General features: G+C 33.6%; 1 protein-coding gene, 1 long non-coding RNA gene and 1 other non-coding gene across 3 annotated transcripts; all 3 read left to right on the top strand.

Moving 5' to 3' along the window:
• The first annotated feature begins 1,787 nt into the window (after positions 1–1,787).
• On the top strand, positions 1,788–4,482 carry LOC129880205 (uncharacterized). Its single transcript, XR_008765345.1, has 3 exons — positions 1,788–2,197; positions 3,110–3,160; positions 4,249–4,482. It is a non-coding gene; the product is annotated as an uncharacterized LOC129880205 (long non-coding RNA).
• A 3,683-nt stretch (positions 4,483–8,165) lies between these two features.
• On the top strand, positions 8,166–8,239 carry TRNAI-AAU (transfer RNA isoleucine (anticodon AAU)). The gene has a single exon. It is a non-coding gene; the product is annotated as a tRNA-Ile (tRNA).
• An 8,687-nt stretch (positions 8,240–16,926) lies between these two features.
• LOC129880206 (probable serine/threonine-protein kinase PBL3) lies at positions 16,927–20,560 on the top strand. Its single transcript, XM_055954143.1, has 6 exons — positions 16,927–17,295; positions 18,232–18,578; positions 18,659–18,794; positions 18,995–19,131; positions 19,238–19,361; positions 19,855–20,560. Exons 1-6 carry the CDS (start codon positions 17,214–17,216, stop codon positions 20,307–20,309), a joined length of 1,281 nt encoding a protein of 426 aa, XP_055810118.1. The 5' UTR covers positions 16,927–17,213; the 3' UTR covers positions 20,310–20,560.
• The last annotated feature ends 51,529 nt before the right edge of the window (positions 20,561–72,089 follow it).

Here is a 72,089-nt window from a genome sequence, read left to right on the forward strand (position 1 = left end):
TGTATGAAGCTATTTCAGGACAACTTATCAATAAATATAAGAGTCAAACCATGATGCCACTGAATACTCCCTCTGATGTGGTGGAAAGGGTCAACAAGATCACAGGATATAATTGCACTTATGGCCCAATCACTTACCTAGGTTGTCCCCTATATATAGGAAGACAAAGGATCATATATTTCTCTAGTATGGTTTCTAAGGTTCTAAGCAGGATCAGGGGATGACAGACTAAAATGTTAAGCTATGGAGGTAGAGTCACCTTGGTGAAATCAGTGCTGCAATCCATTCCTATACACCTGCTATCAGCTATCAGTCCTACCAAGACCACCATGAATCAAATCAAAAGACTAATTGCTGACTTCTTTTGGGGATGGGAAACTGAAACAAGAAAATATCAATGGGCCTCTTGGGATACTCTCAGTTATCCTTATGAGGAGGGTGGTATAGGTGTTAAAAAATTAGAGGATGTGTGCTTATCCTTCCAATATAAACAGTGGTGGACTTTCAGATCAAAGAAGACACTATGGGGGGAATTCCTTAAAGCAAAATACTGCCAAAGGGCTCATCCAGTCATAAAGAAGTGGAACACAGGACAGTCCCTCATGTGGAAGCACATGATGAGCAATAAAAGAGATATTGAGCCTCATATACAATGGAGAATCAAGTCTGGAACAAACATCTTTTGGTGGGATGATTGGCTAGGGGTAGGTCCATTAGCTTACCACAATGAAAGTCTCCCTAGATTGAATAACACTACTGTCTCTGAACTAATGGAGAATGGAGGATGGAAGGCAGAGGAAGTAAGGAAACATGCACCCCCTCAGCTGGTGTGCAAAATTCTCAGCACTCCCATCAGCTATATTCCAAATATGCAGGATCAAGCCATCTGGAAGCCTAACTCTCATGGCAACTTCACTTGTGCATCAGCTTGGGAGTTAGTAAGAAAGAAAAAGACAAGATCTCTCACTAACAACAACATATGGCACAATAACATTTCTTTCAAGGTCTTTTTTTTTGTGGAGAGCTTTCAGACTTAAGCTACCCACAAATGACAGAATTGTGGCCTTTGGACAGGAGACTGCTGCATGCTCTTGCTGCTATAGAGCAGGTCTTGATGATGTAGACCATATCCTTGTTTCAGGCTACTTTGCACAACATATTTGGAAGCACTTCTCAGGGTACTGGGGTCTACAACACAGCAACACTCCTCTAAAAAACCTATTGATGAGGTGGTGGATAATCAAAACAAACAATGAGCTTCATAAGTTAGTAATGCAAGCCATCCCCATTTTTGTGTGCTAGAATCTATGGAAGAATAGATGTGCATGCAAGTATGGAGGCAAGAAGTCTAATGCTACTAGAGTAATATTCTCAATATCCAAAGATCTATATATGTGTATCTCTACTGTATATCCATATATTGATTTGCCAAGTAAGTGGGTAGATTTGGTTACCATGGTTGAAAAAAGCCAACATGAGTTGAGAATAACCAAAGTATGTTGGACTAAACCACAGCCTACAATGATCAAGCTCAACACAGATGGGAGTGAATGTTATGACCCGTATTTTTCACATTAGGACAATTTGGGGATAATGGTAATAAGTCAAGGGCAAGGCTATGGTTGACCTTGTTGGATACAAAATTCTTATGACTAAATTGAAATGTGGAAATATTGGAAATTTATTAAGGGTAAAAATTGAAATTTCTCATGTGGAGATATCATAAAAGATTAAGGACAAAATTAGAATTACTCATGTGGAAATACCATAAAAGGTTAGGGGTAAAATTGGAATTTCACATGTGGAAATACCATAAAAGGTTAGGGATAAAATTGGAATTTCACATGTGGAAATACTATAAAAGGTTAAGGGCAAAGGTGGAATTTCAACTTGGAAATATTAGGAAAGGTGAGGGGCAAAATGGAAATTTCACATGGGAGCCTTAGTCATAAAATCCTAGAATTCTCTACACAATTTGAGAAAGAAGAAGAGCAAAGGAAAGAAGAGAAATCAAGAGAGAAAATCGGACAAGAAGACCAAAAAATTACCCCTTCAAATTTCATCCCAAAAATTATAATTTTCTAGTATTCCTACTAAGTCAAGGGTGCTCTACAACATGGTGTAGTTTTTTTGGAAGATAGGAGGCTTGTTTGGTTGATTTGAAGCTTTGGTAAAGTGAAGAAGTTGGAAGGAAAAGGTAAGAATTAATCCAATTTCTTTGTGTTATGAAGTTTGTTTATGTTGTAGTAAGTAGAGATGTGTAGAATCCATGGAAATATGGAAGTTATATGGTTGGATTTGGACATATGAATAAGTTATGTGTATGTAAGATTGTTGGCAAGAAGACTTGAATTTTTGTGTAGTATTTTTATGTAGTATTTTTGGGTAGTAGTTGAGTAGTAGTTATGATAGTTAATTGATGTTGAAAATGGAAGTTGGATGAAATTTATTGAAGTTGGAAAAATGGGTTAGGTGATGTAATGGGAAAAAAATTATGTTTGTATAATTTGTTAGTTGTGGTTATGGTTTTTGGGATATAAATGAAGTTTAAATGGTGTAAGTTGGTATTAAAATGGATTATAGGAATTATGTAATTTTAGTATAATATTATAAGAATATGGAGGTAAGTTATTAAAAGTATGGATTGTTGTTGTTGATTATGAAGTTGAAAGAAGGAAATGAATTTGATGATGAAGTTGAAAGAAGAAAATGAATTGTAATATTTTTGTTGTATTTATGAAATTTTGAGTGAAATATGGAATTGATGAAAATTGGATAACTTACTTGGAATATTTTTCACTTATATTGGAATGAGTTGAAATTAATTATGGATATGAGATATTCATATTTATTTGGAAATGCAAAGTTTGGTTGAAAGTTGTTGCACTAATTGGAAAATTACACCAATTTATGTTATGGTGTGTTTAAATTGATTATTGATGGAATTGGTGTTGATGTTGGCTTGGTTGTTGATATTGTGGCCGAGTTGTAATCTCGGGGTTGTCATATATATAGGGGAGATGCTGCCGAAATTTTTGTAGACAAGTATTGAAAAAATTGAGTTCTTAAAGTCTTATGAATAGTAATTGGTAAATGTGACCAATTGTAGATTTTGGAGGAAACGGGAATTGAATTTGGACAACCGTAAAACGTCAAAAAGGTATGTAAAGTTTTACATTTTCTTCTCTTGGCATGTCCTAGATATAATAGGAGTGAATACGAACCTTGGGGATCAATCTACTCTTCGAAATCGACGCTCGAAAATTTTCCTTTTCTATTCAATAGAATTGAATTAGGTAATTATGAATAATTTTGGAAAAATTGTCTAAACTTCTAGATTTTGCACAAATAAATTCCGAATACCTTGAAACTCTTCTAAATAATATTATGAAGTCCAACGCACGTGATTTGTATACGCCACCTCATTTGACCGAGGTGGGCCCTACTATTCCGAAATTTTCTTCGTTATTCCGTTTGAATTACGGTAGGTAGAATTTGAAAGAAACTCTTTGCTATGCTTCCTAATATTATATGAATAATTATTCTGATAATTCCCATAATATATTTGGAAGTACGGAGATAATTCGGAAAATACTATTTTTACGTAGACTATTGTGATATTGGAAGTACTTGTACTATTATTATTATTCAAGTTTCCTTTTATGATTTGTTATCGAAATTATGCCATCGAGTCTGTATAAATGTTTTGTAATTTAAATTGCATTTAGTTTCTCACTACTCCACTCGTGGATGCCTCAATGCTTCTTTCACTGAGCCTGGGCCAGGATATGTTTTCGTGCGTATTTCTCTGCATTATTCGCCGTGTTCCGACGTGAGGGGGCAGGTATGACATGTACATGGGGTGGTAAATGTTATGCCACGGAGTTATGCTGTGCCATGTACATATATGTTTGTGATATGATATGATTTGATATGGCCATCTGATATGATATGATTTGTTACGGAGATATTCCCTACTCTGATGTTATGATGTGTTGTGGCGCCAATGACAGGAGGGCGACCACGTTTTGTTCACCGAGTCCCATAAAATGGGGCCGGATACGGCATATGTATTTGCATATATGATTTGGGATTATGAAAAGTATTTTGAAATTCTAAACATTTATTTTATTTTTTGCACATACTATTTAGATTATGATTTTATTTATTACAATTCATACTTTACATATTCGGTACATTTTTCGTACTGACCCCCTTTCTTCGGGGGGCTGCGTTACATGCCCGCAGGTACCGAAGTTCGATTTGCTGATCCACCTGTTTAGGATATTTGCTGCGTCGTTGACAGTGCTCCCTTGTTCGGAGCTTGTATTTTGGTACTGACTTTATCTCTGTATATTTGGATATGTTGGTCAGGGGTACGACGGGGCCTTGTCCCGTCATATGACTATGCTATCATCTGTAGAGGTCTGTAGACAGAGTTATGTTGTGGGTTTTGTATATATGGTTTGGGTTTTGTGTGTTTTGTGATGGCCTATCAGCCCTCGTGCCTACATCTATTTTTTTTGATCTATTTAGCAATTTTTTTCTAATCACTACCTTTGTTTATTCGGTTAAAAGGCTAATTTGGGATAAGGGTACGTTTGGGTGCTCAAAATTGGGCACTAGTCACGGCCCACGGGGTTGGGTCGTGACAGTGCCCTTAACAATCCAGGAAAGATAGGGGCATGGGGCATTCTTAGGGACCATAATGGAGTGCTGATATATGCCTTTGCATCTCCACTAGGCTTTGGTACTAATAACCAAGCTGAAGTACAATCAGCTTTTATTGGTATTCAATGGTGTCTACAACATGGCCACAGTAGGGTAGCCCTGGAAGTAGACTCTGAGCTACTGATCAAGTGGCTCAAACAAGAGATGAAACCACCATGGAATATTCACACCTATCTCACTAAGCTGCAGTTATTGATTAGCAAGATGGAAAGCTTCCACTACAGACATATCTTTAGGGAAGCTAATTTCCCTGCAGATACACTCTCAAAAGAAAGCCACATGAAGGACCATACACAACACTACTACAGTTTTCAACAACTTCCAAGAGAGACCAAGGGATATTACAAAATGGACAAAGCTGGCATGGCTAGCTTTAGGAGAACAAAGATGAAGAAGATCCACCAACCACCTTGAAGGATATCACTAATCATGCTCTAGTGTTAGTTTCCATTCAAGTACATTTATTCACACTTTTTTAATACTAGCTGATATATATAATGATATCCAGGACCATTGTAAAAGAGAGAGTCTCCCTAGTTTACTGCTTTCCTAGAATAATTACCATACCACTAGAGATAAGGGATAGAATAGTTATCTTCTCTTCTATTGTCCTTTTGTTTATGCAGGTAGTTGCAGACATGGAATATGTCAACCAGCAATATAACAGCATACAACAATCCACAGCAACAACTGTCCAAACCAGCAATACAACATCCACCACATGGAACTCCATTCAACAACAATCAAAAAGGAAACTCTGGTTCTATTATTGTTTTCTGTTGTGTGTCTCATTGTGCAGGTTTAATGCTACTTTGAGCCTGGGGTTGGAGTTGCAACAGCTGAGTTTGAAGTTCTTGCACTAGCATATCAACAACATCACATGTAGATGCTATAGCAGCAACAACTACATTACAGAGATGCAGGAACAACAACATAAGAATGCTGTAGAGATGCAGCACAAGAATCAACAATGGGATTTCTCCTTTTGTTTGTCTATCTTGTGCAGGTACTCTGAAGAGTTGATCCTGATCATAAGGAAGGGTCTCCTCTTGGGAGTAGCTTGCAACAACAAGCATATTAACCCCCTCTACTATGGAAGTAACATGGAGATACCCAAGGACCTGCAGCAGACTATGACCAAAATACAGCAGGGTATGATGTGCAGGGTGATTTGGACCATGTGGACCTGCACCAAAGTCTCCAAAATTTGCAGGACTGCAGCAAATACTATAGGAGCAAGACCCAAGAAGTCTCATCTCAAATAGATAATTGGAGACGTTAGGAGAGCGACCTTGAAAAAGTCAGCTGTCTTAAGCCTAAAGAGGGAACATTTTGCTATTTGGAAGTTCCAACCTGTGCAAAATGCCTTAAAATCTTGCAGGACAAAAGAAAAGCATGTTTGTGCAAGTCTCAAGGAGTTTCATCTCAATCGGATAATTGAAGACGTTAGGGGAGCGACCTTGAAAAAACAAACAGGCTCCAAAACACTAGTAGAGGTCCTTTCCTTTTTGCTAGCTTGTGCAAGTTCTTTCTTGCTTTTGTTTGTTTGTTGTCTTGTTGCAGGTTGTTGGAGTGCTACATCAACATGCATTAACAACAACTATATGGAGGACATCAAAGATACAACCACCAAATCAAATAGAAACTCCAAGACTGCTACACAAGGCCCATCCTGGTTTTTCTGTCTGGTTGGCTGTTCGTTTTTCTTTGATGGTTTTTGTGTACACCCCTGATCAGCTTCGACAGCACTAGAACTATGCAAAATGCAAGGCACACAATGGTGCACATTCAATCAGTTGCTCAAGTCAGGGAGGCATCACATACAAGTTGCACTACACAACTTCTCTATCTTTCATGATCCTCAACAACAACCCCAAGGCTACTGGCTGCTATAGCTCCATTTACTTCCTATCCTTTCATCCTCCTTAACTACTCATCCTTATATTGATGTTGTTGCATATTTCCTTGGACTTACTTGGTATGACAAGACTAAAAAGGGCAAAGATGAAAAGAATTTTCCCATCCCATGCGAGATAGAAGTTTCATATACTTTTTCTTCTTCAATTTAGCTATGTCTGATACGTAGCATAGTTCAATAGGAATAGTGTAGGTTACTCTCTTTTTTCTCATGGAAGGGGAGAGTCTCCCTCATTTATGCTTTCCTAGTCGATTTGTACCGGGAGGAGTCCTCTCATAGGTTTACTGCTTTCTAGTTATAGTTAGCCTCTCTTTTGTATCGGGGATGAGTTAGCTGACCTTAATAGGTTAGCCGACTTATGAACCAACATAGGATCGGAGGTAAGGTCTATGCCCCCCTCCTTGTATTTTTATTTTGTTTATTTATGTTAAGGCTTGGGGGTGCTGCTCAACCCCTGACTGTGCACGAGAGGTGGGAGCCTCGTGTAGGGTTTGTTCCCTTAAAAAAAAAAAAACAGCATACAAAACAACTGTAATTACTTTAGTGAAATCAATTTAACTTACTAATTATAAGCCTTCCTTAGAAGGGGGGCAACCACTACCTAACATGCCCAGCCAGAAATGTATAGGCCAAAGACAGTAACAAAAACAATACATAGTTGATAGTAGCAAAACAATATTGCAAGGAGATAATCCTATAATCGAACTAAAAGAAATAACGACCAGTAATAGAAATCGAAGATAAAAAAACAATAAAGTTGAACGAGAGTTTGCTGAAATGATAAACTAGACTAAAAATTAACAATTTGCGACTTCATTTAAAGGTTTTTCACCAATACTCCCATGTCTGAAATTTTTTCATTGAAACTTTTTTTCTCTAACAATGAATTCACATTTTATGAATAAGACAAACTGAGATAGAGAAATGTTATTGAAGCCAATTTGGTGTAATCACGTCTTATCTTATTTTATCTTTATTTATTATTTAATAATCTTATTTTGTACTTTATCTACACCATATTCTACTTTATTTGTAGAACTTTTCTTCAAATTGTTAATTTGTGACATCATGCATATGATGAAAAATGATACAATTAATCTATCCGAACGTTGTATATATTTGAAAACTATGTACGTAAGATATACTATAACAATTTGTTTGGATGATTGTTACCTATTGTACTTTATTGTATTGTTAATTTAATTAAATACAATATCTATTTTGATTGTTACTTAAATCTTATATATATTATATCGTATCATTAAAGTCATTTTTAGATGACGACGAAAAATCTCATTTTATATATCGATCGATTTGATGTAATCACTCGTTACTTTGTATTTTTCTTTATTTTATCTTTAGATATTATTTAATAATTTATTTTATCATTTATCCTACCTCGGAGTACTTTGGAGTTCTAAGATATAGAGACTAGAAAGTCCTGCCCAACCGTCTTTATTTCTGTTACTGAGACAATAAAAAGATAACTAATTAGAAAATGACACATCTAAACAAAGGCCCATTAGCTCAGTTGGTTAGAGCGTCGTGCTAATAACGCGAAGGTCGCAGGTTCGAGACCTGCATGGGCCATTAATCTACTTTTTTTATTAACTTCATAGAATGGGTTTAATCACATAAATCCCCATTCAACTTATAATCTAATTTCCAAAAAAAAAAAATCGAATTAATTTTTGTAACTAAAACATCACTGAACTTTTCATTATATAACTCACAGAAACCCAATTGAAAATCATTTTCTTTCCTTTTAAAAGACCCAGATGGCAGGTAAGGAAAAACCACCTGCTTCTTTAACGCCAAGGCACCGAGCTCCCTATATTCCATATTAATTGAATTTTTAAGATAATGCACACATATTAAGAAAAGCGTTTAAGTAGAAAATTTGAACCTTGTTTTCTTCTATAATTACCCTTTTGTTTAATCAGTATCATAAAAATGATTAAATATGAAATTATAAATACAAGTAGTCCTTTTTGGAGTATAACTTTGTAAGTAATGTAGTTTACTCTTAAAAAATTATAAAACTTCATTAATAGAAAGGATAAACATGAAAAAAATTTCAAACATTTCTCTTAAACTTTGAACAATTCAACTATTTAATCGGGTTTTAATATGGATATTACCGAAAACAAGAATAGTAGAGATCAATGGAGTATGATAGGCCTACTTGCCCCTAGTCAAGAGAAATTAGTTGATAGGACTTTTTGGTAAACATTGATTTTGACATGAGTAAATTGAAGGGCAAAGGGTCAACAAATTAATGGTAGGTCCTATCCTTGGAAGAAAAAAAACAATTTTCTTTGTGTAAAAGGAAAAATATGTTAACTTGCTTTGTTTCTTTAATGGGAAGCAAGAAGTAGCTTTTAGATGGTAGAATTTTCCAAGAAATTGTTTGTAGTCTTTAAATCAGTTTCTACTAAGGACAAAATAAAAACAAATTAATATTGTCTTGAACTTTTTAAACAAATAATTTTATACAATTATTTTTAAAAATCACAATAGATAATTTGAAACAAAAAAAATATGAGCAACTTAATAAAATAAATATTTAACAAATAATTGTGTAAGGAGAGTGCAAAATCACTATTAAAATGAACGGGAATTATTATTTTTATTTTTGTTTGAGATACTGATGGTCTTCCATTAGTGACTTTAAGTCTAAGGTCCCATGACTGTACATAAACATGGCCACCTATTTCATATTAATTAATATCAACAAAAGAATTGTGATAATTAACATCGTCCACTTGGACACACTTAAAAAATTCGAAAAAATAGATCTGGTCAACACGGAAGCTTAGTTTTTTTTTCTTTTTTTATTCAATACTCGATATCTGCAGTAGAGTTTGACTAGTTTTTAAATTTACGCTATACAAATTCAATACAAAAAAAGTGTTCACATTAAAATCTCTAATTAAGAAAGAAATAATCTCGTCCGTTGCCCTCGTATCCTTTGAGGTTGACAAGGAAGCTAACTTTGTCAATTCTAGTGTGAATGGATTGCACATGAAAATTATATGTACGAGTTAAATAAATTTGATTTTATTCTAACTTTGAAATTTTTGTTTTCCTTTTAAGGACGCAATTTATTTTGGAATCATTAGCATGATGCTACACTAGCGACTCATTGACTAAGTTGGCAAATGAAATGTTTCCAATTTACCCCCAAAGGGCAAAGAGGTATTTTGGATCCTTTTTTCCAAAAAAAAAAATACAAATAAAAAAAAAGTATCTCCCTTCTTTTTAGAATTTACAAGTAGTGTTCAATATTTGAATTGAAGCACAATTAAATATAAATTTATGTTGAAAAGTTCCACATTAATTAAAGGATAAAATGCTCCCTAATATAAACGACTCTATATTCACTACTAAAAACTATCAAAAACCGACCTCAAATCCACTACCAAAAATAAGGTCAACGGGTTTGTTTTTTCAAAAAATATATTTTTTTAAAAAAAACAAAACGACCTTCGGAGATCGATATTTTTTAGTACAAAAACATAAAATGGAAAAAATACAAACCGATATCCTAAGGTTGATTTTCTGTAAACAAAATGAATTACAAAAATCAATCTCTAAAGGTCGATTATTAATTATTTTTCAAATCTTTTTTTTTGGCGAAAGATTGACCTAAAAAAAAGACCTCTGGAGGGTCAGTGTCCTTTTTTTCATGAAAAAATAAATTTGAAGAGTATAAATAAAAAAATAAAAAAAAAGACGAAGAAGATCTTAATCCAATAAGCACCAAAAACCTAGTGGTAGAAATGTATGAGGTTGGTATTTTGAATCAGAACTTTACTGACCTCTGATGTGAGATCGCTGTTTGCCAAAATTGACTTGATCAATTTTTAACATTTTTTAGTAATGATTTAGAGCTCAAATTTAAAATTTTTAATTAAAAAGAAAAAGGTACTTATTAATTATTACCCATCATAATTTTTATTAGTTGAGTAGAATGATATGTGAAATAATATATTTATAAATTTAAATGGTTAGAGATGAAATAATGTTATTTATTTATATTAAATCTATAATAGGTCCTTTTAAGTTTGCATATAATAAGACATTGGAGACAAAACTACAGACATCATCCTTTCTAGACTTCAATGAATATATAGTCATTGTAGTAGTGTTGAGGTCTTTTGAGGTTTGCAAGAAGATCAATCACCCTAAATTCAAGAAAGTAATGGCAAGTGAAAAGCAATCCACATAAATTGTGGTGCAGTATTGAAATTGCTGCCCCTTTAATCATAGATTTCGGATTCAAACTCTGAGTATGGAGAAAATCATGTTGGAAATGTTATCCCTCGAATGAATCCTACACCAAGCAAAAAACCGAAAAAGGAAAAAAAAAGTGCAAAGGAGAAAAAAGAATGTGGAAAAAGAGCATCATTATGATTTATGTGGAAAATATTACTGGAGGAAAAAAACATAGGAGACTCTTTGAGGAACCTTACATCACTGCTGAGGTGGTTAACAAAAACACATCATGCTTACGTTTTAGAACCTATTTCCACAATTATCATTTCAATGCATTTTCTCATTGCTCAATAATACGTTCTTACGGTAAGAATAATTTAACAGATTAATGGAATTAAAAAATATAAATATGTCATTATTTAACCATAACAGTATCTAGCAAACATAAACATAATCGTGTACATGTTCATCAACAACAATAATAACTCTAATTTTACAAATGAGGTATAAGAACAGTGAAGTGTATGCTGACTTTATTCTACTTTTGTAAAATAAAAATATTATTTTTCATAGATCTTCGACTCAATAAAAAAAGTCAAAACAAATTTGAAAAATATACTACTATTGCGTATCATTGTTTCACCATTAGAAGCTTTAAGATAAGTAGCAAGTAGGTAACATCATGAGAAAACAACATACTCATTATAATCTTATAGGAAGTAAGTACACATTGAGGCGGTAAAATTAGTCCATAAAGTTATAATCTATCCAATTCCTTTATGTTTCGGCCGGTTATTTACCCATTCATAAGGAAAATTATATACTTCACGGTTTCTAGCATCTCTCTTCTCTCTTTCAATCTCACTTGTCTCTCTCCTCTATCTCGCTCTCCTCTCTCCCCCGCTCTCGCTTCCTCTCTCCTCTCTAGTCCCTCTCCCTCTATCGCTGTATTCTGCCAAATATAGAGAATTTTTCCACAAAAAGAAGACGAAGATGTTTGTATCAACTTTTCAACTTGATCACTCTAATGATAGTATCAACATAGAATCTTGTATCGGCCTATATCAATCTGTATGTATTGAACTACAAATACAATCTGTATTTTCTTTATCACAAATTAATAGCATGTATGTATCGAATGCAACTTGTATTTTTGTATCGCGAATGAATACAAGTGATACAAGAGATAATGCATACAAGTGATACAACTATCAACCTGTATGTATCAGCATGTATGTATCGAATACAACCTGTATTAACCTATATTTCTATATTGCGAATAAACACAAGGAATTAAAACTTAATAACAATTGGGTAAGTTAGATTTTGATCCGCTTTTTCATTTTAGCCCAAATAATTTTTGAATAGGTCAATAACCCGCTCATTTTTAAACATCCAAATTCAGCGTAACTCGCCCATTTAGCCCCTCAACCCCTCTAATTCATTAAATACTTTCTTTAATGAACCTTTGAGCAAAAAGAAAATGGCAGCAAAACAGAGGATGTATTATAGTCAAGTGGTAATTGATTAAAGGATTGAGCAAAATTTACTCATAATTTTATTTTTAAGATGGGAAATAATAGGAGTAATAAATAAACTAATTTGCTGGATTTGTCAAGAATAAATCGTAGGGCTAAGTGCTTTTCTTGACAACGGATTTAAAGTGTACAGTCAACTGAAATTACTTTTTAAACTTCCACTTGTTTATAGTTTTTTGAATTAACATAAAGTTATGATATTAATCAAATAATGCACATGGGTGTAACTTCTTTTTGTGCATGCTTGCCTTAAAAAGTGTCTAAAAAATTAGAGTAAAATATATTTAATTTAATAGAGCGAGAATTGATTTTTTAAATGTATATTGGGGTCATTTTTCTAAGAAATAACAAAAATACAATAATAGTTGATTCTTCACACTTACCCCATCTCAACTTTTATCAAAAATCTTGTGAATAATCTTTTACAAGAAGTGAAATGACATTTTCAACCCTGAATACCATTTGTGTCTCATATTTACCCCTGGCTTAAATAGTTAACTCCATAATCCATATCCACTATAATTCTCCTTGGTCATCATTAATGTATTTTCCCACAAGTTGATATATAGAATTTAATTTTTCATACAATTTGAGATATGGAGAAACTTTTTCTTGTTTTTCCCAATAAATACGCCTCCCACCATCCCATGCTAGTTGTTATATTTTGTTTTATGATAGTAAAAGTATGTAAAGTTTGATCAATATTTAAAATAATATTTTTATTAAATTGATATAAGAAAAAATATAACTTACAATACTTTTTGTATAATTTTTAAATATCTAAATTCAAATTGTAAAAATATTGAGTTGATCTAATAATTCAAATAGTTTAACATAAAATATTAATTAAATTATAGTAACTTTTTTGATACTCTTAATAGATAGCATCATATAAATTCTGATAGATAAAATATAGTATGGAGTACTATAATAAATAAAGATTGCATGTTGAATCAAGAAGAAAGTATGGGACTAAAGTGGATGGTTTTTAATTATTCTTTATCTTGAATTATTGAATTAGACTTGTCTTGGCCAGGTTCAGACACTACATTTTAAGTCAACTGAACTTTTTAAAAGCATTATTGTATAAGATAAAGTATTATAATCAAAATTATGATTTAAATCCATTTGGTGTGTACATGCTGACTTGCACAAAAGGGCATATATTATTATTATATTTGCCTGACTTATTGTTGATAATTTTTTTATGTTTTTTTAAATAGAGACAAAATGAATATTTATCCTTTTTTTTGTTCCAACATTTCCCTAATATGAATACAATTTTTTCCCATAAAGGAATTCCTAGCTAAATGAAATTCATGTTTAAGGAGGATAATTGTGAAATTAACATAATTATTTTTGGAAGGAAAATTTATTTTTATAGTATAAATTTTCCAACAAGGAAAAATGAGATCCATACGTGAATCAATGGACTTTTGGGAGTAGGAAATAATACTTTTTTTTCTTCCAATTTTATGGTGTTTATCATATCTTAAATCAAATATCTTGATAAGCTTTAATTTAAAAACAATAATAATTTTTTGAAAAATATTCGTTTCATCTTAATTTATGCAATGATATCTGTCTCCATATAAAGCTTAAGAATGAAAGATTTTTTTTAATTGAAATTTGTGGTTTGTTTGGGACCCATACCTATAGTATAAGTTTAATTTAATACTCAATCTCATGTGCTCTCTTTAATGCTCTCATTTTCAGGGTACTAAACACATTTTTTTCTTGAAGTTGCTCCCACTTTTTTTTTCTTCAAGTTATAACACACCCCTCTACCCATGTTTGGACAATGAGTTTGACAATCTAGTAGTATACTTTTTTTTGGGGAGTTTTAATGAAATTGATAATCATTATCTTTTGAATGTGTATTGAGTTAATCTATTTTTATATAATAATTCGCAAGTTATATCAGAGAAATTTACAGCAATAAATATAAATTTGATGTAAAAAATATGATTGAAAAGATATTGACAGAAAGAATCGATTTCTAACCTTCTTTATAAAATACTATTTATTTTACCAATTCAGTCATCCTTATGGGTTAGTATATATTTATAGGTGGTTTATGTTGTTTTTTTCCTTCTTCTTTAAGTTGTTTGTTACTAAAGAGCTGTTTGAAGACTCTATTTAACTACATGTGAGCCTTGTGTGACACACTGAATATATAAGAATGTGTTTAATGTGTCAGACAACAAATTATAGGTTATTAACTATAGAAAATAATGTTTCAAATTAGTCATACAAACTTATGAAGCTAGCTTTTGATCAAGATTATAAAAATTTATTTTTAAATATCTATTTAATCATGTATTTTAAATTAAAATTTAAAAATTTATCTTTAAAAATATTTCAAATTCCAAAAACTAGTCTGAATTTTTGAGGTTTACACTCGTAAAACTTTTTTTTAAAAAATCAAGTAAAATGCATATCTAAACAAAACTTTGCTAAGTATGATGGTGCACTCACTTATTTCTAGCATAAAACTACCGAGGTGTTGGTCTTATTTTCCTATGGCCCCTTCACATTAGACTTTACAATTATTGGGATAATATAAATGAACAATAACTTGGTAGGTATTCTTTATTTCTTGCAAATTAATTATTAACCACGACATATTCACTTTGATATAGATAAAGTCGTTTTTGATAAACCATAAGCTATAATAATGTGTTTTCAAAAATAAATTTAAGAATAAAGAAGCAATGATTGAAATCTTAAAAAAAAAATAATCTAAAGCAGAAATAGTAGTAATATACTCAAATTTGACCACTTCTAATGAAGGAAAACCTTTACACTTGAGCAATATTTTCTTTAACTTAATATATAGAATAAGTCTATTGAAACTTGTATTGTTTTTAGTTAAGTAGTTCAGATTAAAGGTCAATTTTAGTTCCTTTTTTCGTAATAAAAAGTCAAGTCCAATTATAGTTTTTATGTTCAAATTTAATTTAATTTTCGCCAGAGTAGATTTTTTTAAGGTAATAAATGGGAACATTGGTAAATAAGAAAAATAATTAAACTAAAAACTTAAGTTTTTTTATTTAATTAGAAATTATTGAATGATTGACATGGAGAGTATTCGATTGCAACACACTCAACAATCACGTTGGAGTCACGTAAGATTAAGGGGTTCATTCAAATCTTTTTCAATAGAAAATTATACTATTATTTAGATATAGTTGATTTTTTTTATGTATATATAGTAAATGTTGAACCTTCTTTGACTTCTTTATATGTTAAATTATTCATATTTTAAACTCAATTAGTGAAAATTTTGATTTCGACACTATCAACAACATAATAATCCGTATATTCGAATCTTAGACGATTTATTTAGCACCTATAAATTCAGATTATGTAGGTTATTACTTCCGTTTGATTTTACTTAACTTTTATATTAAAAAAATTACTTTTACTTGTTCATTTTAGCAAATTAAGATACTTTTTAAATATTATTTTTATCATCAAATAATTATATAAAATATTCATGCTCCTTCCATCTTAATTTATATGTCGTAATTTTTAAAAATAGTTATCTCAAATTATTTTTCATTTTAGAAGTATAAGATAAAATTATTATTTTTCCATTTTGTCCTTAAAAGTAGCTGTTCTTGAAAATTACAAACATCTCAATAGAATAAATATTTAATGAATATAGATTAAATTTTCAGACATAAAATGAGGATAGGATAATTAAAAATCCTTTTAATCAATATTTTCTTAACAAATATGTAAGAGAAACCACAATAAATAATTTAAAATAAAGAAAATAGACAAATTTCAATTTCAAAAAAAATTTAATAAATTTAATTTAATAAATAGATTTTTAATAAGCAACTAAAATGAAACAAATATAGTTATTAATTAGTTGAAGGCGTGAGTCACGAGGAATAAATTTGAGTAATTAGTTGAAGCATTCATCAAGAGTCATTTGTCCATGCATAATCATTTAAAGTGGATAATTTTACCATTCCTAATAAAACTTTTGATCAAATTTCAATCTTGTTTAAAAATAGCACGAAATAGATCATTTGGTGTTTTTTAAAATTTGTAATATAACTTTAATTTAAATTTAAATTTTTTATAATTAAATACGATTTTTAAACAAAGTGAAAAATTGTGATTTCAAAAATAGATTATTAGGATTATTTTTTCAATTTTGTTAATATAACTTCAATTTAAATTTAATTTTTTATAATTAAATGTTGATTTTCAAATAAAGCGAAAAAATATTTTGAAACTTCATGGAGTAAGTATGATATTATGTGGACTTGAATGGTAAAGTATGTGGTGTAGTAGATGAGATTGATCTTTCTTTAATCAGAACTTTCTGATTCAAGTCCTGAAAAAATTATTGTCTCCTAAATAGGTACTATGCAGCGGGAATTTAAAATAGTCGACTTTAATGTGGGTAGAGGTGGGTAAGGGCAAATTAGGAAATAAGAAAAAAGATGACGGGATAGTTACGCCCACGTTATCTCAATGGACGCACATTTTGTAGAGTAGAAAAGGACAAGTGAGAAACAGAAAAAAGGAAACTGCTCCTTCATTTCTATAGCTTCTTCCCTTCTAATTCCCCCCTTTCCCTTTATATTTATCTCCTAAAAAGCCTTCAAGAAGTATTCTTTAGTAGTTGTTTCATGTGACCCTTTTCATTTTTTCCCACCAAACTTTTTGCAACTCCGAAAGACACGAATATCCTGTATTTGGGTTGTTCAAGATTTGAGCTTTTTTGCAGAAAGATTGCTGCCAAGACGTGATTTTGGCTTGTAAAAGATTGATCTTTTGTGGGGTTTATGTTTTCTTGTTTCTTGATGGGAAATTGTATTGGTTCCTCAGCTAGAGTTGAAGCTACTTTGAGCTCTAATACCCCTTCTGGTACTTGATCCTTTCTGTTTTTCTTGCTCTTCTGTTGGATGTTTCAGAGTTTATTGAGCTGATTCGTATGGGATGGGGTGGGGGGTGGTATGGTAAAAGATAAAGATTGTTTTTTGTTTATCTTTTTCTGCTTTGTGATGCGTGATTTAGTTGTTTGGTTTCTTTTTGTTAGAGAATCTTGATTGCTTCATATGACTGTTCCAGGAGAGGCATTAAAATTGTTACATATATACTAGTTTTTAGCTTGCAGAGAGAACTTTGATGTGTGGTTTGCTTCATTTTGCTCCTGTTTATTGATGAATTTTGTTTAATCTTTATGTTGCTGCATTAAAGCATGGATCTTTCTTTTTTTTTTTCCAAATTATTTAACTTTTACAAGATATTTTGGTAGGGAGGTTTGTGAGTTTTGGATGTTGATTGTTAACTTTTGCTTGAGTTTTGTGATCTCTTTGTTTGATTTTTATGCCTAGTTGCTTTCTCAGCTTCATATGTTTTTTGAACTCAAAAAATGATTAGATTGTTTACAGGTCATTCTTTTCTGCTTGAACGCACCGAATAATTATGTTTCGCTGGAGTAGTTGCACCTTAGTCCTTGAGTCGAGGGTCTGTTGATCTACCTCCACACCTGGTAGTGATAAGGTCTACACTCTACCCTCCTCGGATCCCATTTGTGGAATTGCAGTCAATATGTTGTTGTTGTAGTTGCATGTTTATTTCCAATCACCAAGATTTTTCTTTTTCATGTCCGTGTCCAATTTCCTTGTGTTTAGGATGTAAAAAACATCATAGTAAGTTAACTGAAATTGATGAGATTGCAAAGTCTTGGCCTGTCCACTAAAATTAACCAGAGAGTATTGAAAATAAGAGTTTTATTGTTAGAATACATATTGATATAATTGACTGAGCAATGACATTTCCTACTCTTTTATCTGCCAGCTTATGAAGCCTCAAGATTTCCTAGCAAAAAAAGCAATTCTTCTGTTCCATCAAGCCTAAGTATTCCATCCTATGGTAGGAAAAGTAGTTCCGAAAGCCTTCCTACTCCAAGATCTGAAGGCGAAATATTGTTTTCCCCTAATGTCAAATCTTTCTCATTCAATGAATTGAAAAATGCAACAAGGAATTTTAGACCTGACAGTCTTCTTGGGGAAGGAGGATTTGGTTGTGTTTTTAAAGGATGGATCGATGCGCAAACACTTACTGCATCGAAGCCTGGTTCTGGAATAGTGATTGCTGTCAAGAAATTGAAACCAGAGGGTTTTCAAGGTCACAAGGAGTGGTTGGTATGTTACTTATGCAATAGTCGCACTTAAATTTTATTTTATTATCGTTGGCATTGTAACTAATGTTAAATACTCTGCAGACTGAAGTTAATTACCTCGGGCAACTTCGCCATCCAAATCTGGTTAAACTCATTGGCTATTGCGTTGAAGGTGACAACCACCTTTTAGTGTATGAGTTTATGCCTAAAGGAAGCTTGGAGAACCATTTGTTTAGAAGTATGTCCTCTTTCTCCGCCTCCTAGCTTTAGATTTGTCATACTGCTGTGATTTCTTGTATTTTCTCCCTTCTGTCATTTCCCTTGTGTCCCAAAACTATGGAGGGGGGAAATTTTCGGTTCACATATGAGGGGGATGCTTAGAATTATAAGTGTATTTACAAATTGGTGGTAATTCATGGCTTAATCATTTTTAAACAGGAGGACCTCAGCCTCTAAATTGGGCAACAAGAATTAAGGTGGCTATTGGTGCTGCTAGAGGCCTTGCTTTCCTTCACGATGCTAAAGAACAAGTCATATATCGGGATTTCAAGGCTTCTAACATTCTGTTGGATGCGGTACGTATCAGGCGTCGATCCCCCTTTGTGTAAATATGCCTTTTCTTAGCATAAGTTCTCCTGCTGTTCTTGCAAAGCTCAAGACATCTGTTTTCTTGGACTGCAGGAATTTAATTCAAAGCTGTCAGATTTTGGTTTGGCCAAGGCAGGGCCAACTGGTGATCGTACACACGTATCCACTCAAGTAATGGGTACGCAAGGCTACGCTGCTCCAGAATATGTCGCTACAGGTTAATGCATTACCTCTCTTGTTAGCTAATTGAACTTATAGCATGGCCTTCTGGTTAGACATCCATTTTGTAGGGCTTTTGATTGAAACATATTAAACAATGATTTTTCTGTAACTTTTCTTTTCATAATTTAATATGTTAATTGCTAGAAAAGAAGAAATATATTCAGGGAATGTGTTTGTATATATGTTCTTCAGAAGGGAAAAAATGCTGTCCCTAACTTTGCTATGGCCGTATACATCTTTCTATGACGACCCTTAAAAGTATCCCTAGTTACCGATCTTATTTATCCGGACTTTCTATAAAGTTGCTGCATTTTCATGGAGAAGAAAGAGCTTGATATCCTATTATGAGTAAACATAACTCTGTTTTCCTTATGAAACACACATTCTATCGTCAGTATGATGAGTATTCTCCTGTCATCATTGAACAAATTCTGCTTGTAATACTGCTGGACTATTATCTTGTAACTAAATATCGCGCTATCTTCCAGGTCGTTTGACAGCAAGAAGTGATGTATACAGCTTTGGTGTTGTGTTGCTCGAACTGCTATCAGGACGACGTGCAGTTGACAACACAAAGGTCGGTATAGAGCAGAATCTTGTAGACTGGGCAAAGCCATATTTAGGGGACAAAAGGAAGTTGTTTCGAATAATGGACACCAAACTAGAAGGCCAGTATCCTCAGAAAGGGGCATATACAGCTGCTAACCTTGCTTGGCAGTGTCTAAGCAATGAGCCCAAGCTCCGCCCTAAAATGTCCGAGGTTTTAACCGCTCTTGAAGAACTTCAATCACCAAAAGGTGTTAGCAAACTCTCACATCCCGAGCATAGAGCTATTTCCAGTCCCATGGCTGTATCGCCTATGAGGCATCATCGTTCACCCTTGCATATGACACCGTCTGCTTCTCCATTACAAGCCTATCAAAAGTCTCCTCGCGGGAGGTGACTAAGAGAGTATACACATTTTGGTTTTGTAATTGTACATTTTTAATATATCTACCAAATTTTGTTGTCTATATGTTTTAATGTATTGGCATTCCAAGATTAGCTTAGTAACCTATTCGTACACTGAGTTAGCTCTCAATGTATTGAGATGATAATCTAATTAGTTTACCCTTATAAGCTAATGTCTACTTGATCAAGTAAACAAACTCCACCTTAGTGTTGAGTTGATAATCTACTTTGGTAATTCATTTATGTGTTTAGCATCCCTTTTTTATGTTTTCTTTAAACAGGATGCCACTTTTTGATAATTACTAAATCTTTCATTCCAATATTTCACATAGCATATGTATTTAAAACCACACAGATGCAATGATATTTAGGTACGTCTTACATATTTTTAGTTATTGAAAAGTATTTATTACTTTCTTGTATCCAAACAAAAGAGTAATAATATGAATAAATATGAATTTACAACATAATCTATGAATGTGAAAAGGCATAATAATGAGCAAGGTTTGAACTCTCAACTTGTTTCAAGTGTTCTATTCAACTCATGTTTCAACCAGTTAAGTTCTGATACCACTTGTTATGACGAAAAGACGTAAATTCAAGAATAGAGAAAATAAAGAACACTTTGTTAAGTTTTGATACAACTTGTTATGATAGAAAGATGTAAACCAAGAATAAAGAAAATAAAGAACACTAAATTTAACGTGAAAAAACCATTCAAATCGAAGGTAACAACCACGAGATCACCGAAATCCAAATTGCTCATTGGCATTGTCTTTGAAAGACATTAGGTACATAACAGAGGTTTTTGAGAGAGCTTTCAACAAAATAGAAGATAGAAGAAAATGGGTTTTTTTGCTCAGTCTAAGAGTTCTTTTTGCTGCAGTCTTTTTCTCCGATTAGCAAATTTTAGATCGCGTTACTCGATTCTTTAACCGTTTGATAGGACTAATATTTTTACTGAGCATTCCTAACATTTTAATGTTTGATTTGAGCGGTGGAGATCTGATTTGGAGGTCAGAAGGATCCAATTTCAAGTCCCGAAGAATAGCTGAATTTGGATGGTTTCTTTCTATTTACTTTTGTTGGTGTAACTATTATTTTTTCATGTTTGACAATTGTTGTGTAACTATTTAAGAGAATACTTGTAACCCTCTTATTGTTATAGTGAAACAATTTGAATCTCGGTGATCCCGTGATTGTTACCTTCAATTTGAAGAATTTTCCACGTTAAATTTGATGTTCTTTATTTTCTCTATTCTTGATTTACATCTTTCCGTCACAACACAACCTCCTTTCATATACTTCTTTCTGTCCCCATTTATGTAAATTGAATTTGATAGGGAAAGGGTATATTACCATTAAAAACAAAACTAATGAGAGAAAACAAAAATAGGATAAAAATTGAATTCCTTTTCCCTTTGTGAGGCGGCTTATCACTATATTTACGTGGCTTAATTTTTCCTCCCATTTTAAGATTAAATATCTTAAGTTTGTTCAGCAGAATACCAAGTCACAATTCAACTAGGACTAGGAGTAGAATATTTTACCCATTTTAAATAGGTTTAATTAGATTAAAAAAAATTAAATCCTTCTCACACTAGGTTGGCAATTGGAATGTCTATAAATTATCTTGATCCACCTATCAATCTTTCATTCTTTTGTAAGATGAAAATGAATTTAGTTATTAGCAATATGGAGATTTTCAATTACTAAGAGTCCAAATTGCATTATAACTTCAATTGTCCCAAAAAGAAAATAAGAATTTTTCATCGTCGTTCTAAGTTTGAATTAGTAGAAATTCAATTAATTTGCAGAACCAAACATCTTTGGCATGACATTTCTGGTAAACATCACAAACATGAACGTCCACAAATCTCAACATGTTTCACTATGAAATCTCAAGATTTCAAGAATCCAGAAAAGACTCATCAAGTCATACATAAGAAATTGCAAATTTCTAGTCTTCGAATGCAAAGTTATCGTTGATGAGTTGATCGAATTGGCACATAAATATAGCAAATGTTCATACTCATCAATGATCGTTAAGTGTTGAAACTTGGTGTTAAGTTTGATATGTCTCACATCTACAAGCAAATAAATAAGACATTTTTGGGGGATCCTCAATTATAAAGATGTCGTGCAAACATATGTTTCACTTCAATTGCATGAAAAATTTGTTAGGGAGGAACATTGGCTGCCCTACAGGTTTTTTCTTGAGTTTCAATGTGTGTTTAATTGGTTGTCGTCTATAACTTTTCGTTAATTTAATATAATTATTTTTTTAACCTAGCATCTGTTATCTGCTTTAAGGCTCCGTCTCACATCATATAAGAAGTAAAGAAGAGATAGAGTACTGAGTGATTTAATGATACAAATTCAAATACGTGAAATCAATATAATAGACCGATAATAAAATGCAGAAGAGATAGAGTACAAACATACCCCATAAGATATAGTAAATCATTCCAAGAACAAAGCTTCTTTTGGAGTGTATATGATTCTTAGCTCAACTTGGAAGACAAGTTCTCATGATTGGAATGTTTTTCATGGTAACATTGTAAAAGGAAGAATTTAATTTAATTCCAAATTTGTTGAAATTTTGATGCAAGCTTAAGGATCATTAAGACAAAATTTAATGAAAATTGTTGTTTTTTTATAAAATTATTTTGGCTAATGATATAGATGAGGCCGATGAAAAGTACATTAATTATTTGTACAAGAAATATGGTGAGTTTAGCGATGGAGAAGATTGGTCACTGAATAAGAATATTATAGGGATTATTTTACATCTAGATTTGAACAGAAGGAATGATGAAAGTGATGATGAAGATTCTAGCAAGATGATTATATGCCTCCTGACAAAGGAAATGATGTTAGTAATGAGGAAGATGATAACGGTTGTGGTGATCCTGATTTTGTGTCTCCTAATAAAATTAATGATGGAAAGAATGGGGATGACGACGACGATGATTATAATCATGACAATGATGGAGCTATATGAGATGATTATCCGTTTCATCATCATAATCATCGTCATCTCTTGAATCTCCATCATCGTTATCATCATCATTATCATTATCGACTTCATCCTCATCATCAACATTATTATCTTTGTTAAGAGACGCATAATCAGAGTTACCATCATCGTCATTAACTTCATCATCATTTTCTTTGTTAGGAGGTATATAATCACCCCATTGGAATCTCAATCACCGTCTCCATCATTCCTTCTGTTCAGAGGCATTAAATCATTCCCATAATATTCATCATACAAATCTTTTTCTATCACTAAAATTATTATGTTTATTGTACAAATAAATCATTGTATTTGTCATCCATCGCATTTGCATCAATAACCAAAATGATTTTATAAAAAAATAACAATTTTCACTGAATTTAGTGTTATCTTCATTAAATTAACTATTACGAACTAAGGTCATTTACTTTCATTTCTACTTGGAAAAAAGAAAAATTATAACTTAAAGACTAGATCAAGTATATACATCCGATAATAAAAGTGTCATTAATACTAAAATGGGCTAATAAGAAAATAATGTTAAATAAAAAATTAGACCGAGTATATATATATATCCCAATTTTGAATAAAAAAATGAAATTTAAAATATTAGCACCTTGAATATGGTTTCTCTATCCTCATTTTTGTTTGCAAAATCATCCTCTTCTCATGGGGTTTTCAATGTAAATCTTAGGCTCTGATAAACATAGACTTGCATTTCTGGTTATAGATATATGATATTTCTAAAAGAATAATAATTCTTAATGATGAACAAGTTTAATTTTAGCAATAAATCTGCCTAATATATATATAATTTTTTTGTCTGTATTCTTATTATTCCGATGTGGTTCTGATGTGGCCTAACATTACCTACCATAACTTTTCTTGCCTTATTATTACATTTATTAGTCTAATTTTAAATTTTTTACCTTATTTTTAACTAACTAATCTTAGTTAGTTACCAAAGTGATAAATATGAATCTGGTCAAATCATAAAAATCATTATTTGTTGAATAGTTCTGGTGTGTTAGGATATGCTTTTCGCTCACTAATTCAACCCTTTTAACTTTTCAAAAAAAATCATTTACACACTTAAACTAACAATCACTCGCCATAACTTTTCTTGCCTTCTTATTAGTCTCATTTTAATTATTTTACCTTATTTTAACTAATTAATCTTAGTTAGTTACGAAAGTAATAAATATGAATCTGGTCAAATCATAAAAATCATTAGACACTTTCGACTCATACTTTTGAAAATTCTTTTGAGCATGTTCTCAAGTTACCAATATGCTGATAAAAGAAAAGAATATCAATTAATGGTGTGTTTGGTACGCCAATTTTTTCATGTTTGATTAATTAAAATTTGTAAAAATACTTTTATCGATATTTACCTGAATCGTTGCATTCATTATTTTCCTCTACTACTTCAGCACTTCTACTTGTTTGAGTAAATTTCAAAGTGAACCCTGGAGTTCCCCCAAACACTTTAATAAGACATCAAACAACAAAGTAATTGCCTTTATGAAATGGTCAAGGAAACTCGCGGGAACACCTTGATCAATGTAAATATGAATAATTGCATTCATCATTTCCCTCAAGTACTCCTACATTTCTGCTTGTTTGTGTAATTTTCAAAGTGAACCCGGAGTTCCCCCAAAACCTTCAGCAGGACATCAAACAACGAAGTAATTAGTGGTCGACGAAACTCTCGGGAACACCTTGATAGATGTATTCATGAATTGGTGCATTCATCATCTCCGACTAGTACTCTAGCACCTCTACTTGTTTGTGTATATTTTAAAGTGAACTCGAAAGTTTTCCCAGACACCTCAGTAAGGCATAAAAATGAAGTAATTAAGCCCTCATGAAGTGGTCAAGGAAACTCTCGGGAATACCTTGATGGATGTTTACGTGAATCATTGCATTCATCATTTTCCGCTAGTACTTCTGTATGTAGTCAGCAAAGTCTAGTCAACAATCCAAAATATGCGAAAAAATACCTAGAACTGAAAGTCATCGTACCAAAATATTCTACAAGCAAATCTTAATGAGGATGCAACCTCGAAAGAAATATAATAGAATATTGTCTGAAAGTCTAAGTCCTGAAAGAAGGACTCAAGATAGGAAGAGCTCATGATAGCTCGTAAAAAATGGCTCACCCTTGAACTCTCGACAGCTAGTGATCTTCTAAGTGAGGTCTCTCCTCCACCGGCTGGATATGACTCAACTAACAGAAAAGTGTAGCATCTGTACACAAAGTTAACAATGTACTGACAGAATTATGCGATTAGCCAGTAAGTGAGTCATGGACGAGTAAACTCAACTCAACATAGTAAGCACATATATATAGAATAAACTTAACCATTTTCATCTCAATCAATACTCAATAAGATCACAATTCATCAATTGTCAATATCATGCAATTTCACCTAAGGGTCCTCTTATGGGACCAACAAACACTTATTTATATCTCAAAATATGACACCCCATCTAAGGTTTGTGTTGGAACGTGACACCTAATCCAATTGTGTGTCGGTAGGTATGTAACACCCTATTTTTTTGCCAAGACTCGAACCATTCTTCATATGTATGTAGACTCGAACTGAATGACTTGTAATTTTATATATGAGTTAGGATAAATTTCTAAGTATTTGAAGGGTATTATATGTGATTTCTAAGCTAAGTTTTCGAATGAGTTCGTATAAGAGTCAACTTTAACCGACCATATCTCTTAGAATATAATGAATTGGGTGGCCCATGAAATATCAAATTAAAAGTATTTGAGTATTCTTTCCAATGCCACCAAGATTGCATTTTTTGGACTTTGGAGTAAAAACTGATGATCGTTTTACTGAAGCATGTTCAGACAGAACAATTCGACATGCTCACCAGTCAATTTAGCTGCTCGCCAAATAGTTCGGCAAACCACGACCTAGCTTACCGAATAGTGACTGAAATCCTTCAAAAACTATTGTATTAGGCAAGCTAAATCACTATTTGGCGACTCGCTGTATAGGTGGGCGAGGAGACCTCCAGCTCGCCGAAATTGCCTACGGAATTTATTAAAAGGTGATTTTTCTCTATCTTTTAACCTAATAATATTTTATGTGTAGATATACTCTAAAAATCTCAAATTCGCCTTCTCCCAAAGATCAAGAACTTTAAGAAAGGGATTTCTCTAATATTGGGAGATCTAAAGACTCCAAGTTCAAGATCTCATTCACAAATCCATAGATTGGTTTCTCAACTTCAAGCTACAAGGTTCCAAACCCAACACTTTTATCCAATAACTCCTAAGATTCAGGTATGTAAGGCTAACACAACGTTGGGCCAAGTTTGTCCATATGCCCCTTCATCTTTATTGATTCGAGTTGAGTTGAGTTGGAGTTTTCGAGTTTCTTAAATTGAATTCTTGAGTTATCTATTATCTTTTGGGTTCCTTGTACATATTTAAAATACGTATTGATGTTGTTCATCGGTTGCGTATTTTATTTGGATGCATGTTCATGTTTTCATTCACAAGAACCCTAATTGAAGATTATATTTGATTTTGAGCATTGATTGTACAAGAGTTTGAGTTTTCACATAAGTTGATTTTTTCGTTATTTTGAACATGGATATCTTGAGCATAAATGATGGTTTTGAGACTTTAATGAGTTGTGATTGATTTTCAAAAATATATTTCTAAAAGAACTTGATGATTTGAGCATGAGTCAAGCCCGAGTTGAATTGAAAGAGTCTTTAAGAATTTTAATTGTTTTGATCGTGATTTAGCTATGCATTATTTTGAGTCGAAATTGCATATTTTAAAGAGATTTAAAAGATTGAGTATTTAATCTCAATGAGTGGATTTGAAAGAGCATATGATTGAGATGAGATTGAGTTTCGATGGGAGTCTAATGAGACTAGTCAAAAGTTTTGATTGAATTGATTTGTTTAAGTTGCATGAGCATTTTGAGTTTTGGGAGTAGTATCGAGCATCAAATTGAGCGAGAGTAAAACTCAATAACTACGTAGCCAGCGTAGGAGAGGATTGGACCATTAAAGTCGGATGTTTCCCTATTTCATTATCATAAAAAAATAGGACTTGATTGATTGGTGGATCTAGATTGGTACATTTTTCTTTTACCTTGTCAAGTATTGGACGGACCTGGAAACGACATCGGTTCGTTGTACATCACCTACTTATAGGTGGTGGAATTATTGTTGGTTAAGAGAGACTCCTAGATTGTGCATGAAAGTATATGACATGTTTTGAATAAGTTGCATAGTACTGACGTCCATTTAGGCCAGCATCATTTTATGATGTAGGGACAAGTGTTAGAGATCATCAATAGGCAATTCGTTGAAGATCCATTTGTTTCCTGATAGTGATGAGACCTTCTTGCCTTCGGAGGGATCATATTCATTCTTTTCATTACTTATGAGTAGGTTTTTTGAGGTAGCCATGAACTTGTCATTGGTACCATTTAGGTAGTAGAGATAGAAGCTTAATAGACTAGATAGTGATGGATTTATTTTGATGTCTTTAACTCTTGATTTGTTTTCTTTCAAACTATGTTTTGATTTGAATGATGGAGATTGATGATTGAGTTAGCCCACTAAGATTTTTCATTTGCACCATTTAGGTAGTAGAGATAAAAGCTTCATAGACTAGATAGTGATGGATTTATTTTGATGTCTTTAACTCTTGATTAGTTTTGTTTCAAACTATGTTTTTGAGTTAAATGATGGAGATTGATGATTGAGTTAGCCCATTAAGATTTATTTTTTTCTTAAACTAAGTCAGACTAGTAAGTAATTATTTCACATAATGCTTCCCTATCCATAGACACATATGCATACAATAGAGTAATTTAGCAAGTGCATGAATTACATACAAAAAACAAATCATCATCTACCTTGAAATCAAGCTTTAACAACTCTAAAGCGTAGGAGGCTTCCCTTTTCGGGTTCGTTCTGCTTGTTCTCGGTCTAAAATAGTAAATACATACAAAGGATCAACAAAATGGCCTAATAATTAACATAAATTATAACACAATTCCCATCCTAGGCCAAACCCATGATCCTAACCCACATTCTAGGGATACTCCCCATCATTAGTTTCAAGACAAAACCCTCCTTCAAGATCACTCACCATAGATTATGGGTTCTATGAATCAATTTACAAGTTTAGTGAGTAATTTACTTACCTTTGGCACAAATTGGAGTGGAAACCAATAGAAAATTGCCCTAGGTTGCTTCTGGTCTTTTAAGAATGAAGTGGAAATAGAATAAATCGTTCTGGGGTTTTTTCCTAACTTAAGGCTCGTGTTGTCCTACCATAGCGGGACCATCCCGCTCTGGCGGGTTGCACGAAAACAGAGAGCTCAGAAATTGAGCTCCAAACTCCCATTTCACAACACATCCTCAATTCCATGGCATCTTAAATCATACCCTTCAGGCCAAATTCAATTATGGGAGTTTCACTCACTCAAATGCAATTCCGTAAAGCTGTAAAGGCTCCGTATCGTCTTGCTACTAGCTAACTTAATCAGATTGAGGATTCGATCCCCCACTATCACAATGTCATCCTAGACCTCACCTGACTCAGTATCGTCCAAATCTGGCCTAGGCTCAAATTTTTTGAGGTAACTATCCGAAGTTTCCTGGACCAAATTCCTTCCCCATTGGCCTATCCATAACGACGGGGATAGATCGTTATAAAAAGTTAATTATTTAAAATATATCACTTCTATCAATTGTACGTATAAACCGTAAAATCACATGCATGTTCCAATGGATATTGCTATGTATAGCTAAAAATGGAGACCTATGATTAACTAATTTAGGTAATGAGCTATCACACCCTAGAGGGTATCCTGGGCGTGGCCGGCACTCAAAAACTATCTTTGGCCTCCAAGAGAATCACTTGGTCTTATCACTCATTCATTCATTAGTGGAAGACTTAAAGTGAAAATAAGAATACCTTTGTGGGCTCGCCATTAGCAACATCAAATGAAAGAAATAATCTTTAGAATAAGTAGTTTCAAAGGAGAACTACTCCAATTACATCATCAAACTCGGTCTATGAAGCCTCTAACACTATCAGACAGTTCTAATGACATGTCCATGGCTACCTTAAAAGAAACATAAGACTCAACAATAATAAAAGGATAAAGAGTTCCTCCGAATACGAGAAAGACTCACCAAATAGCTAGAAAGTAATGATCTTCAACGATGCGCCTGTTGAGGATCTCTAACACCTGTTTTTGCATCATAAAAGGATGCAGGTCGAATGACGTCAGACATGGAATGTACGAGTATGTAAAATGGCAAAAAAGTAAGGAGGATATCAAGAAACTCCTCTAAAAATAGGCTCAGAACTCAACATCATCTCAACATCAATATGTAATGCAAGTTTAATAATAATAATAATAATAAGCAATACTTAATCAATTGAGAGTTTTTCTGACCGACAACCATCACTTATGAGCTAGTGATGATACAATGAAGCAATGTCGTTGCCACATCCATCCAATACCTTGCCAGGGTAAAGGACATCACCATCTTGGATCCAATCATCAAAGTCTTTTTTTTTGGACTTAAGAGGTATAGCATCCATCCTACGCTGGTTACGTAGTTCTGGGGTTTGAGTCAATTAAACTCTTATCCAACTCGGTGGTCAATACTAATCTCAAAATATGTGCTCAAATTAACATCATAATCTAGACTTATTGGAAAAATATCAAACTCATCTTTTTACCTCTTCATCAATCATTACACATTCAAAACATTATTTACATCTCATCAAAACATCTTGCACAAAACATCATTTACTCAAATTCATTTAAACTCAATTCTTTTGCTCTTTCAAAAATCAATAAAATACATATATAGTATTAATTCAAATCACTCTTTTTGTCAATAAATATTAAAAGCCAACATCTTTACTCAAAACACACATGTAAAAATATTCATGAACATCAAATCAATTAGGGTTCCTGAGAAAGTAGCCATGAACAATAATTTCAATAATATGAGAGATAAAAATAATAATAATCTCAATACATAAATATATCTAACTCAATAGAAGAAGAATTAATTCATTTAGTATTCAAGATTTGGGTAAAACTCAACTATAACCTAATTACAATGAATTTAAATATTGGACGCATGGACAAACTCAATTCAATGCTATAAATAGCCTTACATACCTGGAATTCGAAGCTTTACTCCAAATTGAAGAACTAAATGGCCACTCTTGAACCCCTAGCCTTTTTATCATCACCGGAGCCTTTTGTGTACTACCCGGAGTATAAGAATCATCGAACTAGTATTTCTACACTACTAAAAACTAAAACTATATTTGAGAATGAGTAAAGAAGTGTATAGAGAGAAGAGTTGCTTGAGAAAGCTTGATGAATAAAATGAGGAAATAAGGTGAGTATTTATAAGTGTGGAGGAAGGACCTAACAATAAATAAAAATAATTACAAAGAATAATTTTGAAAATTCAATGGAGGATTGTGATCTCAGGGATGATGTCAAGTGGAGGACTATTGATGTTATGGTGATGTCAAATGCATATAGATCTTTCCATGGTTGGTGATATAAATCTTCTTTAAACTGAATATCCTTTTTCGGAGCTGCGTTTGAACAAGATAAATTTCTAATTAGGATTTGATGTCTTCATATAAATTGTAGATCTATAAGTATATTTCATGTCGTTCAAGAATCAACGAATTTGTTGCACCCTATCGTGAGATATGATTTTTCTTCTATAAACACTCCATTTCATCACAGAATCATGTCTTGCAAGAATTAATTTATTTGACCTACTTATCCTCCGAATCTTAAGATATGGTCTACATAAAAGTTTTAGGTAATGCCGTTGGAGTTATTTAGAAATTTTAATCACCTAATTTGGACTATTATATGAAAAGTTATGCCCAAAATACAGAAGCAATATCATTTTAATCAAGAATTGAAACACTACGTACAACATTTTAGGAGGTGTTACATGAGCACTTTAAAAACTTTTTTTATAATATGAGTAAAAAATATCTAATAAAACACTTTATCATATGTTCATCATATGTTCAGATGCTTAATTGAAATACGTCATAATCGAATATTAAAGTAAAATTTATAAGTTTAAGGAGTTATTGATGTATTCAGCCTAATATTTTCAATCTTATATGATGTTTTATGTGTTATGTTTGTCAATCATCAAACAAATTCAAATTCAACTTAGCTTCATAAATCTTAATCATTCATTTTTATTAAATGTTTGTAAATAATTTTTTTAAAAAGTACACGACCTGAATGACCAAGATTCAACCTAAACACAAATCCACCTAGCTAATAATACAGTAATTAAAATTTAGATATTTGTTTAATGCAAACAAATGAATGAAACCAAAAACTTTCCTTTATTGGACAACCAAATTTATAGATATTGAAGAATATATTTTAACAAGAAATGACAAATACTCGCACATTAATAGAAGTATAGAACCGTAAAACTTTTGTACTCGAGATGATGTGTCACTTTCTTAGGGTAGGATTTTTATATATCTATTTTTTTTTTATTTTTGCATATGTTTCACCTAATTATTTATTAATATGAATTTCTTTTCTCATTACTCAATTGGTTTATATCATTTCGGAAATGACTTTATTTAGTCTCTGAAATATGCCCATTCATTTCTTTTTAGCTTTATACGGCTCTATTTAGTCTCTGGAACATGCTCATTCATTTCTTTTTAGTTTTGTCACTTCCCTTCTTTGTCAGTTTCCTTTTCTCATATTTTCTTCCTTTAATCATTTTTTTCTCCTTTAATTAGTAATCTAACTTTCTTCCTTTCTCTACAGCCTCTCCAAATAGATAATATATGTTTTGTACATATATTAAAAGGTGGCCTATTAATTCACTTTTGGATTAGATCATAGATGGGTTTCTTTAATCATTGCTTTCGATATGTCTGACTTTGAATCATTCACTTGTAATTTGTATCTACTGAGTTAGGGAGAGAGATATGGGCTTGAAATTCATATTGAAGTTTTGGGTATTCTTGGAAAACAATTTGAATAACAAAGTTATAATCAAGGATTGTCTCAGAAAAAGAATTCAGCTCCTACACTTGATTCCTTATATCAATTTATAATAAAAATTTATGCGATGTCATGCCAACAGAACTCGCAGGTGTGAGTGCCTTCTAAAATATTCTAATCAATATATTTATATATATTTTCTTCTTCTTTCCTTCTTTATTCATTGTAAAATGAATTTCTGAGGTTTTGATGTGTTCTTGAGACCTTTACAACTGAAAACGATGGAAGTTGTAATATCCAATTGTTATTGTTTATTTATATATTTTTAGTTTTTCTATTTTTGTTGATCTTAATTGAGAATAAACTGTGTTTTGTAGCTTTTCCCCCACTTTAATTGCACAAAATTGAAATATAAATTGTGCTTAGCATGTTAGCTTTAGATTTATTAAATTTTGGTTTTATAATTTTGTATTACAGGCTAATTGGTGTGTTGATTCAACGTTTGAATAATTTTATTTTTAGGGATATTAATTATTTCACTTTTGATTGACATTTTAAAGAGAAATTATGATTTAGAGACATTTAGTGACAATAGATTTTTATTTTAGCGGTAATATTTATTGTCGAAAAAATATTTAATGGTAATTGAGTTTAATGTCATTTCATCTAGATTCACTAAAGCCTAGAGATGATTATTAACAAAAAGTGACGAGAGCAAGTAATGCTTAATAGAAAATGAAAGTATTTTTTTTAATAAAAATATAGCCAAATATATCTACTATAATAGGAAAATATCATCAAATCATTCAAAAATTTCTAAAAGCATTTAATGAAATGAAAAATGATAGAAAATAATTTTCTATGTAATTTATTTTCTCCTAGAACACAAAAAATGTAAAAGTAAAATTGAGATCTAATTCTTTTGTATTTAGAGAAAAATATTAAGTTAGAACAAACTATTACATGAAAGAACGAAAATTAGGACTTATTTTTATAGTAAATAAATAGAGGTCGGTAAGGAACTAGGATCAAAGGTTTTAACTCTCTAATTTTGTTAAATTTTAGTTGTTTACTTTTCTGACAACTTTTTTTTAAAAAAACAAAAATTCATTTTCTACCTCCTTCCCCTTTATTCAAAGAAATGTGTTCTAGAACTCACTAAATATATTTCTTCCAGACACATTTAATTTAATCTGGAAGTATAAATGATAATACATTATTATGAAGAGTAACTGAATCTTCGAATTCTATAAAATATGCTCATACAAAAAAAAAGACAAATATGAGCGACATTTGGTGATGTATTTACCCTAATTATTATTGGTGCGATATGCATACATACATATATAAATGATAATGTAGTTTAATTTTCATTTTTTATAGATGAGAATGCAATTTAATTTTATAAATGTATAAATATTATTATTCAAAATAACCACGCGAAGCGCGGTAACATTTACTAGTATGCTGATAAAAGAAAAGAATATCAATTAGGGGTGTGTTTGGTATGCTGATTTTTTCATGTTGGTGTCACAATTCTGACCCGCCGTGATTGGCACCCACACTAACCCTCAGGTGGAGAACTACTGTTACAACCCAAACTAAACAATAATAACAAAAGATAAGCAATTTAAGATGTAAAAAAGATTAAATATAAGAAAATGTGTTGAGTCCCTATAAACTCAGCCAGTTCAACTAAACATGCGGAAATATCCCTAGAATCTCAAAGTCATTGTACCAAAACTCTAATAAACCAACAAGTTGAAAGAAAGAGGATGCAACACCGAAAAGCCATAACAATGAAAGTGTCTAAACATCCGGGTCTTGAAAGGAGGGACCAAGACAAGGAAGAACCCACGATAGCCTGAAAGAACATGCTCACTCTTGAATTCTGCTTCTCAACATTCGTCTACGTGAGGTCTCTGCTTGTTCTTGGTCTAACATTGTCACACATATGCAAATGATCAATAAAAAAGCCAAATTTATCTGAATTATAACAAAATTTTCAACTTTGGCCAAACCCATGATCCTAACCCCTGTCTAGGGCTACTTCCCACCATTAATTTCAAGTCAAGAACCCTTCCCTAAGTTATCCCTCATGGATTCTAGGTACTAACAATTGAAATACAAGTTAGGGGAGTGATTAACTTACCTTTAGCATAAAATATGGTGGAAATCTGCAAGTAATCTCCCTAGGCCGCTTTTGGTCTCTTAAGAACGAAGTGAGATGACTAAAAACGGTTTTGGGAATTTTTTTTGTATTAAGTCGCGACTATGCCGCCAAAGCGGGACCATCCTGCTAAAGCAATCTCGCCCTGGCGGGACTAATGCACAGAGACAGAATCCCCATGTTTGAGTTCCAATCCTCTCATTTTACAACACACCCTCATCCCATGACATTCTAACATCTATACTTCACGCCAAGTTAAATTTTGAGAGTTTTAGTTGCCTGAATACGATTTCGTAAAGCCATACAGGCCACATATCGTCTTGACTATCAGCCCAATCAATCAAACTAAAAATTAAATCCCCCAACCATTACCAGATTACCCTAGACCTCACCTGACTCAGATTTCGTCCAAATCTGGCCTAGGTTCAATATTTCCAAGTCACTACCCAAAAGTTTTCTGGCTCGGTTTTCTTCTCCATTGGCTTATCCATAACGATGGGGATAAGTTTTTACAGTTGGATTAGTAAAAATTTTGGAAAACACCTTGATCAATGTTAATTACCTGAATCATTGCATTCATCATTTCCCGCTATTATATACTCCAACACTTTTACTTGTTTGAGTAATTTTTGAAATGAACCCGAGAGTTCCCAAAATAATTCAGCAGGACATCAAACAACGAAATAATTATGCATTCATGAAGTGTTCAAGGAAACTATAGGAACACCTTGATAGATGTAGACATGAATCATTGAATTCATCATCTCTCGCTAGTACTCTTGCATCCGGGAGTTCCCCCAAACACTTTAGCAGGACATCAAAAAATGAAGCAATTAAGCACTCATGAAGTGGCCAAGAAAACTCTCGAGAACACCTTGATAGGTATAGACATAAATCATTGCATTAATCGATCATCTCCCGCTAGTACTCTTGCATCACAACTTGTTTGTGTATATTTCAAAGTTAACTCGAGAGTTCCCCTAAATACTTCAGCAAGGCATCAAAAAATTAAGTAATTAAGCCCTCATGAAGTGGTCAAGGAAACTCTGAGGAACACCTTGATGTATGTTTACGTGAATCATTTTTTTCATCATTTTCCGCTAGTACTCCTACACTTAAACTTGTTTGAGAAATTTTCAAAGTCAACCGGGGAGTTCCCTAAATACTTTAGCAGGGCATCAAACAAGAAGTAATTAAGCCCTCATAAAGTGGTCAATGAAACTCTCAAGAACACCTTGATCGATATTTGCCTGAATCATTGCATTCATCATTTTCTGCTTCTACTCTAGCATTTCTACTGGTTTGTGTAATTTTCAAAGTGAACCCATGAGTTCCCCCAAACACTTCAGCAAAGAACTGAGCAACGAAGTAATTAAGCCTTCATATAATGGTCAAGGGAACTCTCGAAAAAACCTTGATAGATGTAGGCATGAATCATTGGATTCATCATCTCTTGTTTGTACTCTTGCACCTTTACTTGTTTGTGTATATTCAAAGTGAACCCGAGAGTTCCCCCAAACACTTCAGCAGGATATAAAACAAAAAAGTAATTAAGCCCTTTATGAAGTGGTCAAGGGAACTCGTGGGAGCACCTTGACTAATGGAGATATGAATCATTGCATTCATCATTTCTCGCTAGTAATCTTGTACTTCTACTTGTTTGTGTGATTTTCAAAGTGAACCCAGGAGTTCCCCCAAACACTTCAGGAAGTCATCAACAAATGAAGTAATTAAGCCTTCATGAAGTGGTCAAGGGAACTCTTGGGAACACCTTGATTGATGTAGACATGAATCATTGCATTCATCATCTCCCGCTAGTAATCCTGCACTTTTACTTGTTTGGATATATTTCAAAGTGAATCCGAGAGTTCCCCTAAACACTTCAGCAAGGAACTAAGCAAGGAAGTAATTAAGCCTTCATATAATGGTCAAGGGAACTCTCGAAAAAACCTTGATAGATGTAGACATGAATCATTGGATTCATCATCTCTTGTTTGTACTCTTGCACCTTTACTTGTTTGTGTATATTCAAAGTGAACCCGAGAGTTCCCCCAAACACTTCAGCAGGATATAAAACAACAAAGTAATTAAGCCCTTATGAAGTGGTCAAGGGAACTCGTGGGAGCACCTTGACTAATGGGGATATGAATCATTGCATTCATCATTTCTCGCTAGTAATCCTGCACTTCTACTTGTTTGTGTGATTTTCAAAGTGAACCCAGGAGTTCCCCCAAACACTTCAGGAAGTCATCAACAAATGAAGTAATTAAGCCTTCATGAAGTGGTCAAGGGAACTCTCGGGAACACCTTGATTGATGTAGACATGAATCATTGCATTCATCATCTCCCGCTAGTAATCCTACACTATTACTTGTTTGGGTATATTTCAAAGTGAATCCGAGAGTTCCCCTAAACACTTCAGCAAGGAACTGAGGAACGAAGTAATTAAGCCTTCATATAATGGTCAAGGGAACTCTCGAAAAAACCTTGATAGATGTAGACATGAATCATTGGATTCATCAGCTCTTGATTGTACTCTTGCACCTTTACTTGTTTGTGTATATTCAAAGTGAACCCGAGAGTTCCCCCAAACACTTCAGCAGGATATAAAACAACAAAGTAATTAAGCCCTTATGAAGGGGTCAAGGGAACTCGTGGGAGCACCTTGACTAATGGGGATATGAATTGTTGCATTCATCATTTCTCGCTAGTAATCCTGCACTTCTACTTGTTTGTGTGATTTTCAAAGTGAACCCAGGAGTTCCTCCAAACACTTCAGGAAGTCATCAACAAATGAAGTAATTAAGCCTTCATGAAGTGGTCAAGGGAACTCTCGGGAACACCTTGATTGATGTACACATGAATCATTGCATTCATCATCTCCCGCTAGTAATCCTGCACTTTTACTTGTTTGGGTATATTTCAAAGTGAAGCCGAGAGTTCCCCCTAAACACTTCAACAAGTCATAAAAAATGAAGTAATTAAACCCTCATGAAGTGGTCCAAGAAACACTCGGGTAAACCTTGATCGATGTATACCTGAATCATTGCATTCATCATTTCCCGCTACTACTCTAGCACTTCTTTGAGTAATTTTCAAAGTGAACCTGATAGTTCCCCCAAACACTTCAGCAGGATATAAAAAAACGAAGAAATTAAGCCCTCATGAAGTGGTCAAGGAAACTCGTGGGAGCACCTTGACTAATGTAGATATGAATCATTGCATTCATCATTTCTCGCTAGGAATCCTGCACTTCTACTTGTTTGTGTGATTTTCAAAGTGAACCCAGGAGTTCCCTCAAACACTTCAGCAAGTCATCAAACAATGAAGTAATTAAGCCTTCATGAAGTGGTCAAGGGAACTCTCGGAAACACCTTGATAGATGTAGACATGAATCATTGCATTCATCATCTCCTGTTAGTATTCTTGCACTCTACTTGTTTGGGTATATTTCAAAGTGAAGCCGAGAGTTCCCCTAAACACTTCAGCAAGTCATAAAAAATAAAGTAATTAAACCCTCATGAAGTGGTCAAGTGAACTCTTGGGAATACCTTGATCGATATTTTCCTAAATCTTTGCATTCATCATTTCTTGCTAGTATACCTGCACTTCTACTTGTTTGAGTAATTTTCAAAGCGAACCCAGGAGTTCCCCCAAACACTTCAACAAGGCATCAAGCAATGAAGGAACAATGCCCTCATGAAGTGGTCAAAGGAACTCTTGAGAACACCTTGATCGATGTTTACTTGAATCATTGCATTCATCATTTTCCCTTAGTAATCCTGCACTACTACTTGTTTAAGTAAATTTCAAAGTGAACCCGGGAGTTCCCCCAAACACTTCAGCAGGGCACCAGACAACAAAGTAATTAAACCCTCATGAAGTGGTCAAGGGAACTCTTGGGAACACCTTAATAACCATTTATTATTCATCGATCATCTCCAACTGGTACTCTTGCTCTTCGATCCACTTGTTTGTTTAAGCTTGTTACAACATACACTCCTATATATATTGTGTTGGCAAGCAAATTCCATGAATGATGTGAAAGTGGAGTTTGAACTGGGATATGGGGTGACATTATGTTGAATCTGGCTACAAATATGGGTAATATTAAAGTTTGAGAATATCATAAAGAAGTAATTCCTTCCCCAGACCTTTTTCCTTTCATCCCATCTTGTACCTTTTCCCTTTTTTCTTTACATGTGTTTAAGTTTTAGCTTCACTTGCTAATTCTCATACCTGAAGTTTTAACCTGACATTTAATATGTACAAATTAAAACCTAATCAATTACCATCTTCTAGTTGTTTTTTTCTTTCATCAATTTGCTGAAAATAATGGATTCACTGGCTAATTCTTGAGCTATGTAATACAACTTTTTCATATTTTTTTATGCATGCCAATTTTTTTATGCATATCAATTTTGTTTTAAATAAATTTAAAGAATCATGTAATAATTCACAACATTTGACTCTTTTGTAACGGAGGAGGTATTTATATTATAAAGATATTCTAGATCTTGTCCAATTTACTTTATGATTTTGTATAATAGAAAGGTGTCAACAGAAAATATAACGTTTAGTGAATTTTATTCTGCATGGAATGTTTTCCCTTTATATTTGCCTTCACTTGGATAACAATGTAGACTAGGTTCAATATTAAAATCTCAACAAGTGTATTCTGACCAAGGAATATTGTACAAAGGAATATTTTCTTCCAGAGTTCAGAAAACCAACAAGGCACAACGTCGTATAAATATATATATATATATATATATATATATATATATATATATATATTATTACATCCCTATTTTTGCAAATAAGGCGCAACGTCGTGGAACTCGTAAAAAATCTCAATTTACTAGTTTAAACAGAAATTTTAAAAAAAATATTATTTTAAGGAGTCGCCACCTAATTTTAGGATAACTAAGAAACCAATTAATTATTTACAAAAATGTCTACGAAACCAATGTATTCTAGGTAAGGGGTTCAAGTGATTCCGAAGGGAAGATATTAGCATCCTTCAGAATCCACAACTATGGGTCTCGACTGAACTCATTTTTTAAATTGAGGAGGAAATAAAATTAATGCACAAGTATAAACATAAAATATACGCCAAGAATAAAATAAAACAATAATATTAAAAAACAACCTAATATTTGTCTTAGGTCAATAATATACAAAGTAATAAATTAAAATATTATTCGAATTTAATTCAAATAGCTTCTTCGGGAGGAAACTCTGGCTACCTATAAAGACACTTAGTGAACATGTTAATAATGGATAAATAACAACAACAACAAAAACTCAAAAATAAAACTCCTCTTATTAACATGGAATGCCTTAGAATATTATTATCTTTCAAAAAATTAAATCCTTCTCACACTAGGTTGGCAATTGGAATGTCTATAAATTATCTTGATCCACCTATCAATCTTTCATTCTTTTGTAAGATGAAAATGAATTTAGTTATTAGCAATATGGAGATTTTCAATTACGAAAGAGTCCAAATTGCATTATAAGTTCAATTGTCCCAAAAAGAAAATAAGAATTTTTCATCGTACTTCTAAGTTTGAATTAGTAGAAATTCAATTAATTTGCAGAACCAAACATCTTTGGCATGACATTTCTGGTAAACATCACAAACATGAATGTCCACAAATGTCAACATGTTTCACTATGAAATCTCAAGATTTCAAGAATCCAGAAAAGACTCATCAAGTCATACATAAGAAATTGCAAATTTCTAGTCTTCGAATGCAAAGTTATCGTTGATGAGTTGATCGAATTGGCACATAAATATAGCAAATGTTCATACTCATCAATGATCGTTAAGTGTTGAAACTTGGTGCTAAGTTTGATATGTCTCACATCTACAAGCAAATAAATAAGACATTTTTGGGGGATCCTCAATTATAAAGATGTCGTGCAAACATATGTTTCACTTCAATTGCATGAAAAGTTTGTTAGGGAGGAACATTGGCTGCCCTACAGGTTTTTTCTTGAGTTTCAATGTGTGTTTAATTGGTTGTCGTCTATAACTTTTCGTTAATTTAATATAATTATTTTTTTAACCTAGCATCTGTTATCTGCTTTAAGGCTCCGTCTCACATCATATAACAAGTAAAGAAGAGATAGAGTACTGAGTGATTTAATGATACAAATTCAAATACGTGAAATCAATATAATAGACCGATAATAAAATGCAGAAGAGATAGAGTACAAACATACCCCATAAGATATAGTAAATCATTCCAAGAACAAAGCTTCTTTTGGAGTGTATATGATTCTTAGCTCAACTTGGAAGACAAGTTCTCATGATTGGAATGTTTTTCATGGTAACATTGTAAAAGGAAGAATTTAATTTAATTCCAAATCCGTTGAAATTTTGATGCAAGCTTAAGGATCATTAAGACAAAATTTAATGAAAATTGTTGTTTTTTTATAAAATTATTTTGGCTAATGATATAGATGAGGCCGATGAAAAGTACATTAATTATTTGTACAAGAAATATGGTGAGTTTAGCGATGGAGAAGATTGTTCACTGAATAAGAATATTATAGGGATTATTTTACATCTAGATTTGAACAGAAGGAATGATGAAAGTGATGATGAAGATTCTAGCAAGATGATTATATGCCTCCTGACAAAGGAAATGATGTTAGTAATGAGGAAGATGATAACGACTGTGGTGATCCTGATTTTGTGTCTCCTAATAAAATTAATGATGGAAAGAATGAGGATGACGACGACGATGATTATAATCATGACAATGATGGAGCTATATGAGATGATTATCTGTTTCATCATCATAATCATCGTCATCTCTTGAATCTCCATCATCGTTATCATCATCATTATCATTATCGACTTCATCTCATCATCTCCATTATTATCTTTGTTAAGAGACGCATAATCAGAGTTACCATCATCGTCATTAACTTCCTCATCATTTTCTTTGTTAGGAGGTATATAATCACCCCATTGGAATCTCAATCACCGTCTCCATCATTCCTTCTGTTCAGAGGCATTAAATCATTCCCATAATATTCATCATACAAATCTTTTTCTATCACTAAAATTATTATGTTTATTGTACAAATAAATCATTGTATTTGTCATCCATCGCATTTGCATCAATAACCAAAATGATTTTATAAAAAAATAACAATTTTCACTGAATTTAGTGTTATCTTCATTAAATTAACTATTACTATATCAGAACTAAGGTCATTTACTTTCATTTCTACTTGGAAAAAAGAAAAATTATAACTTAAAGACTAGATCAAGTATATACATCCCGATAATAAAAGTGTCATTAATACTAAAATGGGCTAATAAGAAAATAATTTTAAATAAAAAATTAGATCGAGTATATATATATATATCCCAATTTTGAATAAAAAAATGAAATTTAAAATATTAGCACCTTGAATATGGTTTCTCTATCCTCATTTTTGTTTGCAAAATCATCCTCTTCTCATGGGTTTATCAATGTAAATCTTAGGCTCTGATAAACATAGACTTGCATTTCTGGTTATAGATATATGATATTTCTAAAAGAATAATAATTCTTAATGATGAATAAGTTTAATTTTAGCAATAAATCTGCCTAATATATATATATATATATATATATATATATATATATATATATAATTTTTTTGTCTGTGTTCTCATTATTCCGATGTGGTTCTGATGTGGCCTAACATTACCTACCATAACTTTTCTTGCCTTATTATTATATTTATTAGTCTAATTTTAAATTTTTTACCTTATTTTAACTAACTAATCTTAGTTAGTTACCAAAGTGATAAATATGAATCTGGTCAAATCATAAAAATCATTATTTGTTGAATTGTTCTGGTGTGTTAGGATATGCTTTCCGCTCACTAATTCAACCCTTTTAACTTTTCAAAAAAATTCATTTACACACTGAAACTAACAATCACTTGCCATAACTTTTCTTGTCTTCTTATTAGTCTCATTTTAATTATTTTACCTTATTTTAACTAATTAATCTTAGTTAGTTACGAAAGTGATAAATATGAATCTGGTCAAATCATAAAAATCATTAGACACTTTCGACTCATACTTTTGAAAATTCTTTTGAGCATGTTCTCAAGTTACCAATATGCTGATAAAAGAAAAGAATATCAATTAATGGTTTGTTTGGTACGCCAATTTTTTCATGTTTGATTAATTAAAATTTTTAAAAACACCTTTATCGATATTTACCTGAATCGTTGCATTCATTATTTTCCGCTACTACTTCAGCACTTCTACTTGTTTGAGTAAATTTCAAAGTGAACCCTGGAGTTTCCCCAAACAGTTTAATAAGACATCAAACAACAAAGTAATCGCCTTTATGAAATGATCAAGGAAACTGGCAGGAACACCTTGATCAATGTAAATATGAATAATTGCATTCATCATTTCCCTCAAGTACTCCTACATTTCTGCTTGTTTGTGTAATTTTCAAAGTGAACCCGGAGTTCCCCCAAAAACTTTAGCAGGACATCAAACAACGAAGTAATTAGGCCCTTAAGCTGTGGTCAACGAAACTCTCGAGAACACCTTGATAGATGTATTCATGAATTGGTGCATTCATCATCTCCGGCTAGTACTCTAGCACCTCTACTTGTTTGTGTATATTTTAAAGTGAACTTGGAAGTTTTTCCAAACACCTCAGTAAGGCATAAAAATGAAGTAATTAATCCCTCATGAAGTGGTCAAGGGAACTCTCGAGAACACCTTGATGGATGTTTACGTGAATCATTGCATTCATCATTTTCCGCTAGTACTCCTGTACTTCTACTTGTTTGAGAAATTTTCAAAGTGAACCCAACAGTTTCCCCATATACTTCAATAGGATATCAACAACAAAGTAATTAAGCCCTCATGAAGTGGTCAAGGAAACTCTTGGGAAAACTTTGCTCGATGTTTACCTGAACCATTGCATTCATCATTTCCCTCTAGTATTCCCACACTTCTACTTGATTGTGTAATTTTCAAAGTGATCCCGGGAGTTCCCCCAAACACTTTAGCAGGACATCAAATAACAAAGTAATTAAGCCCTACTGTAGTGGTCAAGGGAACTCGCGGGAACACCTTGATCGATGTAGATATGAATCATTGCATTCATCATTTTCCACTAGTAATCCTGCACTTCTACTTGTTTGTGTGATTTTCAAAGTGAACCCAGGAGTACTTTTACCAAACACTTCAGTAGGGCATCAAGCAACGAAGTAATTAAACATTCATGAAGTGGTCAAGGAAACTCTCGAGAACACCTTGACAAATGTAGACATGAATCATTGCATTCATTATCTCCCACTAGTAATCCTGCACTTCTACTTGTTTGTGTAATCTTCAAAATGAATTAATAGAACGGTAAAAAATTTGTACTCGACTCTATGCTTACAACCAATATGCCGATAAAATAAAAGAATATCAATTAAGGGTGTGTTTAGTATGCTGAATTTTTCAGGTTGGATTAGTAAACATTTTGGAAAACGCCTTTATTGATGTTAATTACGTGAATCATTGCATTCATCATTTCTCACTACTACTCTAAAATTTTTACTTGTTTGAGTAATTTTCAAAATGAACCCGAGAGTTTACAAAATACTTCAACAGGACATCAAACAACGAAGTAATTATGTCTTCATGAGGTGGTCAAGGGAACTCTAGGAACACCTTGATAGATGTAAACATGAATCATTGCATTCATCATCTCTTGCTAGTACTCTAGAACCTCTACATGCTTGTGTATATTTTAAAGTGAACCCGAGAGTTTCACCAAACAACTCAGCAAGACATCAAAAATGAAGCAATTAACCTCATGAAATAGTCAAGGGAACTCTCAAGGACTCCTTGATGGATGTTTACGTGAATCATTGCATTCATCATTTCCCGCTAGTACTCCTGCACTTTTACTTGTTTGACACATTTTCAAAGTGAAAACTAAGAGTTTCCCCAAACACTTCAACGGGGCATCAACAACGAAGTAATTAAGCCCTCATGAAGTGGTCAAGGAAACTCTCAGGAAAACCTTGATCGATGTTTACCTGAGTCATTACATTCATCATTTCCGGCTACTACTCTAGCACTTCTTGTTTGAGTAATTTTCAAGGTGAATCCGAGAGTTCCCTAAATATTTTAGCAGGTCACCAAACAACGAAGTAATTAAGCCCTCATGAATTGGTCAATAAAACTCTCAGGAACGCCTGATCGATGTTTACCTGAAATATTGCATTCATCATTTCTCGTTTCTACTCTAGCATTTTTTCTTGTTTGTGTAATTTTCAAAGTGAACCCAGGACTTCCCCAAAACACTTAAGCAAGTCATCAAGCATAGAAGTAATTAAGCCTTCAAAGTGAACCCAGGAGTACTTTTACCCAACACTTCAGTAGGGCATCAAGCAACGAAGTAATTAAACATTCATAAAGTGGTCAAGGGAACTGTCGGGAACACCTTGATAGATGTAGACATGAATAATTGCATTCATCATCTCCCACTAGTAATCCTGAACTTCTACTTGTATGTGTATATTTCAAAGTGAACCCGAGAGTTTCCCCAAACACTTCAGCAAGACATCAAACAACGAAGTAATTAAGTCCTCATGAAATGGTCAAGGGAACTCCGGGAACACCTTGATCAATGTAGATATGGTTTACTGCATTCATCATTTCCCGCTAGTAATCCTACACTTCTACTTGTTTGTGTGATTTTCAAAGTGAACCCAGGAGATTTTCCAAACACTTTAGCAAGGCATCAAGCAATGAAGTAATTAAGCCTTCATGAAATAGTTAGGGGAACTCTTGGTAACACCTTGATAGATGTAGACATGAATCATTGCATTCATCATCTCTTGTTAGTACTCTTGCACTCTTCTTGTTTGTGTATATTTCAAAGTGAACCCGCGAGTTCCCACAAGCACTTCAGCAAGACATAAAAAATGAAGTAATTAAGCCCTCATGAAGTGGTCATAGGAACTCGGGAGTACCTTAATCGATATTTACCTAAATCATTACATTTATCATTTCTTGTTAGTACTCCTCCACTTCTACATGTTTGAGTAATTTTTAAAGTGAACCCAGGAGTTCCCCCAAATACTTCAACAGGTCATCAAACAACGGAGGAACTAACCCCTCATGAAGTGGTCAAGGAAACTCTCGGGAACACCTTGATCGATGTTTACCTGAATCATTGCATTCATCATTTCCCGCTACTACTCTAGGACTTCTAATTGTTTGAGTAATTTTCAAAGTGAACCCGGGTGTTCCCCCAAACACTTCAATAGGACATCAAACGATGAAGTAATTAGCCCTCATGAAGTGGTCAAGGGAACTCGCGGGAACACCTTAATCAATGTAGATATAAATCTTTCCATTCATCATTTTCCGCTAGCTAGTACTTCTGCACTTCTACTTGTTTGTGTAAATTTTAAATTGAACCCGAGAGTTCCCCCAAACACTTCAAGAGGGAATCAAACAACGAAATAATTAAACCCTCATGAAGTGGTCAAGAGAACTCTTGGGAACACCTTAATAGACTCGAGAGCCATTTATTATTCATCGATCATCTCCAACTACTACTCTTGCTCTTCCACTTGTTTGTTTAAGTTTGTTACAACATACACTCCTCTATATATTGTTCGCAAATTCCATGCATGATGTGAAAGTGGAGTTTGAATTGGGATATGGGGTGACATTATATTGAATCTGGCTACAAATATGGGTAATATTAAAGTTTGAGAATATCATAAAAAAGTAATTCCTTCTCCAGACCTTTTCCCTTTCATCCCATCTTGTACCTTTTCACTTTTTTCGTTACATGTGTTGAAGTAATGGTTTCACTGGCTAATTCTCATACCTGAGGTTTTAACTTTACATTTAATATGTACAAATTAAAACCTAATCAATTACCATCTTCTAGTTTTTTTCTTTCATCAATTTGCTGGAAATAATGGATTCACTAGCTAATTCTTGAACTATATAATACAACTTTTTCATATATTTTTTTATGCATGTCAATTTTCTTTTAAATAAATTTAAAGAATCATGTGATAATTCACACCATTTGACTCTTCTGTGACGGAGGAGGTATATATATTATAAAGATATTCTAGATCTTGTCCAATTTACTTTATGATTTTGTAAATTGAAAGGTTTCAACAGAAAATATAACATTGAGTGAATTTTATTCTGCATGGAATGTTTTCCCTCTATATTTGCCTTCACTTGGATAACAATGTAGACTAGGTTCAATATTAAAATCTCAACAAGTATATTCTGAGCCTATTGTATTAAGGAATATTTCTTTTCCAGAGTTCAGAAAGGAAACTCGATACTTTTTCTCAAAAAATGTATTTAAATTAAAAAATTCGTTAAACGTTTATACATATTTATTAAATCATCAAAAAAGGTTATATATTTTCCCTAGATTAGATAGAGTAAATTTGATTGATCAAACTTTATATATTCATGATCCATTTCCTGTTTTGACAACACATTAATTTTAGTTTTTTTCATGTGGCATGTATGTTTAACACTACAAAGTTAAAAGACATTTTGATATATTTGACATAACTTTAATTTAGGACCACAAGACTTAAAAATCTTTTTTATTTTTTTAAAATCCATACCAAGTCAAACTAGATCATTCTTTTTTAAACCGAGGGGTATGTGTTAATAAAAGTTATTAAGTTGATAACTGATTTCGTACCTCTAAATCGAATGAGTTAAAAGGATAACTGATTTCGTACCCTCTATGGTTATCAGATTATGTCACTAAGCCCTCCAATACCACTACTCTACATCCTCTCTCAAATTATGTGTCATATACAATTCTATCCTCATCCTATCAACAATACTTAGGAGCCTTCTCAGCCATTATAGAGCCCACTTCTTATCAGGAAGCAGTAGCAGACAACAGGTGAGTTGAACCTATGCATTCTGAATTATACGCACTTTATGACGATCATACTTGGGACCTGGTCCCTTTGCCTCCAGGGTTTCCTATTTGCTGTAGATGGGTGTATAAGATTAAAATTAAAGTCCAATGGTGATATAGAAAAATTTAAAGCTAGATTGATGACTAAGGGGTATACCCAAAGAGAAGGCCTTGATTTTCATGAAACATTTTTCCCTGTGGGCAAAATAACCACTGTGAGATCTGTCTTATCTTTGGCTGCTCAGTTGTCAATTAGATGTTTATAATGCTTTTTCCCAAGGTGACTTGAATGATGACGTTTATGTGCATTTGCCTGATGGATTTCCCAGCCAGGGGGAGTCCGATGGACTTGTTTGTAGACTTGTGAAATTCCTTTATGAACTTAAACAAGCAAGTAGACAGTGGAATTTAAAGTTGTGTGAAGCATTACTGCACTCAGGTTTTGTTCAAAGCAGTATGGATCACTCATTACTCATCAAGAAGCAAGGGTCAGATATTGTAGTAATCTTGGTTTATGTGGATGGTATGTTGGTAACAGGAAGCAACATGGGACTTATAGAACACACTAATGCCTTTCTACACAAGGCTGTTAAGATTAAGGACATTAGTGATCTCAAGTTTTTTTTTTATTGCATGGAGTTCAGCAGATCTGGAAAGGGGATTCTAGTCAATCAAAGAAAATTTGCACCGGAGTTCATTACATAGTTGGAAATAGGAAGTGTAAAACCATCCTGGACACCACTTGAGGCAAACATAAAGTTAATAACACATGAGTTAGATGATTTGTGTCACGATCCAAGCCTAGAGCCTAGACGTGACACGGTGAATGAGACACCCGAAGGTACCTCACCCAAGCCTCTTAGCATTCATTAAGCATTTCATTGGTAATGATAAATAAATCAAGCGGAAAAACAAAAGAGATGTAGGGACTAAGGGTCTTCACATTTAATAAGAGTCAAAGACAACATAACATCTTTTTCTATGTCCAACCATACTTTCTACATTAAAGACTTGGCGGGGCTAAGACATGTCATTGGCTCACCCTCAAAATAAGTGTCAAGAAATGCCTTAATAAAAGTCTTCATGTTCTACATAACATAAGCTTAAAATAAAAAGGATGTTGTTCCCGAACCATGGGAACTCATCACAAGCAATCTTCAAACTAATTCGAGCTAGCCACGTGGAGGAGGTCGAGGAGCGACGTCGGTTCCTACATGGTGATATCATGTAGGCATAAGTATGCGTTAGTACTTTGAATGTACTAAATATGTGAGTATGCTATGAAATGAAGAACATAAAAGAGACATGAGTAAGCAATATGCATAAGTGAATACATGCATTAGACGTCATCATATGAAGCCTTAAAACATTCATTTTGTGGGGAAGTGATCATAACCGACATTTAAGACCATGCGAGCTATAACATGGAATCCAACATAACTCCCTACGTTGGCACGGGGAGACTACTTGCCGGGTAGAATTCCATTCAGTTTACATTCAATTATTTAACATTTGGTGGCTACAAAGGCCTAGCCGACAAGGGCTCCTATGATAGCACATAGTTAATGCAACATGAGACTTTACTTAAGAACTCCTTAGGTCGAGTCCTCATCTACATGCTACATTTGTTGCTAGGTCAAATCCCACGGAATAGCTTTTGAAAATCAATATAGAAATTTTAACATTAAAACATCAATCGGTGGAATAGCTCATGAAAACCTTTGATTTATAATATCATCATGGCTGTCATGCCCTATTTACCATTCTACTAATGAACCTTGATTTATAAGAAAATTAGGTCTACAATTAGTGATGGTATTCCGGGTAACATGCTAATCGGACCTTCCTTTTTGGAAAAATGTTCAAAAGCATTGACGGCCTATAGGGATGTCATACATGTCATATCATAACCTTAAATATTTCATTTGATTCAATTTGAGAATTGTTCTTTCACATTGAAACCTTACTTTGGCTAAGAAGCCCTTTCATCAATCAATCATTTCATAAAGACCCCCCTTCATAAATATTTACTTCATAACATTCATTGGGGTCAAACTTCATTTCAACTTTACTTTATCATAGGAAACTAGGTGGGTTCAAAACAATCAACTTTCAAGTCATTTAAATCAATGCTAGCATGCATGAGAGTGAAGGAATTCATCATTTAAAAAATCTTAAAACAACCCACCAATATAATTCGAAACTAATTTCAAGCCTTCAAATAAGGACCTTGATAAATCTTGCATTTTATGTAAATAAGAATCAACATAAGTCAATATAGACAAATAAACTTCAAATATTCAAGAATCTATACATTTGGAATCATAGTATGAAAATCCATAAAACTCATTACTTGAAATTGAGAGTCAATGTGTGTGTGTGTGTATATATATATATATATATATATATATATATATATATATATATATATATATATATATCAATATGAGTAAATAAACTTTGAATATACCATAAGCTATGCATTTGGAACCATCATGTAAAAACCCATAAGATTTCATCATTTTGAATTGAAATGCTAGGTTGAGAAACATTTTGACTCCATGGGTGGAAGGACCCATGGATGAAAACCCATATACCTTAAAGAGGAACTTGAAGAAGAAGTGGAGGAGTCTTGATGTTAGGTCTTCAATGGGAAGCTTGAATCATTTGAGTTTGAGAGGATTTTATTGGAGATGATTTGAGAGAGAAGAGGATGAAGTTTGTAGTTTTGAGGAGGCTAAAGACTGCAACAATACCCTTAAAACGCGTCCAAGATTGTATATATATAATAGGAAATAGTCCAAGTTTTCCTTACTAAAATCTGAAAAAACTGGCCAAGTCCGTGCCAGGTCCGCGTCGTGGACTTATCGCGCACCTCTCTGGTAAAAAAAAATATGGAAAAACTGACCAAGTCCGCCCCAATCCCGCGTCGTGAACTTGTCGCGCACCTCTCTGGTCAAAAAAAATCTGGAAAAACTGGCCATGTCCGCGCCAGGCCTGCGTGGCACACTTGTCTCGCACCTCTCTGGTCAACTGGACATAATTTTTTACTCCGAACTCTAAAAATTACAATCTTGGTGGCGTTGGAAATAAGACTCAAAGACCTTTAATTTTATAGTTCATAGGCCACCCAATTCATTTTATTTTAGGATATATGGTCGTTTGAAGTTGACCCTTCTACGGTCTCATACGAAAACTTAGTCGATAGAAATTCTTTGGACTTGGCTTGGTGTTAGAGATCCCTTATGACCCTAAAACACATCTAATACACTTCAAATACTTATAAATTGATCCTAACCCATAAATACAATTAAAAGTCATTCAGTTCGAGTCTATACGCATATGAAGAATAGTTCGAATCTTGACATAAAAATTTTCGAGATGTTACAATTTGACAAGAAAATCAGATGATGAACTTTTGCAGTACAAAGAGCAATATCAGAGTTTAGAAGGAAAGATGTTGTACATGACATTGACAAGGCCAAATATTACCTTTTCCATCCAGACTGCACCAACAAAATAAATCACATTGGGAGGCAGCACTCAGAGTAATGCTATATGTAAAAAGAGAACCAGGTCTTCGAATACTATTGAGGAGCCACAACACAAAAAAGTTAAGCGTCTTTTGTGATGCAGATTGGGCATCGTGGCTCAGACCCCGTTTAGATTGGCTTATAAGTTACTTATAAGCTGTTTTCAGTTTTTTTGAGTGTTTGACTGACCAATTTAAAGTCATTTTGTGCTTAAAATAAGCCATAGTAAATAATTGGATTTGTTTGGATGGACTTATTTTAAGCAGCTTATTAGTTGAAAACAACTTATAAGTCAAAAAAAAAGTTGGACTGCACCTACTTGTTTGGTTTTAACTTATAAGCTGTTTTCAACTCATAAGTTACTTAAAATAAGTCCATCCAAACAGGCTCTTAACACTAAAAGATTAATTTCAGGATTCTTGGTTAAATATGGTGATTCTTTGATATCATGGAAATCAAATAAGCAAGGTGTAGTTTCTAGTTCAGCAGAGGCTGAAAATAGGAGTATGGCCAATGCAGTATCAGAAGTAGTGTGGATTACAACCTTATTGAAAGAGTTGGGAAGTGAGTTTATTGAACCAATGGAGATATTCATTAATAGTAAAGCAGCATTGCAGATAGCAACCAACCTTGTGTTTTACGAAAGAACAAAACACATAGAGAGTGATTGTCATTTTATCAGACATAAGATACAGGAAGGCATGGTCAAGATAGAACATGTGAGTTCTAAGGATCAACTTATAGACATTTTGACAAAGTGTCTACCTAGGTTACTGCACGAATATTGGTTGTCCTACATGTAACCCCCCCCCCCCTCCCGGCTGCTAGGTTTTATTAGTTTCTAGTAGTTTTTTTTTAGAAGTTTCAAAGTGTGTTTAATTGGTTGTCATCTATAACTTTTTTCACCTAGTGTCCTTTTTCTTTATTTTAATATTATTATTTTTTTCACCTAGTGTCTGTTATCTGCTTTAAGGCTCCGTTTTGCGCCATATAAGAAGAGATAGAGCACTAAGTGATTTAGTGTTACAAACTCAAATACGTAGAATCAATAAAATAGACCAATAATAAAATATGGAAGAGATAGAGTCCTAACGTACACCATAAAGTATAGTAAATCATTCCAAGAACAAAGCTTCTTTTGGAGGGTATATGATTCTTAGCTCAATTTGGAAGAAAATTAAGTAAAGTCTTCCATAATAAACATTCAAAAACGTTTACATATTTAAATATTATACTAATTGTTAAGTAATTGTTCATATGTTCTTTCTTTGTAGCTTGACACTCAATAGCGCTTTTTTTTTTAACCACAAGAAGTTTGGTAAAACAAGGATGATTTCTCTTGAACATATGAACTTACAAAAAAATAAGTTCTTTTGCGGGGGTTAGTTTGTAGATAGTAATCTCGTAATCCTTTTTTTGTCAAGGATGAAAGTTTTATCCTTGTATTGTATTTTGAGGTAGAACTGTGCCCTCCTCTTGTACTTATTCTCACTATATTTAATTCCCCTACTAACATGGAAAAATTTAATATAAAAAAAATATACATGCCATTATTATTATTTTTCCTTATGCAGAAAGGTATATTAGGTAGATGACTAAGCTTATTCACTTATCTGATATTTAGTATTCTCTTTCTTTTAATTTGACACAAAATTTATGAAAATAAAAAAATTATATTAGTCAAAAGTGTAATTAACCAGTATTGTGCGAAATGTTTTTTCAAAGTTCTTACAATTAGCATTTTTTCTTTAATTTTTTTTTTGCTTTTGAATGTCCTATAGCTTTTGTAATTCTAAATCTTATCTCTGTTTTGATCTATAATTTTTCTTTTTTTCCAGATTTTCTAATATAGTAGTAGTTAATTTTATGAAAATATCATTGAGTTTAATGAAAATTGTTGTTTTTTATAAAATCATTTTGGCAAGCTAATGATATGGATACGGCCGATGACAAGTATACAATAATTATTATTTGTAAATGAAACATGATGATTGATTTTAGTGGTGGAGAAGATTAATTAGTCACCAAGTAAGGATAATGGATATTATGGGGATTATATTACATCTTTGAACAGAAGGAATGAGGTAAATGATGAGGAAGATGATGACGATCGTGATGACCTGATTTTGTGCCTTCTAATAAAAATAATAATGAAATTAGGGATGGGCATAAATATCGAAAAATTGAATCAAATTGAATTAATTCGGTTTTTCGGTGTTGGTTTTTCGGTTTTTCGATTCGATGTTGGTTTTTTTTTTCGAAAACTTCGATTCTTCGGTTCGGTGTTCGGTGTAAGGATCACGAAATCATGGTGCACCAAAGAACGAAAGTTTTATTAAATAAATTTAAAATAATATTTTAAATTATATTAATTATATATTTTGACCCAAAACATTTTAATTTTTATCCAACCCGATCCTATTTTAAATTTGCCCCAAATTTTAGAGCCTAAATTAAACGAAATTTAGGGCTCACTGCCACCCCGCAACCCCTCTGCCTTCAGGCTTCACTTTCCATTGCTCTTTTCACCCAATGAAGTTTCTTGCTTTCATTATAAAAGACTAGTTTTTTCATTTTTGAGTTTTAGTACTTATATTTCAAGTCTTTGTATATTTCCAATTACTCTATGAAATATTGAAATTATCTAAATAGAATGAAAAAGATATAGATTACCTATATAACTAATTTGGAACAAAGACATAGTCAAAGTTGTTTATCAATATTGTACTTCCATTAAATACCCGATAAACTTCACCTAAGAAATTTAGATGTCACGCCTAGACTCAATAAATCTCTCCTTTTGACTAATGAGTAAGTCATATATAGAATAATCATAATTAATTGTATTGAAAAAATATTTTTAAAATACTGAAATAAACTGAATCGAAGTTGAAAAAAACCAAACTGAACCGATCTAGTTTGATTTGAAATATGGTGCACACTTTTTCAAAATTGAACATCGAAAAATCAAATTAAACTTTAGCAAAATCGAACCGAAGAACCCACCCCTAATGGAAACAATGAGGATGACGGCGATGATGATTATGATCATGACAATGATGGAGATATATGAGATGATTATGTGCTTCATCATCATAATCATCGTCATCTCTTGAATCTCCATCATCATCATCATCATCACCATCGACATCATCCACATCATCTCCATCGTTAGGAGACAGATAATCAGAGTCACCATCAACATCATTAACTTCCTCATCATTTTCTTTGTTAGGAGGTATAGATATATGATATTTCTAAAAGAATAATAATTCTTAATGATGAAAAAGTTTAATTTTAGCTATAAATCTGTCTAATATATATACATAAAAATTTTGTCTATGTTCTCGTTACTCCTATGTGGTTCTGATGTGGCCTAACAATCACTTGCCGTAACTTTTCTTGCCTTCTTATTAGTAACATTTTAATTTTTTACCTTATTTTAACTAACTAATCTTAGTTAGTTACCAAAGTGATAAATATGAATCTGGTCAAATCATAAAAATCATTATTTGTTGACTAGTTAGGATATGCTTTCCCTTCACTAATTTGGGCGAGTTCTCAGTATAATTCAACCTTTTAAATTTTTCGATAAATTTCATTTAGACACTTAAATTATGATTTATTATAATTGAGTATAGAAACACATAATAAACTATTTATATTAGACACTTTCGATTCATAATTTTGTAAAATCTTTTGAGCATGTTCTCAAACACCTGTTATGTAAAAGTTAACAATTTAAAATATATCACCTCTAATAAAACACTTTATCATGTGTTAAGATGCTTAATTGAAACAAGTCATAATTTTAGTGTTAAAGTAAAATTTATAAGTTTAAGGAGTTATTGATGTATTCAGCCTAATATTTTCAATTAAAATAACTGATAATTAACTCTATCTAATAGGATATTGTAGCACAAATTTAATTAATATTTTCATACTAGTGTTTTTGAATTGAAATACGATTTTTTTTTAATAAATAAGTGTTTAAACATAGAAATGTCTTTAAATGACACCCTTATTACTAGCAGAAAGAGATCTTAAAAGTAATTTATTTTTAAAGTTAAAGTTAAAGTTGGCTTTTACTTTGTGCATAGAACTTCTACAACTCAAATCCTTTGGTAGACATAATAAAGCTTTAGTTCTTTCGCAGTTGTTTGGTAATCAAAAACACTACCTATTAATTTTTTATTTGAGACATGATATATAAGAATTTGATTCTTATATGATATTTAATGTGTTGTGTTTGTCAATCATCAAACAAATTCAAATTTAACTTAGCTTCACAAATCTTAATCATTCATTTTTATTGAGTGGTTGTAAATTAAAAAAAAAAAAGCACGACCTAAATGACCAAGATTCCAACCTAAAAACAAATAATCCACCTAGCTAATAACTAAATCTTAATAATGAAAATTCAGACATTCATTTAATGCAAACAAATGAACGAAACCAAAAACTTTCTTTCCTTTATTGGACAAACGAATTTATAGGTATTGAAGAATATATTTTAACAAGAAATGATAAATACTTGCACACTAATAGAATCGTAAAACTTTTGTACCCGACTCTATGCTTACGATCGATATGCTATATAAGAAAACAATATCAATTAAGGGTGTGTTTGGTACGCTGATTTTTCCATGTTGGATTAGTCAAAAAATTGATAAACACCATGATAATGTTAATTACCTGAATCATTGCATTCATCATTTTCCACTACTACTCCAGCACTTTTACTTGTTTGAGTAATTTTCAAAATGAACTAGGGAGTTCCCAACTTTAGCAGGGCATCAAACAACGAAGTAAGTATGCCTTCATGAAGTGGTCAAAGAAACTCTAGGAACACATTGCTAGATGTAGACATGAATCATTCCATCATCACCTTCTGCTAGTACTCTTGCACCTCTACTTATTTGTTTAACGAACCTGGGAGTTCCCCCAAACACCTTACCAAGACATCAAACAACAAAGCAATTAAGTCCTCATGAAGTGGTCAAGAAAACTCTCGAAAACAGCTTGATAGATGTAGACATAAATCATTGCATTTATCATCTCCGGCTAGTACTCTAGCACCTCTACTTGTTTGTGTATATTTTAAAGTGAACTTGGAAGTTTTCCTAGACACCTCAGTAAGGCATAAAAATGAAGTAATTAAGCCCTCATGAAGTGGTCAAGGGAACTCTCGAGAACACCTTGATGGATGTTTACGTGAATCATTGCATTCATCATTTCCCGCTAGTACTCCTTCACTTCTACTTGTTTGAGTAATTTTCAACTTGAACCGGGGAGTTCTCCCAAACACTTCAGCAGGGCATCAAACAATGAAATAATTAAGTCCTCATGAAGGGTCAAGGAAACTCTCAGAAATAGCTTGATAGATGTAGACATAAATCATTGCTTTTATCATCTCCCGCTAGTACTCTTGCACCTCAACCTGTTTGTGTATTTTTCAAAGTGAACCCGGGAGTTCCCCCAAACACTTCAGCAAGGCATTAAAAACTAAAGTAATTAAGCCCTCATGAAGTGGTCAAGGGAACTCTCGAGAGCACCTTGATGGATGTTTATGTGAATCATTGCATTCATCATTTCCCGCTAGTACTCCTTCACTTCTACTTGTTTGAGTAATTTTCAACTTGAACCGGGGATTTCTCCCAAACACTTCAGCAGGGCATCAAACAATGAAGTAATTAAGTCTTCCTGAAGGGTCAAGAAAACTCTAGGGAACACCTTGATCGATATTTACTTGAATCATTGCATTCATCATTTCCCTCTACTACTCTAGCACATCTACGTGTTTGAGCAATTTTTAAAGTGAACCCGGGAGTTCCCCCAAACACTTCAGTAAGACATCAAACAACGAAGTAATTAAGCCCTCATGAAGTGGTCAAGGGAACTCGCGAGAACACTTTGATCAATGTAGATATGAATCATTGCATTCATCATTTTCTGCTAGTACCCCTACACTTCTATTTATTTGTGCAATTTTCAAAGAGAACCAGGGAGTTCCCCCAAACACTTCAGCAGGACATCAAAAAATAAAGTAATTAAGTCCTCATGGAGTGGTCAAGGGAACTCCCAAGAACACACACCTTGATCAATTTAGATATGAATAATTGCATTCATCATTTCCCATGTAATCCTGCACTTCTACTACTTGTTTGTGTAATTTTAAAAGTGGACCCAGGAGTTCCCCCAAACACTTCAGGAAGGCATCAAGCAACTAAGTAATTAAGCCTTCATGAAGTGGTCAAGGGATGTCTCGGGAACACCTTGATAGATGTAGACATGAATCATTGCATTCATCATCTCCCGCTAGTAATCCTGCACTTTGACTTGCTTGTGTAATTTTAAAAGTGAACCCAGGAATTCCCCCAAACACTTCAGCAAGGCATCAAACATTAAAGAAGTAATTATGCCCTTATGAAGTGTTCGCAGGAACTCTCGGGAACACCTTGATTGATGTAGACATGAATCATTGCATTCATCATCTCTCGTTAGTAATTTTGCACCTTTACTTCTTTGTGTTTATTTCAAAGTGAACCCGGGAGTTCCCCTAAACACTTCAGCAGGACATCAAACAAAAAAGTAATTAAGTCCTCATGAAGTGGTCAAGGGAACTCGCGAGAATACCTTGATCAATGTAGATATGATTCATTGCTTTCATCATTTCCTGCTAGTAATCCTGCACTTCTACTTGTTTGTGTGATTTTCAAAGAACCCAGGAGTTCCCCCAAGCACTTCTGCAAGGCATCAAGCAATGAAGTATAATTAAGCTTTCATGAAGTAGTCAAGAGAACTCTCAGAAACACCTTGATAGATGTAGACATGAATCATTACATTCATCATCTCCCGTTAGTACTCTTGCACTCTACTTGTCTGTGAATGTTTCAAAGCGAACCCGAGAGTTCCCCCAAAAACTTCTGCAAGACATACAAAAAATGAAGTAATGAAGCCCCATGAAGTGGTTAAGGGAACTCTCGGGAATACCTTGATCGATATTTACCTAAATCTTTGCATTCATCATTTCCTGCTAGTACACCTGCTTTTGTACTTATTTGAGTAATTTTCAAAGCAAACCCAGGAGTTCCCCCAAACACTTCAACAGGACATCAAACAATGAAGGAACTATGCCCACATGAAGTGATCAAGGGAACTCTCGGGAACACCTTGATCGATGTTTACCTGAATCATTGCAAACATCATTTCCCACTAGTACTCCTCCACTTCTACTTGTTTGTGTAAATTTCAAAGTGAACCCGAGAGTTCCCCCAAACACTTCAGCAGGGCATCAAACAACGGCGTAATTAAGCCCTTATGAAGTGGTCAAGGGAACTCTCGGAAACACCTTAATAGACTTGAGATCCATTTATTATTCATCGATCATCTCCAACTAGTACTCTTGCTCTTCCACTTGTTTGTTTAAACTTGTTACAACATACACTCCTATATATATATATTGTGTTAGTAAGCAAATTCCATGCATGATGTGAATGTGGAGTTTGAACTGGGATATGGGGTGACATTATGTTGAATCTGGCAACAAATATGGGTAATATTAAAGTTTGAGAATATCATAAAAAAGTAATTCCTTATCAAAACATTTTTCCTTTCATCCCATCTCGCACCTTTTCTCTTTTTGCTTTACATGTGTTTAAGTTTAAGTGATTGCTTCACTTGCTAATTCTCATACCTTAAGTTTTTAACTTGATATTAAATATGTACAAAATTAAACTTAATCAATTACCATCTTCTAGTTTTTTTTTCTTTTATCAATTTGCTAGAAATAATGGATTCACTGGCTAATTCTTGAACTATATAATACAACTTTTTCATATTTTTTTATGCATTTCAATTTTCTTTATTTAAAGAATCATGTAATAATTCACACCAATATATCTTAATACTTTGACTCTTCTGTGACGGAGGAGGTATATATTTTATAAAGATATTCTAGATCTTGTCCATAGAAAGGTGTCAACAGAAAATATAACGTTGAGTGAATTTTATTCTGCATGGAATGGTTTCCCTTTATATTTGCCTTCACTTGGATAACAATGTAGACTAGGTTCAATATTAAAATCTCAACAAGTATATTCTGAGCCGATTGTACCAAGGAATATTTCTTTTCCAGCGTTCGGAAAGGCGGTAACAACAACAACGATATATCCAGCGTAATATCATAAAATAGTGTCTGAAGAGGGTAAGATATTTGCAGACGCTATCACTACCCTAGAAATAGAGAGAGAGGAGTTATTTCCGATAGACCCTCAAATCAAAAAGAAATAGTCAAAATAATATAAAAAAAGAAATAACCGAAACACCAAGGCTATTTAATTATCTAACTAAATGTGCACTGAAGAGGAATTTGCATGTGAATTATAAAGGCCATTTAACATGTTACGAGAGCAATTCCAATTTCATCGTTATGTATTTTCAAAAAAGATGTTTTATATGCTTGGACGGCTCAATAAGAAAAGTATGATCTCCATATTGGGGAACAAGTTGCAAATATAAAATAAATAATAAATGTATCCTTATCTTCACACGCGGACGTAGAAGCTCGATATAGATATGGTTGAACTCAAATCTTTTTTTAAAGGTACTCTCTCCGTTTTTTTTTACTTGTCAAATTTTGACTTGGCACAGTTATTAAGAAAATAATAATTGATATAGTGAGTTTATCATTTTTCACGACCCGAATCCGGGTGTGATGGCACTCTTCTCAACCCACCGAAACAAGTCAGCCCAAAACACAATAAAAATCGAATTTCAAATTTCATAGGAAATCTTGCTCGAAAATGAGAAGAACAGCGGAAAAAGTTGAGATTTTACCTCACACAAAGATTGGTTTTCACATGTACAAGCCTCTAAAATAGTAGAATTGAAATAAACATAAGTCTCAAAAGTGCATTTGTTTCTCTATTAGAACAAAACCATAAAAATGAGCAAGATAGATAGCCAACATCAACAACTACCTCTAAAATATCTCCAAAAGCCACGGATGAAGAAAAGGGGAATCTGAATCCTTGTCCGAGCTCAGAAGCTACACAGATGTAGTTAGCAAGAGGTGAGTACCAAACAACACGGTACCCAGCAAGTAAAATAGTAAAAAATCTAAAGCTAAATAAAACGAGTACTTCTGACACTCCATCCGAACCTCCCATAACTACAACCTGCAAGCAGAACAGCCTAATCTAATAGTCTATGAACAGGTATATCTCATGTAGCAAGTAAATCAAATACACTTCCACAGTTCAACAGGTGGTATCAATAGCGCACATACTTCAGTCTCAATAGCTCACAATAAGGGCAAGTAACCAGATAATCAAGCCAATGCAAATAATGCAAAGCGATGAATGCCCAATGTGATGCTAAAATAACACCACAACGTGTGGCACGTCCCATGTATGCAAAATATAACAACCACGGTGAGTGGCACATTCTTCGATGCAATAATATAACAACCACGATGTGTGGCACGATCCTTGATGCAATAATATAAAAATCACAGTGTGTGGCACGTCCCTCGATGCAATAATATAACAACCACAGCGCATGGCATGTCCCTCGATGCAATAATATAACAACCACGATGCATGACACGTCCCTCAATGTAATAATATAAAACCCACAATGTGTTGCACGTCCCTCGAATCCTCTCTTTTACTCTTTTCCATATTCATTTAGCCGAAACCATTTCCTTTCGGTGAATTTTATATAAAAAAAAGGCTTCAATACATATTTCAACCCAAATGCACATGAGAATAATCATGCAATCAATGGGAAGGAAATGAAGTCCAATATCATATGCAATTCATGTCTCTAATAATCACCAAGTAAGCTTCAGAACGAGGCAACAAGGTTAGCTCAATTCAATAGGCCAATACATTAGGCTAATCTCTCATTTATAACTCCATTTAATCAATTCTAAGCATTTTCCACGATTCATTATCAATTTGATACTACTTTCAATCAATTCACATAGCACGTATAAAGAATACACATTCTATGAAGCTTTCGAAAGTTTAGAATTCCACTTGCCTCGATATCGCACCCAACTACTTTGGAACTTGGACTCTCCCTTCCCTCGGTGCTCCGATTCGTAAGAATCTAATAAAATATGAATTCTCAATTAAATTACGGAGCTAATTACACCAAAATCACATTTTTCAGAGTCGGGCCCAAAATCGGGTCTAAAATTGGATTATGGAATCCGCACCGAAAATCCCGAATTCGACTCCATGAAAAGGTGTACTTGAACTTAAAAAACTTGTGTTCCAATTCACAACACATGTCAACGCTCAAAACCAAGAAAAACAACCCATGCAATATTTTCGCCATTAATGGAGAATTCAAGAAAGAGGGCAGTTCCGTAGGGATAGAATTTACCTCAAATGAAGCTTCAACTGACGAAACTAATGTAACATCCCCTAAAAACGTTGTATACGATGTTTCAATTCTCGCCTAAATATGATACAGTCTCTGTAATTTGGGCATAACTTTTCATAGGAATATCCAAATTGGGTGATTCAACTTTCTGCGTAACCACAAGATCATTACCTACAACTTTTGTGAAGACCATATTTTATGTTTCAGAGGTTAAGTAGGTCAAATAAATTAATTTTTGTAAGGTAGGATGCTGTGACGGAAAGGAGTGTTTATAGAAGAAAAATCATATCTCACTGTAGGTTTATCCAAATTGGTTGATTCTTAAACGATATGAAACTAGACTTCCATATCTACAATTCTTATGAATACACCAAATCCTAATAAGGAATTTATCTTATTCAAACGCAGCTCCGAAAAAGAGTATTCTGTTAAAAAGAACTCATCTCACCTACCATAAAAAGATCTAGATACATTTGACATCACTCATGATATAAATTGTCCTCCATTTAACATCATCCATGACATCAATATATTCCATTAAATTTTCATATTTTTCTTTATAATTATTTTATTTATTGTTAGGTCCCTCTTTCCCACCTATAAATACCCACCTTATTTCCTCATTTTATTCATCAAGCTTTCTCAAAGCAAATCTTCTCTCTATACACTTCTTTACACATTCTCAAATATAGTTTTAGTTCTTAGTAGTGAAGAAATACTATTCCGGTGATTCATATACTCCGGGTAGTACACAAAACGTTCCGGCGAGGAGAGAAGCTAGGACTCAAGAGTGTTCATTAAGTCTTTCGGTACCGACTAAAGATTCGGATTCCAGGTATGTAAGGCTTCAATGAGAGTATTCCTTCCACTCTCATGTCTAAATTATTTTGATTATATGATAAATTATGTTTATTTTCTTTAAGCTTTACTCTAAGTTATGTGGTGTTTATCCATGGGTTCTTCCACCCATGTAGTCCAAAAACTCTTTCAAATAAGTCTCTTGGTTTCAAGTAATATTTTCTTATGGAAAATTCTTATTTTTACTTAATAGTATGAATCATGGTTAAACTAATAATTATTGGTCTATTTTGATGCAACATAATTTTATATGTATGAATTGATGGTTTGCAAGTAATTTCTCTATTTATCTATTTAAAAGTTCTTGAAATTCATGGTGGGTTGTTTAAAGCATGATTTTTAATTAATGGATTTCAAAGTATTTATGTATATTTATTTACATACATATTTGCAAGTTGAAGTGATTTGAACCCACCTAGTTTTACTATGTTTTTAATAAAGTTTGACTTGAAAGCTTTGACTCCAAATAAATGTTTATGAAAGCAATATCTATGATCAAAAAGGGAGTCTTATGAAATGAAAGAATGATGAAATGATATGAATGATGGATTCTTTATGCAATAAGGACAATTCTTGCATATTTGAATTATCTAATATTTTAATGAGCTATTCTACCGAATATGATGTTTGAATTCTCAAGTTATATGCTATGAATATTTTGAAGTATTAAACTATTCCGTGGGATTGACTTAGCACCGAATGAGGCATTGAGGTGGGATTCGGTAAGGGAATCCTAGTAGCAACCCCTTGTCTCATTAACTATGTGCCAACATAGGAGCCCTTGTAGGCTTAGGCTAATGGATCCATAAATAGCCCTTAAAGTTAAAGTTAAAGTTAAAGAAATGAATGAAGTTGACGGAGTTCTACCTGGAAAGTAGTCTCCCCGGCCAACGTAGGGGGTTATGTTGGATTCCATGTAATAGCTCGCATGGTCTTAAATGTCGGTTATGGTTAATTTCCCACAAAATGAATGTTTTAAAGGATATCTATATGATTTATTATGCATACATTAAATTATGTTCCATATTACATAAATGTTTTAATGTTTCCTCAATGTTCATGCATCCTTACATACTTAGTACATTTAAAGTACTAACGCATACTCTTTTGCCTACATGATATCACCACGTAGGGATTAGTGCTCCTCCTCGTTCTCCTCCACGTGGCTAGTTGAGACTTCGTTTGAAGACTACTTTTGGTGAGTTCCCATGTTCCGGGAACAATACTCCTTTATATTTCTAGCTTATGATATGTTGAGATATTTTACTATGGTATTTCTTCTATTATAATTAAGGGTGAGCTAGGGACTTGTCTTAGCCCCGTTAAATCTAATAGTTAGAGGTATTGTTGGACATATGTAAGTTGAATATTTACTATTATGATTTCCGCTTCTTCATTTATCGTCATTACCTATGAAAGGCTAAAAGAATGCTAAGAGGCTTGTTTGAGGTACTTTCTGGTTCCTCATTCGCCATTTCACGTCTAGGCCCTAGGCTTGGGTCGTGACAACTAATTACACCACGATATTTTTTGTAAAAACCCCCACAACTTAGCCCCAAGAATCGCTGAAAATGAAGTTAAAACGACCTGTCACGCCCCGGGAGGGTACCCTAGACGTAACCGGCACTCAGAAACCATTTCTGGCTCCCAAGCGAACCACATAGCCTGATCACACATCCGTTCATTCATTCGATCAGCGGAAGACAAAAGAATAAAGAGAATATTCAGTGTGCAACTCAAACCTCAGTCTAACTCAAAGAATAAAGGCCATGGGCCAACAAATTCGACTCTAATATTTGTCATTATAAATAGTTTGACAAGAATAACTCGATCGACTCATCACTATCTAGTCTATGAAGCCTCTATCACTACTATCTAATTGGTGCCAATGACATGTTCATGGCTACCTCAAATCAAAATGAAAAGGGCTAACTCGATGCAAGAATACACAGACGGTGTCCTCCGAATGTAGGGGAGGACTCACCAACACGCTGAGTGAAAATAGATCCCCAATGATGCTCCTATTGACGATCTCTCAAACCTGTCTCTGCATCATGAAACGATGCAGGCCAAATGGCGTCAGTACATGGAATGTACTGGTATGTAAAATGGCAGAATGAAACATACCTCAAGGAAGAATAGCAGCGGTCCAAATATCTCAAATTGAAAAGATAAGAGAGACTCAACAAGGCGTCATAAGTCTAAAGTAATAATACATTTTTAGACAAAGATCAATCATATACCATACAGTCCAATCCAATCATACACAATACAGTACAATCAAATCATTTACAATTCGACCCCTTTCAATCATGTACAATCCGATTATATACACTCAACTCAACAATTAACTCAATAATCAAATCCAATCTAGTCACATACCATTCCATTCATTCCAATCACAATTCATCTACTCCAATCCAACCGTATACAATCTACTCAACATTCAACTCAACAATCAGCTCAAAGGACTCAACTCAGTAAATATGCAAATTAAATTATGCAACGTTTTACAATTCAACTCAAAGGACTCAACTCAATAAATATGTAACAACTCACTCAAGTGTCCTAAGTCTAACAAGAAATAATGTAGACCGGACTAACTCATAAGCATATAGCAACTCACTCAACTCAACTGACTCAGAGTACTATCAAGACCTAAATGGGAGTTTCTCTTAACCGACAACCAACACTTATGAGCCAGTGAAGGTACAACGAAACGACGTCGTTGCTACGCCCGTTCATACCTTGCCAGGGCATGAACGACGAACCTCATGGATCCAATCCAACCAAGTCCTATAATGTCAGGACAAATCTCTTGGGGAAGCATCCGACTTAACGGTTCAATCCCCCCTACGTTTGGCAACACAGGTATTGGGTTCGAGTACGGACTATACTCTTGCTCAATTCGGTGCTCGATACTCCTCCCATGACTCCATGCTCATAAAACTCCTTCAATCATCTCAAACAAGCCCTCACGGCTAGTTTCATGTGGAACATTGCCACCTCATCAACTCTGTTCTCATTTCAACTCAATTAACTCATAATGACAAGTCTCATTGGACCTTCTTTCAAATCGACTCATCTCAAATCATCAAACTCTTCTCTTTAAAAATTTATACAATCTCGACTCAATGAATGTAGAAAATGTTATGTACATCAAAATATAATTTCAACTCCTCAACTCAAACTCAAAATAAATACTTTAATGTAAAGATACTCAACTCATTTAAAGGCTCCTCATACTCAACTCATACTTAAACTATTTTCTAAATCAAAGATAAAACTAATAATTCTTTAGACTCAAAATAGTGTATAAGTAGTTTATGCAAAAAGGTTCACAATTAATTTATTTAAAGCTCCTCCTCAAAAGATTATTTATTTTTAAAATATTCCTAAGACGTCCGATCAACTCAAATTATGCACATCATATACCACAAAATCACATTAGACTCCAATCCGCTTCATCACACAACATCCTCATCAATATACCTCTTCATCAATCATTCTACGCATATTAAATAATCACTATTCACATCATCACTCACACCATCATCAAAACATCGTCATTCACGTCACCATCAAATATTATCATCACATCATTATCAACTATTATCATCACATCATTATCAAACATCTACTCCGCAAATCTTCATTTTAGTCCTATGTTCACATTATAGAAACAAAGGGACATTCTTAACTATCCAATTCATCCTTTTCATTCCAATCAATACATATATACACAAAACCATCCACCTCAACTCAAGACAAATTATGACCAGAGAAATCTCATCTTGGGTTTATGTGAATGAAACATGAATCCATACCTTCAACAAAACTCAACTCAAGAATATCGTCAATACCTATAAATCTATATACAAAGATACATTTGTAGTTAATAATATGAAATATAACTATTTAGTAACTCAAATCATTAAAAACATCAATCAACCAATAGTATCTAAAAACCTTCTATAGTTTAGGAAAACTTTCAAGAAAACCTTCTTAGAAGGTTCAACTCTTTCACAACTCCTATTCAACACATCTATGGGCATATGGAAGAACTCAATCCATATTTTAGGTTAGCCTTACATACCTTGTTTGAAGACTTTGAAGGAACTTGATGTTAGGTCTTCAATGGAAGACTTGAATCCTTGAAACTCTTGAAGGCACCCTTTGTTGGAGATGGATTTGGGGAAGAAGAAGAAGAGAGAGAGAGAGAAGCTCCTAGGGCTTTTAGAGAGAGAGTGGGGGCTGAAAAAAAATGGTCCCAAAACGGTCAAGGATAGGGTATATGTAATTAGGGAAAAAGTCCAATTTGTCCCTCTTCAAAAATCTGAAAAATGGGCAAAAATCTTGTTGGCGCTATAGTGGCGCGTCGCGCCACTGCAGCGCCAAGCCAAAATAGGCCTAAAACCCTGCACATCTAATAGTGGCGCATCGCGCCAAGGATCAAACTACTGAGGCTGTTTTCTGGCGCTATAGTGGCGCATCGCGCCACTGGGGCGCCAAGCCTATATTTCGCCCAGGCCTGAATATTCCTGCAGTGCTAGTTCGTAGTAAAATGGCCATAACCTTTGACTCCGAACTCCAAAAATTGCAATCTTGGTGGCGTTGGAAAGAAGACTCAAAGACCGTTCATTTGGTAGGTCGTGGTCCACCCAGTTCTTTATATCCTAGGAGATATGGTCATTTGAAGGTGAACCTTATACTAACTCGTCCGAAAACTTAATCGATTGGAGTTCTTTGGACTCGACTTGGTGTTAGAGATCCCTTATGACCCCTAAACACATCTAACACACTTCAAATACTTAGGAATTAATCCTAACTCACATGTAGAATTACAAGTCCTCTGGCCCGAGTCTACCCACACGTGAAGAAATGTTCGAGTCTTTGCGGAAAAATTTCTGGGGTGTCACACGACCACAAAAATTGAATTTCAAATTTCATAGAAAATCTTGCTCGAAAATGAGAAGAACAGTGGAGAAATTCGAGATTTTACCTTACACAAAATCCTCCCCTCAAGATTCCGAGTTGACAACGAATTTCTCACAAAAATCTCTTGAAGATAGACTCTTGGATCGCTAGATTTGTGATTGAAAAGCTCAAGAAATGACGGTTCGAAGTTGAGAGAAAAACCTAAAAAATCTACACTTTTGCACCATATTTTTCTGATTTTTGCTTATTAAAAGTCTCCGAACGGACCCTCAAAATTCATTTGAAACCCGTTAAAAATAAATTAGATATGCTACCCTACTAAATTTGACACTTCATACTTAATAGCACATTCAAAACTATCATACGAGGTCATTTTAATAAAAAGTAGATTCCACATCCAAGTGTCATTTTAATCCAAATTCCACAACGGGCCTCGAGATTAGACCGGAAGCCTCAAAAGCGAGCTAAGGGTTGTTCTAGACCAAACTCGATATTCTAAAACTAACCGTGCTGTGAGAATTTTCATTTGAGGTCATTTTCCAAGAATGTTGACCAAAGTCAACCATAGACTAACTTTCGAAGTCAAAAGCGTCAAATGGCCCCAAACTCGTATCGATTGTCTCGCTACTCATTTTGATAATGCTACTAGCCTAATTTGGTCATTTCGGAGCTAATGGAACCATCAGAATTTGAATTCGAGGTCTCTATGACCCAAAACACAAAAAATCATAACTAACCCAACTTAAGCCTTCAAAATACCAAAATGGGCTTGGGACCTCTAAAAATTCAACCAACACTTCTTCTATACCAAAAACTATCCCCGAATCTGAGGAGTCATCAGAATTCCATTTCGAGCATCGAAACTCTAAAAGTTGTCCAAAGTCCAACCTTGACCTAAAATTCCTCAAATTCCCAACTCAAGACCTTAAATCTTCCTTACAACTCCAAAACTGATTTCATAAACTCTCCTAGATCAATTTCCACATTTAGGAGCTGCTAGTGACAAAATCCCATTCCGAAATCTGTAGCACCGGTTGGTCCCAAATACCACTTTTGAACACTTAAAAGGCTTTTAAACTCAAAACTTTTCAAAACTCATCTTTTTCATAGAATTTTCGTAAACCAATTTTGAATTTAATTCAAATATGACTCGAGGCAACTATCAAAAGGGATAAAATAGTAATTTTATCAAAAGTATCGAAAATGACCTTCAAGATCATTACATCATCCACCACTGAAATCCATGTTCGTCCTCGAACATAAATTAAGAGAAAAAAAAGGATACTCTATGCTAACAAGAATCAAAGGCATAACCTCCAAGTTCGATATTTGTCTTCCCCAAGTGAACCCATTCTAAGACCATATCATCAGAAACCACTACCATACTGAACTTTCAATTCAAACTTTGACAGTATGCAAGTTAGGAGTAATTTCCTAGTCACGGACTAACCCATGGACCAAACTTGAATCGAACTCCTCAAAATCACAGCTTGACCATCAGGACAATTCTTTCGTCACATAACCTCGAGAGCACTTTTAAACCAATACCTATTAAAATCAGGGGTGGGCCTGAATAAGCCATCAACCACTCTTAACACATGAACCATTATAGATTCTAGTCGAACATCTATTCTCACAACTAAATCTTTCCACATACCCTAGTCCTTAGAAAATATGTACACGTCAAGAGAGAATTCAACTCATTTAACCCAAAGAAGGAGATGATCAAGTAACCACCTGAAGAAAAATATATCCAAGAATACAAAACTTCTAATAGAACCATCGAAAATAACTGAAACAGTAGTTATGATTGTAGTCAATTTCCAAATGGAAGAACTAGGCCCAATAGTCCTACGAGTATCAAATCACACCTAGCTGAACATGTCCTCAACGACAAGGTAAAAAAACAAGATTGTCGAGAAACTGCAATATATAAGGTAGCTTTTTTATAAGTTCTCTTAAGCAATATGACACTTGTAGAATTTCTAAAAACCTTCAATTGCCATAAGGCAATACCAAATCCGCCACATGTGAAATAACCAAACTTGCGTTAGTATTTTTACCCTACCAAAAAGGGCATGGATCGGTGCAGCCGATCCACCAGTAGGAATCCATCGACGGAAGTGAAAACGGGCCATGAATCATAGATTGAGAATTATACACTAAACCCTATCTGAAACAAGGTTGGTGGTCATAAGAATAAATGGAATCGAAGTCGAATAACACAAAATATTCCTTCTATAGTGTTTATAACACACATTTCCATCTGTCTGACTTCACCATCGACCAGCCTGGTCTCATAACAATCGTAGACATACTCGATTTATCAATTTTCTCATACTCTCTACAATACTCCTGTGAATCCAGAACTACCAATACTACCAAAACATCATAGTCACCCCGGCCAATTACTTTATTCTCAGACCGCCACTAGCGTCCAAGTTTTCTTAGCAACACCTTGTTGTTCCAAAGATTTCAAACTATGGACCTCTATCTTCCCATTTAAACATCCATGACAGGTACGGATCTCAACCAATCATTAAAACTCCAAATTTCAAATCTCATAGTACTTTTCCATTAAAATAAAATTATTGAATCACGACCAATATCAATTCCACGCAATCTTATACTTACCCAATTTTAACTACTATTCAACCCATCATATACCTCATGCCAAACTTAAAGGAAATTCTTGGTCACCCCAATAATTTTGTATACCATGGGCACATAACCTCTATTTATCACCAATTATGTATGTAACTCATTGCCATAGTCTGGGTAGTCCTATCAATTGAGTTAACAATCTAGCTCAAGATCCTCAATAACTAAATAGAACTATAAGTCCTTTTGGTGGTGCATCCAGAAGTCACCTACCATAATTTGAACGATCCGAACCAACTCAAAACGCATAACCTCTCATACATCACTGTTTATCACCAACACCAATACCAGGTGTTCAGAAAGTAGTTGATGACCCATCATACACCAGTGCTGAACTAGTCCACCTTGCATTGTGATATCTAAACTCAAAGGTAAAAGTCCATACCATCCTCAACCTTGAACTAAGGATTTACACGTGATATCTTATTTCTTCACACCTCTTAACTTGTACCCATTGTGCAAGACTCTTATTTCTTTTCGTAACTTATTTATCATCATTATTTCTTGGCTAAGAATCCACACCATGTTACCTTTTACCTTAAACCAAAATCCTCAACTAAAACCCTTTATTAAGCTTTCTAACAATTAAAAGTAATAAACTCTATAACTCAAACCATGCACAAGTTCTTTCAAAGGCACGACGATCGACATAATCAAATTCTTACCTTGACAAAACCAACTACCACGAATGTAGAGTTATAATGCAACACTTGAATTCGATTTAACCTAGGTAAACCAATCTCATTTATAAATCAACATTAGCCCATGCCTCAAAGATCTTATGAAATCATATACCTTAGCTTATCATCAAGCACCTATCCATCGACTTACCATGTTTCTCATTATGAACCCAAACTGTGTCGATCGTTAAACTCGTAATCACTATAGAACTAACCACAACACTAGAGTCGAATGTCCATAGGCTCCACTCTCGAATCATGCTCAACTCGACTGATGAACACAAAATACTATTCCCATAACCAGAGCAAGACTGAAGAAGCCACGTATTTTCTGAATTTTAACTCATCAACTCCCGGAAGATAAATCATTGTCCTTTAAAATTCAAAAATGAATATCTTTGCTCCCGCATCCTTCCAAGGGTCAAGTACCATCCCATTAAAAAAATTATAAGTTGAAATCATTTGGATTCTATTCGAGCATTTTCCAACACATCATAAACGCTCCATGCAACTATGCTACCTATCAAGTAGTACCAAACTACAACCTTAGATACCCGCAAATCATCTTTACCATACTCTGTCTCTTTAACTGAAAGCCCTTATCATATAGATGTATTCTAATCAGGGCACATCTCAAACTTTTATTACTATGTTCAATAACCTTGCCATCATCTCAAAATTAACCATATCGTTTACAGGATACCTTGGACCCAATTATACTAACCATATCCAAGGGACCAACCCAATTTTAAATCGCACTTTCTCACTAACATCCCCAATTACTATCGTACAAGTATATTTATTGAAACTTTCCTTACCCATAGCTCATTATTTTAATATCAGTCTACTTCTCTTGGCTTATCATGAAGCCATTAGTCCCCAATATAATAATGCCAACCCTAGTGTCGTTCCTTGCCAAAGAGACAAGACAGGATTGATACACTCGATCCAGATGCTTAACTCAAGCGTTCATAGTAACAACCATTTGATTTCTCAATCGAGAAAGCAACATCAAACCTCATTACCTGAGTAGGCGAAACAGCTGCCAACTTCTTAGATGTCTCTGCTTCCATGTATCACTAGTATCATACCGTGAACATCCGCTAGATCTACCACTTTATTACATTATATATATTGAGAAGATCGTATCTAAATAGACCGCACATTTATACCCATTAAATAGTTGCAAACCATCACCAAAGCATTTCAGCTTTAAGACGAAAGTGATATGCACTATGATCCTTTCTGATATACACCAACAATATAAGACCGCCATAGAAATTCTGATCTCAATTGGCACAACATCATCATCGTAATACCCTACATAACCCATTCCTTTTTGACAAACTTCACCGACTGTAGTCTCCAGTTCTAATAACATAGTCACTTCTTTCATTATACCATTCTTAATTGTTAAACTACTTCAAATATCATATAATCCATACAAGTGCTATTCCCGCTGTTGAATAATTATCCATAAGGGCAAGACGTTCATGAATTCTCTCAACCATTGCTCATCCA

Source organism: Solanum dulcamara, chromosome 2 (assembly GCF_947179165.1).
Source record: "Solanum dulcamara chromosome 2, daSolDulc1.2, whole genome shotgun sequence".
In the NCBI taxonomy this organism is placed as follows: domain Eukaryota; kingdom Viridiplantae; phylum Streptophyta; class Magnoliopsida; order Solanales; family Solanaceae; genus Solanum; species Solanum dulcamara.

Excerpts from the sequence above, each read along its gene's own strand:
- LOC129880206 (XM_055954143.1), top strand. The coding sequence starts at position 17,214 with ATGTTTTCTTGTTTCTTGATGGGAAATTGTATTGGTTCCTCAGCTAGA. Across the intron at positions 17,296-18,231 it reads GAGCTCTAATACCCCTTCTG|CTTATGAAGCCTCAAGATTT; the intron begins GTACTTGATCCT and ends TTTATCTGCCAG. Across the intron at positions 19,362-19,854 it reads TCCAGAATATGTCGCTACAG|GTCGTTTGACAGCAAGAAGT; the intron begins GTTAATGCATTA and ends GCTATCTTCCAG.